At 41.6% G+C, this 63963-nt stretch overlaps 1 protein-coding gene across 1 annotated transcript; it reads right to left on the reverse strand.

The window, feature by feature from the left end:
- Positions 1-27776: 27776 nt before the first annotated feature.
- SPATA18 (spermatogenesis associated 18) lies at positions 27777-58972 on the reverse strand (the record flags this gene model as incomplete). Its single annotated transcript, XM_081223993.1, has 13 exons — positions 27777-29061; positions 29371-29416; positions 32214-32297; positions 34086-34209; positions 36643-36818; positions 37668-37826; positions 39264-39528; positions 41205-41459; positions 43048-43143; positions 48129-48241; positions 49677-49792; positions 49912-50017; positions 58886-58972. 13 exons carry the CDS (start codon positions 58970-58972, stop codon positions 29054-29056), a joined length of 1635 nt encoding a protein of 544 aa, XP_081080119.1. The 3' UTR covers positions 27777-29053.
- Positions 58973-63963: the final 4991 nt, after the last annotated feature.

Genomic DNA, 63963 nt, shown 5'->3' on the forward strand with positions numbered 1-63963 from the left:
TGCTTGATTCATCTTTAGTTCTTCTAGGTCCTTGTTAACTGTTTCTTGCATTTTGTCTATTTTATTTCCAAGATTTTGGATCTTGGAAATAGAATCTTGGATCATCTTTACTATCATTATTCTGAATTCTTTTTCAGGTAGACTGCCTATTACCTCTTCATTTGTTAGGTCTGGTGGGTTTTTATCTTGCTCCTTCTCCTGCTGTGTGTTTTTCTGCCTTCTCATTTTGCTTATGTTACTGTGTTTGGGGTCTCCTTTTTGCAGGCTACAGGTTCGTAGTTCCCGTTGTTTTTTTTTTTTTTTTTTTTTTTTTGCGGTAGGCGGGCCTCTCACTGTTGTGGCCTCTCCCCTTGCAGAGCACAGGCTCCGGATGCGCAGGCTCAGCAGCCATGGCTCACGGGCCTAGCCGCTCTGCGGCATGTGGGATCTTCCCAGACCGGGGCACGAACCCGTGTCCCCTGCATCGGCAGGCGGACTCTCAACCACTGCGCCACCAGGGAAGCCCGTTCCCGTTGTTTTTGGTGTCTGTCCCCAGTGGCTAAGGTTGGTTTAGTGGGTTGTGTAGGCTTCCTGGTGGAGGGGACTAGTGCCTGTGTTCTGGTGGATGAGGCTGGATCTTGTCTTTCTGGTGGGCAGGTCCACGTCTGGTGGTGTGTTTTGGGGTGTCTGTGGACTTTTTATGATTTTAGGCAGCCTCTCTGCTAATGGGTGGGGTTGTGTTCCTGTCTTGCTAGTTGTTTGGCATAGGGTGACCAGCACTGTAGCTTGCTGGTCGTTGAGTGAAGCTGGGTGCTGGTGTTGAGATGGAGATCTCTGGAAGATTTTCGCCATTTGATATTATGTGGAGCTGGGAGGTCTCTTGTGGACCAGTGTCCCGAAGTTGGCTCTCCCACCTCAGAGGCACAGCAGTGACTCCTGGCTCCTCAATTTGGGATGATTTGTTGTCTATTCATGTATTCCACAGATGTAGGGTACATCAAGTTGATTGTGGAGCTTTAATCCGCTGCTTCTGAGGCTGCTGGGAGAGATTTCCCTTTCTCTTCTTTGTTCTCACAGCTCCCGGGTCTCAGCTTTGGATTTGGCCCTGCCTCTGCATGTAGGTCACCAGAGGGCGTCTATTCTTCGCTCAGACAGGACAGGGTTAAAGGAGCAGCCTCTTCGGGGACTCTGGCTCACTCAGGCCAGGGGGCAGGGAGAGGCACGGAGTGCGGGGCGAGCCTGCAGCGGCAGAGGCCGGCATGACATTGCACCAGCCTGAGACTCACCGTGCGTTCTCCCAGGGAAGCCGTCCCTGGATCCTGGGACCCCGGCAGTGACGGGCTGCACAGGCTCCCCGGAAGGGGGGCGTGGACAGTGACCTGCGCTCGCACACAGGCCTCGCAGCGGCAGCAGCCCCAGTGTCCCACGCCCGTCTCTGGGCTCTGCGCTTTCAGCCGTGGCTCGCGCCCGTCTGTGGAGCTCCTTTAAGCAGCGCTCTTAATCCCCTCTCCTCGCGCACCAGGAAACCAAGAGGGAAGAAAAAGTCTCTTGCCTCCTCGGCAGCTCCAGAGTTTTCCCGGACTCCCTCCCGGCTAGCTGTGGCGCATTAGTCCCCTTCAGGCTGAGTTCTCGCCGCCAGCCCCAGTCCTCTCCCTGCGCTCTGACCAAAGCCCGAGCCTCAGCTTCCAGCACCGCCCACCCCGGCGGGCGAGCAGACAAGCCTCTCTGGCTGCTGAGTGCCGGTCGGCACCGATCCTCTGTGCGGGAATCTCTCCACTTTGCCCTACGCAGGTACGTGGGGAGTTTCTTGCCTTTTGGGAGGTCTGAGGTCTTCTGCCAGCATTCAGTAGGTGTTCTGTAGGAGTTGTTCCATGTGTAGCTGTATTTCTGGTGTATCTGGGGGGAGGAAGGTGATCTCCGCGTCTTACTCTTCCATCTTCCCCGGAAGTCTCCTACACTGAGTTTTATAAAGGGACAATTCTGAGTTTATTTTCTTAAATGGGTTTATACTTCCTATATAGTCCCCCTTTTTCTTGTAAGAAAACAAATGTCATTGGCTTTTCCTCATGTAGGAAATTGTATAAGTTTATTTTGTACATAGGTTTTTTCTGAAATCTAGTTTCTATAACTTGGTTCCAGAGCCAGCTTCATGGGTGTGTGATCTGTCCAGTAACACAGGACCCCTCACTCTGAAGGGCCCAATGCTTTAGTTAATGCTCTGTTGTCACCATCTTAGTACTCTAAATAATTAGAACAAGGGACCTCACATTTTCATCTTGAGCTGGGCCCCCAAAATTATGTAGCAGGCATGCTCGGTTCATGTAAACAATCATCAAAGTTCTAGTGAAAGAGTATCCTGGGCCTTATGAAGTAAAATAGAGGACATTTATTGAGCATTAGGTGCTGTTCTAAGAACTTTATGGGTATTAATTAATTTGAGCCTTAAGAAAACCACTACAAGGTACATGTGATCATTGACCTCATTTTACAGATACAGAAACTGAAACACAGAGGTTCATGAAATTAATCACTTGCTGAGTAAATTGAGGGGCCAGAATTAGATCCCAGACAGCCTGACTCCAGATCCTGCTATGTTAAAAGTAGTGAGAGCAGTTAAAGATCATTTCAAAATCACGTGGCTTCCATAACAGAGTGCCAATCTTGTTTTGTGCCTCTATTTCCCATTTCCCTAGTTTCAGACTTTATCTGGGTAACCAGTATATTGTAGATGTTTGATTTAGCAGAATTTATAGGATGCCCTCATTTCTTTGATCCATGAAGTATCCCACCTGCAAGTATATCCACAGACCAAAGGATCACATTCTAATTCTTTTGGGGGCATCCATGTTACCATCAAAACACCTGGGGTGTTTAAGGCTAACTTCCTAATTCACATATTTGCTAATCCAGAAGATATTCTTACTTTTTACTTCTTATTTAAGATGGACTCAGTTCTTTGGCTGAACTAAAAATGCATATTGCTCCATAAAACTTGCTTCAGCAGACTTCTAATTAGTTTGCCTTCTGTCAGCAATGGGGAAACCAGCTTCTGGACACTAATATTTTTCAGGCAGGGAAGGTAATAAAATCTGGCAGTCAGCAACTATGAATAAAAACAAAGAAAGCAGAAAGGAAGTCCCATTTTGTGAGACATGGCAACTCAAGGCCAAAACATCCATGTGGTAAGGGATTTACTTAAAAGTATTTTCAAACAAAGAAAAGAAGATGTAACATAAATACCTCACTGGAGGGAACATGATTGAAGGTGATAAAAAATATTGCCAACATACGCCCAGTGAAGACAACGAGAAAAGTTTAGACTGGTGGCTATGAGCTCTATAGCCTTAAGACCCGGCTTTAAATCCTGGCTTTATCAATTAATAGAAAGTGAAATCTTAGGCAAGGTTTTCTTTTTTTTGGCTGTGTTGGGTCTTCTTTGCTGCACGGTCTTTCTCTAGTTGCCGTGAGCAGGGGCTACTCTTCATTGCAGTGCGTGGGCTTCTCATTGCGGTGGCTTCTCTTGTTGTGGCGTGCGGGCTCTAGGGCACTCAGTCTTCAGTAGTTGTGACACGCGGGCTTCAGTAGTTGTGACTCGAGGGGTCTAGAATTCACGCTCAGTAGCTGTGGCGCATGGGCTTAGTTACTCCATGGCATGTGGGATCTTCCTGGACCAGGGCTCGAACCCATGTCCCCTGCATTGGCAGGCAGATTCTTAACGACTGCACCACCAGGGAACTTCCGGCAAGGTTTTCTTTTATGTAAAATGAACACCTACTATGTGCCAAGTGTTGTGCAAGTGTCAGAAAAAAAAACAACCCAACATGGTGCCTGCTTTTAAGACATTTCCATCTAGAGTGATACTATAGTAGAATACTACTATTGCACATATATACGATAAGTATAGAAGATGGTGTGTTCTAGCATCACTCAGTATTCCACCTCTCTGAGGAACTGGTTATAACCTTACCGAGGGTTAATAGAACGACTTGCACTGGGATGTCCATTTCTGGCTTCTGAGGCCTCACTTCCAATGACACAAAGAGCTCATTCTGCTTCAGCATTCCTCAGGAGTGCTTACCAGAGCAGTGGTAGACCTGACACTGGGCTTCAGCAGCTAATGGTGTTTAGAGTTCTTGCCTTGAAGCATCTGAAGTACTGGATTCATGAAGATGATGCTAAATATTTTCTTAGGGCTAAGACCATAAATTCAATTACAAAACTGGAACATTTTCAACCCTATTTCTTCATAATGTGAGTGTTTGGGGTTTTTTAAAAGTACTTTTCCAGTAAATTGCACGCTGCTTGTCCACAGAAGTAAACAGCAGCTCGAGGGCAGATGATGAGCACCCGTGGCCTTCGGTGCATAAGTTGTAAGAACACTTCCCCCTCAAATGTCACCGAATAAGCACCATATGTGTGCCACATTTATTCCCAGGGCAGCTGTTACTCTTATTCCCCCCATCAAAGTCATGGTTGGGTGACTCAGGGCTTCATAAATAGTGGTAAATGGAGTCAAATTTTCTTTTTCCTATGTGGTTGAGCAACAAAAATCACTGTTCTTGATAACACAAAAATGAGTGTTATGACATATGTTCACAGGGCCTCGAATAGGTTAATAGGCCCCTTTCAGAACATCTCCCATATTTTAAGGTCCATGTTTTTTCCAGCACAGACTTGGGTACCAGGTTTGAGTGATTTTTGTATTCCCTTGGTCTCTCTGCATTAAAATCTTAGGCTCTGGTCAAATTCAGCTTTCCAATCCAAACCTCCAGCGAGATAAAAGAAAATGTGCTAGAGATGTAGCTAACCAAATCTGGAAAAGGGGTCTTAGCCGTGTGGTTGAGGGGTGACCTCACTGGGATGGGTAAGAAGAAAATCTTCTTTATCATCGGTTTGGTGGATGTCTGGACAACAAAACGGCTGCAGTTATTCCCCTCCCTGCATCCAGGCCCTTTGCAATGCGATGCTGTAGCCCCTGCCATCATCAAGATGCAGCCTGTTTCCCCAGTCCTTGGATCTGACCTGGCCTTGTAACTTGCTTGGCCAGTAGAATGTGGAAGAAGTGACAGTGTACAAGGACTTGCACTCTCTCCCTCTCCTTGACCTTGCCTCCACCATGTGAACAAACCTGGGCAAACCTGCTAGAGAATGAAAGACCACTTGGTCCATGGTCAGCTGACTTGATTTACCAACTGTAATCCCAGCTGGTACCTATGGTACACATGGTACAGGGTCCAAGAGCCCCATGTGACAAAGTCCAGCCAAGACGAGCTTATTGATCTGCAGCTGAGTGGGTACAGGCATGAGCAAGCCCGGCTGACATCAACCAACCCTGGCCCAAATCATCAGAACCACACAGGTGCCCCACTGACTTGTGAGCAATAATATGTAGTTATTGTCTTAAACTATGGAGGTTTGTTGTGGCTTGGTATACAGCAGTAACTATCTGATACAAGCATAATCACTATAATCATCTACATCATCAATAACCATCATTCATTTTCACGTTTTTTTTCCATATACCTTCTCATCCCATCCCCAGTTTCCCTGATTATTAACATCTGACATTAGTGTGGCACATTTGTTACAATGATGAGCTAATATTAATACATTATTATTAACTAAAGTCCATAGTTACATTAGGGTTCACTGTATTGCACCTTCTACAAGTTTTGACAAATGTATGATGACATGTATTTCCCATTATGGTATCACACAGGGTAGTTTCACTATCCTGAAAATCCCCCGTGCTCCTATTCATTCCTCCTTTCCTTCCCCACTGAGTCGCTGGCAACCACTGACCTTCTTACTGTCTCCATAATTTTATCTTTTCCAGAATGTCATGTAGCTGGAATCATACAGTATGTAGCCTTTTCACATTGGCTCATCTGAACAATTTCTATTTGTCTTGCACTGTGTTACTTTTCCTAAATGATCTCATTTAACCCCGTAGGGTGCTATTATTATGCTTAGTTTACAGAGGAGAGACCTGAACTCAAAGATGAGTTAATTGGCCCAAGGACACACAGCTAATAAGTGCTGGGGCTCCAGAAACTCCGGCCTTTCTGATTTTAGAGCCTAAACTCTTAATTATTACAGGAAAAGTTGCAAAGTGGTGATCCAGAGGCCGCATTCAGCCTACGGTTTTGTTTCATTTGGCTCACCTGCTATTTTAAATACCAGAAAATTTCAGCTTTTCTTTTAAATATTGTAGGGTGTGGCAATTTTAGGCCTGAGTTCTCACACTGCAGTTGTCTTAGCTTGGACTGGGTGGTTTAAACAACATTTATTCCTCACAGTTCTGGAGGCCAGAAGTCCGAGATCAATCAAGGGGCCAGCAGACTGAGAAGTGAGAGCTCTCTTCCTTGTAAGGAGGATTGTCTGCCTAAAGGATGACAATTTCACTCAACCAAACACCTTGATGGATTCTGAGCCTGAGAAAATGGGCCTGGAGGTACATTGGGAATAGGGGCTGGAGGGAACAGAGCTATAGGAGCATGGAGTCCCTATGGGCACCTCGGGCCATATGCTGGTGAAGGAGAAAGAAAGGAAATTGAGAGAGAAGAAGAGCTAGCAAAGTGGCATGAAGCCTAGGCATTATATGGTGTGGCAGAGCTAGTGAGAGATGCTGGTGGTGATAGGTGTCTTAAAACATCTAAGACCAAGTGCTGGCAAGGATGTGGAGAAATTGAAACCCTTGCACACTTTAGTGGGAACTCAGAATGGTGCAGTTACTATAAAAAGCAATATGGAAGTTCTCAAAAATTAAAAAATAGAACTACCATATGACCCAGCAATCCCACTTCTGGATATATATCCAAAAGAATTGAAATCAGGATCTCAAAGAGATATCTATACCCCCATGTTCACTGCAGCATGATTGACAATAGCCAAGATACAGAGAGACAGCCCAAATGGCCAGATGCATGGATAAAGAAAATGTTTATATATATATATAAATAAATATATATATATAATGGAATATTATTCAGCCTTAAAAAACAAAGGAAATCCCACCATTTGTGACAACATGGATGAAACTAGAGGACATTATGCTAAGTGAAATAAGCCAATCATAGGACAAATGTGCATGATACCACCTATATGAGGCATCTAAAAATAGTTAAACTTGTAAATCAACTATACTCCAATAGAAACTAAAAAATAAAAAGTAGTCAACCTCACAGAAACCAAGAATAGAATGGTAGTTGTCAGGGGCTAGGAGAGAGGGAAATGGAGAATTGTTCCTCAAAATGTATAAAGTATCTGTTATGCAAGATGAATAAGTTCTAGATATCTGCTGTACAGTACAGTATCTATAGCTAACGACATGGTATTGTGCACTTTCAAAATATGTTAATAGGATAGATCTCATGAAGTATTCCTACCAGAAAAAATAAAATGCAAAAGAACAAAGGAAATTTTTGGAGGTGAAACATATATTTAGTACCTTGTTTGTGGTGATGATATCACAGGTGTATGCATATGTCCAAATTCATCAAGATATATACATTAAATGTATGCAATTTTCTGTGTATCAATTATACCCCAATAAAGTTAAAAAAAGAATAAAACTATTTAATATGCAATTTCACACTGATTACTGTGCAGTGTGGTGTTATGGAACTCCCTCATACTAATTCAGAGACCTTTAGTGAAAGTTCTACTACAGTCCACAGCTGTGTATTCATAATTGTTTGGGGGAGAGACATCAAGAGGAAGATTCTAAGTTCGGAGTAACATGGGGCAGAGAAAATAGAAATAACACTAAGATTCAGAATGTAAAACAAGACTTCAGAGGACACAGGAAATCAGGAGTGACAATGAATTTCAGAATGTTGGGTGGACATTGAACTTTAGCTGAGGTCTTTATTTGTGGGCTCAGGCTATTTCTGTCTAGATCATAAGGGCTCAGGAGACTTCAGATGATATCTGAGTTACACAACCATTGTGTTTAATCAAGAATTTCCCACTGAAATCTCCCAGCTGGTTCCATTTGCCCTGCCCCAGGAAAATGCAAACCACAGGTATTTGACTCTAGTTGGGGAACAGAGTGTCCAGACAGAATGAAAGCATGGGCCTTGATAGTGTATTTTCCCAACAGCCTCTGCAATTAAAGAAGTTTGTAATCCAAGATTTGAATAAGTAGTTGTATGAGAGAAGATGGAATCTGTTTGAGGTTTCTAGATGAAGTATAAATAACAGAAATCCTTAAATTGCACTGAGCTTTTTACTTTTAACAGTATGTCTTCAGAGTACAGGACATTTTGCCATCTTGACCGGGTGGAAATTTTTATCCCAAGCTCTTGATACTAAAGACTATTTCTGCTCATGGAACATTCTCCAGGACAGATCATATCTTGGGTCACAAATCAAGGCTCAGTAAATTTAAGAAAATTGAAATCGTATCAAATATCTTTTCCTACCACAACGCTATGAGACTACATATCAATTACAGGAAAAAATCTGTAAAAAATACAAACACATGGAGGCTAAACAATACACTACTAAATAACCAAGAGATCACTGAAGAAATCAAAGAGGAAATAAAAAAATACCTATAAACAAATGACAGTGAAAACATGATGACCCAAAACCTATGGGATGCAGCAAAAGCAGTACTAAGAGGGAAGTTTATAGCAATAAAATCCTACATCAAGGGCTTCCCTGGTGGCACAGTGGTTGAGAGTCTGCCTGCCGATGCAGGGGACACAGGTTCATGCCCCGGTCTGGGAAGATACCACATGCAACGGAGCAGCTAGGCACGTGAGCCATGGCTGCTGAGCCTGCATGTCCGGAGCCTGTGCTCCACAACGGGAGAGGACACAACAGTGAGAGGCCTGCATACGGGAAAAAAAAAAAAAAAATCCTACCTCAAGAAACAAGAAACATCTCAAATAAAAACGTTAACCTTACACTAAAAAAATTAGAGAAAGAAGAACAAAAAACCCCAAAGTTAGCAGAAGGAAAGAAATCATAAAGATCAGATCAGAAATAAGTGAAAAACAGTGAAGGAAACAAGAGCAAAGATCAATAAAACTAAAAACTAGTTCTTTGAAAAGGTAAACAAAACTGATAAACTATTAGCCAGACTCTTCAAGAAAAAAAGGGAGAAGGCTCAAATAAATAGAATTAGAAATGAAAAAGGAGAAGTAACAACTGACACTGCAGAAATACAAAGGATCATGAGAGGTTACTACAAGCAACTATATGCCAATAAAATGGACAACCTGGAAGAAATGGACAAATTCTTAGAAAAGCACAACCTGCCAAGACTGAATCAGGAAGAAATATAAACAGACCAGTCAAAAGCACTGAAATTGAGACTGTGATTAAAAATCTTCCAACAAACAAAAGTCCAGGACCAGATGGCTTCACAGGCAAATTCTATCAAACATTTAGAGAAGAGCTAACACCTATCTTTCTCTAACTCTTCCAAAATATAGCACAGGGAGGAACACTCCCAAACTCATTCTATGAGGCCACCATCACCCTGATACCAAAACCAGACAAAGATGTCACAAAGAAGAACTCTACAGGCCAATATCACTGATAAACATAAATGCAAAAATCCTCAGCAAAATACTAGCAAACAGAATCCAACAGCACATTAAAAGGATCATACACCATGATCAAGTGGGGTTTATCCCAGAAATGCAAGGATTCTTCAATATATGTAAATCAATCAATGTGATACACCATATTAACAAATTGAAGGATTAAAACCATATGATCATCTCAATAGATGCAGAAAATGCTTTTGACAAAATTTAACACCCATTTATGATAAATTCAGAAAGTAGGCATAGAGGGAACTTACCTCAACATAATAAAGGCCATATATGACAAACCCATAGTCAACATCGGTCTCAATGGTGAAAAACTGAAACCATTTTCACTAAGATCAGGAACAAGACAAGGTTGCCCACTCTCACCACTATTATTCAACATAGTTTTGGAGGTTTTAGCCACAGCAATGAGAGAAGAAAAAGAAATGAAAGGAATCCAAATCGGAAAAGAAGAAGTGAAGCTGTCACTGTTTGCAGATAACATGATACTATACTTAGAGAATCCTAAAGATGCTACCAGAAAACTACTAGAGCTAATCAATCAATTTGGTAATGTAGCAGGATACAAAATTAATGCACAGAAATCTCTTGCATTCCTATATACTAATGATGAAAAACCTGAAAGAGAAATTAAGGAAACACTCCCATTTACCACTGCAACAAAAAGAATAAAATACCTAGGAATAAACTTACCTAAGGAGACAAAAGACCTGTATGCAGGACACCATAAGACACTGATGAAAGAAATTAAAGATAATACAAACAGATGGAGAGATATACCATGTTCTTGGATTGGAAGAATCAACATTGTGAAAATGACTATACTGCCCAAAGCAATCTACAGATTCAATGTAATCCCTGTCAAACTACCAATGGCATTTTTCACAGAACTAGGACAAAAAATTTCACAATTTGTATGGAAACACAAAAGACCCTTAATAGCCAAAGCATCTTGAGAAAGAAAAATGGATCTGGAGGAATCAGGCTCCCTGACTTCAGGCTATACTACAAAGGTACAGTAATCAAGACGGTATGGTACTGGCACAGAAACAGACATATAGATCAGTGGAAAAGGATAGAAAGCCCAGAGATAAACCCTCGCACCTGTGGTCACCTTATTTTTGATAAAGGAGGCAAGAGTATACAATGGAGAAAATACAGCCTCTTCAATAAGTGGTGCTGGGAAAACTGGACAGCTACATGTAAAAGAATGAAATTAGAACACTCCCTAACACCATACACAAAAATAAGCTCCAAGTGGATTAAAGACCTAAATGTAAGGCCAGACACTATAAAACTCTTAGAGGGAAACATAGGCAGAACACTCTATGACTTAAATCACAGCAAGATCCCTTTTGACGCACCTCCCAGAGAAATAGAAATAAAAACAAAAATAAACAAATGGGACCTAATGAAACTTAAAAGCTTTTGCACAGCAAAGGAAACCATAAACAAGACCAAAAGACAACCCTCAGAATGGGAGAAAATATTTGCAAATGAAGCAACTGACACAGGATTAATCTCCAAAATTTACAAGCAGCTCATGCAGCTCAATATCAAAAAACAAACAACCCAAACCAAAAATGGGCAGATGACTTAAATAGACATTTCTCCAGAGAAGATATACAGATGGCCAACAAACACATGAAAGGATGCTCAACATCACAAATCATTAGAGAAATGCAAATCAAAACTACAATTAGATATCACCTCACACCAGTCAGAATAGCCATCATCAAAAGATCTACAAACAATAAATGCTGGAGAGGGTGTGGAGAAAAGGGAACCCTCTTGCACTGTTGGTGGGAATGTAAATTGTTACAGCCACTATGGAGAACAGTATGGAGGTTCCTTAAAAAACTAAAAATAGAACTACCATATGACCCAGCAATCCCACTACTGGGCATATACCCTGAGAAAACCATAATTCAAAAAGAGTCAGGTACCACAATGTTCATTGCAGCTCTATTTACAATAGCCCGGAGATGGAAACAACCTAAGTGTCCATCATCGGATGAATGGATAAAGAAGATGTGCCACATATATACAATGGAATATTACATATCCATAAAAAGAAACGAAATTGAGTTATTTGTACTGAGGTTGATGCACCTAGAGTGTGTCATACAGAGTGAAGTAAGTCAGAAAGAGATAAACAAATACCATATGCTAACACATATATATGGAATCTAAAAAAAAAAAAAAAAAAAAGGTTCTGAAGAACCTAGGGGCAGGACAGGAATAAAGATGCAGATGTAGAGAAGGGACTTGAGGACACGGGGAGGGGGAAGGGTAAGCTGGGATGAAGTGAGAGAGTGGCATTGACATATATACACTACCAAATGTAAAATAGATAGCTAGTGGGAAGCAGCTGCATAGCACAGGGAGATCAGCTCGGTGCTTTGTGACCACCTAGAGGGGTGGGATAGGGAGGGTGGGAGGGAGACGCAAGAGGGAGGGGATATGGGGATATATGTATATGTATAGCTGATTCACTTTGTTATAAAGCAGAAACTAACACACCACTGTAAAGCAATTATATTCCAATAAAGATGTTTAAAAAATAAATAAATTAAAAAATAAAGACTATTTCTCTATACGTTTTAATCAGAATGATATGAATATTGATAAATTTCCATATACTGTGTTTCAGAAAACATAATTATCAGTTAAGCATTATATTCAGCTGTGAGTAAACTGATACCTGAAAAAAACTAGTGTATTGATCACACAAGAATGTATTCTCTTTTTAAAAGAAGTCTGCAGTGAGGCCCTCCAGGGATCATACGGTGATTCAGAGTTTATCACTTCCATATAAATACAGGAGCTTTCTTTGCATATAGGACTAGGAAGAGGCCATTTGTGACTTCACCAGAACTGCTGAACACTTTAATAATCTAAGGGTCCAAATGTTCTGCTTCCTTCCATAACTGCTGTCTCATGCGAGTCTCACCAGGGGTAGGTCTGGAGACATTATTACCTCCCTTGCACAAATCATGAAAGATAAAGGATGTAGGTCATAAACCAGGAAGTGGCAGTTCTCTTTCCACTGAGTGAATGAGTATGAAAAGCTCCAGATTTGCCACCAAAGACTGGACAAACAGCTTCTCTGGACAATGGACACATCATGGGCACTGCTCTCAGGACACACTGAGGTTTCTCACTTCAACCAAACAGTAAGTTTCTGGGCAGGGAATGCCCCCATCCAGACCAAGCAAAGGCCTGGGAGAAAGAACCCAGCTGCCCTGGGTCTCAGTGTTCTATTCCCCCTAAGCATCCACAACTCTGTTAAAGCTCCAGACCCCACTTCTTATTTCATTGTGTGGCAAGGACAATTTATTTGCAGCTTTCTCAACTCTCACAAGGCCTCACTGTAGCTCTGTTGATCTGATTTAATTAAAATAAATTCCTGAAAAAACTCATACAAAGGACTTGACCTATAACAATATTCATTGTTCTCTTTTGCTAATTTACTGGAAAAACGTACTTAAACCCGTTGAACCCAACAGATTGCAGATCCAACTGTATGATCATCCAAAATTTTATTTCTCACTTCCTAAACTAGTTATACAGTCAGGTTCAGGTTCACAGGAAACCCCCAGATCTCATGCAACTTTTTCAGAGTCCAAAGATGTGAGCTGTGTTCCCTTTAAGATGGACTGGAAATCTAGCATGGAAATGATGTTCCTAATTCAGATTCTCTCACTCTGTGAGCTCCAGCTGCTCAAATTTTATGAGGGCCTTCAGGGCCTTCAGATCTCATTTCACATCAAGCAAAGTCTGGTCTTGATTAAAGTAGCAGTGAGGAAAGCATACGGCAGTCAGAGATGCAGAGACTGAGTAATCAGCCCCTGCAGGTTCACACTGAAGAAAGTAAGAGCCCATAAACTGTCTGCATTGAAGTTGGGCTCTGAATGAAACATGAGCTTGCACAGTCCCTGTGTTTATATATTTGAGTTAATTGAGTTTTTAATTATTAAAAGTGAGTCGAGCCAGGCAAGGGATTTAGTGAGCTCAGTATTACAATAACACGTAGAGGCAAACTTTGTCCAACTCTGACAGGATGAGTGTTGGGACTCTTTGTTGTCACGTATTTTAATAGGAAAGGAAAGGGTTGGAGCTGAGACCATGCACAAGTTACTAAGCTTTTGCATCTGCAGAGTGGAAGGAATAATGCCTTTAGCTTTCGAATTCCGTTAGGACTAGACAAAACACTGCTTCCGGGAAACACTGCAAGAACTAGCCATGCAAAGAGGAAATGGAGCTTCTCTTCCTGTCATCAAAGCTACAGGCCAGACCAAACCAGAAATTACACTGGTTACTTCTACAGACATGGCATGGGGAGACCATTTGCAGAGAGGTCTCATTACAGAAGGAATCGATTCACAGGTCTTGTCCTAAATGTTCGGAGTTCTTTATGCTCAGGAGAAAAGCTTTAGAGGTAAAGTTCCCCAGCTTCATAAATTGTTTGCTTTTTTATTTTAATGGTGTAGAATATTTCAAAACAGTACGATAGTATTGCAGCAGGGTGCTTCTGTTTTTTAAGATGTCTGCATCCTTTCCTGCCAAAACAATGTGCTATTCAGTCCTTTCTCTTATGCACAATCCTTAACTATTCTCAAAAATATTAATTCTTTCTAAAGAAACAGCGGCAATGTTTTTTCACCAAAGCCCAAAGCAGAACCATGTTTGACCTGGCCGCCTGTATACTCTACAGTGGGTTTTCCTTGGCAAACAGTATCCCGCCTTCACTGACAGCTTCTCACAAGTAATATCCCAGGATTCCTAGAAGTGACCCTGCCTGGGAACTGAAAACCAGAAAACTGAGAGCCTGGGAATCAGAGAAAGGGGCCACAGCACTGGGGAAGAAAGGGACGGAGCTGGAGTGGGGTATGCAGAGACGGAATGCTGAGCGTCGTCAGCAAGAGACAGCTTCACTTCTCCAGCTGCTTCTTCAATGTTCTATGGAGATTTGGGTTCTCAACACATTTATCTAGTACCTGTTCTGCATTGTTTCAAATTTAGTTCTTAAAATATCCCATTTTATCCATCAAGAAAGTGAGTCTCTGGGAAGTTCAATGAATTGCCCGAGTTCACAAAGGAAACCACAGGCAGCATAGGGATTCCCACCACCAAAGAACGGATGCCAAGCCCTGGGCACTAGTTCCATAGACCAAACAGCCTGAAAATGCTGCCCAGAGGGTCAAGAATTGGTTCCCATTGAGTGATGGAGCTATGTAAGGCTCAGCAGTTCTAGAGGATGGAGTGAGGGGAGGTAACAAGAGGGAGTGGACAGTTTGGCTGGCAACTCAGAGGGAGCCGCAAATGCTGAGACCTCCAGACCTACCCAGTGATCTGCCACTCCTTTTATCCATGATTTTTATCCTACCAGTTTCTCTCCCTACCCCTCCCTCTCTGTGCTGACTTCAAATACATCTCTTTCATCCACCCAATCACTCTCTCCCTCTTCCTGGCACCCAAAGGGAACTCCCACCTACTGGTAGGAAAGCCTTGTTGCAGCCAAGGATTCTTCTTAGGGTGAAGAAGGAGAGAGAGAAGAGGGAAGAAAGGAAAGGAGAGAAGATAAGGAACCCAAACTGACGCCACATTTCTTCAAGATGGTACCTCAGCAGGGGCCACCATCAGGGAGTCACTTCTTGTCTTCCTTCTCTCTTGTTCCTGACACATCTCCCTGCAAGGCCTGGCATTCCTCAACAGAAACCAGGCCCTGCACAGCTCTAGCTAGTGACCACCCTCCAGCCCCAACCTAATTGCAGGAGGAGCCACCTGTGGATGAGGCCATTCCTCTAACACACCCTGTGGGGCAATGGTGGAAGCTCTCATCCATCCGATGTCTCCAGGCTGGAGACTCGGATCCTTGGGGTGAAGTCTCCCACCTCCCTGAGATGTGGGGTTGGCCTGAGACCTGTCAGAAACCTCCCAAGCTCTGGACAGGGCTGCCTGAGTACAAAATGGTCCCTAAGCAAACCTCTACTTGCAGCTGTGTGAGGCCCAGTGTCACTTCTCCCATCCTCCCAGGAGGAAGAGACCCACCAAAACAGGCCTCAGAAAGCTAGAACACCCCCAGACACTTCATTTGACTTTGAGAGGGCAAACTCCTGGGAAGATTTGTTTCTCTCACAGGAATCATTGTAACCCACTTCTGACATTTCTGGACTGACGGTTATCTAAAAACTGGCATCAACAAAATTCTCATGCTACTCTCAGTAAGAGCAAATATTTTACTTCATGAGACATGAGTGAATATTTTTGCAAAGACTCATGGCCTGGGGTAGACTTTCTCTGGACACTTCCTCTCTGAGGCAGGGTCCCAGCAGGCAGACTTTACATATTCAGAGTAACATTGCCCCCCAGCCAAGTCTCCAGCCTTTATCAGCACACCTTTGCATGCAGTACAGAGTGTGTGTCCATGTGTTTGTGAGCAGTTGACAGAATCTCTCACTCGGCTGGTTCTGGAATGCCTGTCTGTTGGTCATATACCAGCAGAGGAAGCAGCCCAGTGAAAAAGTATTGTCCTCACGTCACCTCCCAACCTCCCTCGGTCACTCTGGCCCTGCGTTTTGCACAGAGCATCAGCAGTCCACTGCGCTCAAAGCTGAGCCAGAGGAAAAGTGATGGAGTGGATAACCCAGCTCTCTTCTCTCAGTAAAACCTGGAGAAGTATTCTATTTATGCAAACAGTGCCACACTAGTCCCCATTCAGTGTCCACATTGGTTGGTGTGGCTCCCTCATGGCTCAGAGACACCGTGGGCAAAGCTGCCTCTGTGGCTAGAATTCCCTCCTCAGACAAATGCTGTGGAGTTGAGGCTGGTACTGAAGTGAGTTCCCTGCCAGGGGTCCTGTGGAGAGGGCTTCTGCTGGCAGCCAGGACCATCACATGGGCAGTAAAGAGCAGGAACAAAGGGAATTGTCCAGACCTCGAGAACTTCTTTTCTGGTCAGAGTTTCTAGTAACAAAACCAGTCCCCTCCCATGTGGGAAATTCTGAAGAGAGGCGAGCACAGTAGCTGTGGGAAACGTGCAAGCTGACCATCTTCTCGAAAAGCCTCAGCGGACAGACGGGCTTCATGTTTTGCCCCATATGTGTTATTTTGTCTTCAAAGACCTTAAATTTCAAGAAATTATGACTCATCCCCTCCCCCCATTTACAATTCAATTTTTTTCACAGTCTAAAAGCTTAAGGAAGTCCAACAAAATTCTGATTTTTTTTTCCCTAAAGCTATTTAGAATACTTTTTGAAAATAACAGACACTAAGTTATTTTACTTGGGGGGGTGACCTTGCTCTGCTGATACCCTAGTTCATGGTCAGTCTGACTAGCAGCAGCCCAGGATTGGTCCTGGTCCTCTACTTCCAAGTATAAAAATGAAAACAGGGCTTCCCTGGTGGCGCAGTGGTTGAGAATCCACCTGCCGATGCAGGGGACACTGGTTCGTGCCCCAGTCCGGGAAGATCCCACATGCCGCAGAGCGGCTGGGTCCGTGAGCCATGGCCGCTGAGGCTGCGCGTCCGGAGCCTGTGCTCCGCAACGGGAGAGGCCAGAGCAGTGAGAGGCCCGCGTACCACAAAAAAAAAAAAAAAAAAAAAAAAAAATCAAAACAGAGCATTGTTGTTGGCCCTCAGGGTTAGAAGCAAACATAGATCTGCAGGTTCATAAGAAGAAGGAAAGAATAAGCTTTTTTTTGTTTTCAATGACTCTATTGTCATAATTAAGAATATTTAGAAATTAACAAGTTCATTTAAATTTATTTATGGCTCTTGGGAAAGGGGTGTTCCAAGAGAGGAGGCTTAGTGGGACATTGATATTATCTCCAAAGGGAATGACTTTCCAAAGTTTCTTTATGAAGTTCTTATTGCTCTTCAAAGCAGAGATCACTCAAGTGCTAGTGTACTCTGCACCATCCTGTAATTGACGGAGGGCTAACTCTTCTTAAGGCAACTCTCCAGTACACAGAGACTAAAGCCAAACAAGATAGTATTTCAGAAAGCCCCATCAAAGAACAGACAATGGGATTACATCCAGTAATTAACAACGCCCCCTTATCTTTGACTTTTCCAAGGAAATGTCTCTCTTCCTGACACAAGATGTTCTCTTTCAGTGTGAATGTCAGAGATTATATTTTGCTCAAATAACAGTTTCTATGTTGTTAAATGTCTTTAAATTTTTATTCACTGTACCCTTGATTAGAAATGCCTTTTAGGTCCACCAGTACAGATATCCACACATCAGACTGGCACTCCCATCCCAATGTCCATATTGGTCTGAAATACGCCTAGGATTAAAAGGAAGTGTATTGATCAGACCTGTGTAACAAAGTTCATGTGATCAGAAACTGAAATTGGGCAAATCCTCGTTATTTCTTAGATCTAGCATTTTTTATTTTTGTGGCTACAGAGAAAAGTTGCTGATAAATGCAGTTTCATGTGATCCAAGAAACCTGTTACTTTTGGTCTTGTTTTGTTTCCAAACTGATTTATTGAAAAGATACAGATCACAATGAGATTCTCTCATCAAAGCCCAGAGATACTAACCATATTGAATTAATTTGCAGACAATTCAAACATTGCATTCAGAATCCAAAAGAATGTATTATCAACATCACCCCTGTCTTTATTTAAAGTGCAAGTACTTTGTTCGTCATGGATTTTTTTCATTAACTTTGACTTTTTTTAATATTGCATTAAAATATTATTTTATTACTGAGTTTTTGGTACCCAATGCAACTGCTTGCCTCACCCTAGTCCAGATCCTGTGCATACTTCTCTTCCTAAAGGATCTCAGAAGAAAGGGAGAAGCCCCGTTTGAAGAATATGGTTTATTTCCCCTCAGCAGGGGAACAGCAAAAATGGTTCTGATAATCTCTTCTATATGAGGCCTTCCAAGAACTTTGAAGATGCTACTAAACCAATGCTAAAGCCACCTTCTCTTATGCAAGTTTGCTGGGTAAGGTTCACTGTTGGGCAATGCACAATTCTAGGGGACACTGCTCTCATCATAGTCTAATTGGTGCTGCTCAGGACTGCTTTCAGCCCACAAGCTATTGATTTTAGGTCCACCATTAAATAAGGAGCTTGCATCAGAATTTAAATCAACTCTATCCCTAAGCATGCTGTTTAGTGCAGCTTTTTTTTTTTTTTTCCATAGCAAAACTTTCTCAACAAAGAAAGCAGTTCATTGATTGTAAATCAGGTCCCAGCTCCTTGTTGATTGGCACTTTGAATAGCAGTGATCCAAGTGAGAGGTGCTCCCTGGGGTTGGGAAAAGCAAAATCTGCACAACTGAACCTGGACATCCTGTTTTCACCTCTCCTTGACTTGATAGACACAGCTCCAGAAGCAAAACTAGTAACAAAGAGATGTCCTTGGAAACAGACCCCCTTCAACCTCTTCTTTAATCCTAACCCCTTTTCCTTATACCTTTAACACTCAAAACTTTTCCTTTCCACTTCCTGGATTGCCTCTGGGGCAAAGTCACTGTTACACTATTCTGGTTTAAGAGAGATATGAACTTTAACCACAGTGACTTCTGTCCTCCTGGGACCATGCACAATGTCTATTTATTAAAATTAAATACTAAGTAGATGGATGCTCTATTGTTAAAACTAAACACAAATAAGCTCTTGACTTCCTGATGGCTTGTAACATCAATTAATAGCATCCTTGTTATTGATAATAAACACACACCAAGGAAGAGTTTCCTTTCCCAGCCATCAGCGACAATATCCTGAAACTGTTATATCTCTGAGGATAGTGGAAAAATTGGGGATTGCTCCCCTTACCCAGAAGTCTGACCCAGGTGATACAGAGCCTAAAGACCTGGATTAAAGCCTCAGTGAGGGAGGGGGATGTATAAAATGCTTTGTAAAATTTTGTTTGGAGACTAGAATTTTCACTTAAACTTAGGTGTGTGGTCATTGACAGAAGGAATATTTAACTGATAAATTCACTGACCTTAAAGACGTAAATTTTAAGATCAATGTTCTCAGAAAAATTATGTTAAAAAATAAAATAGAAAAAAAAATACCAAGGCAGGTCTAGAGAAGCCAAAATGCAAATCTACATTTTTTAATTGAAGTATAGTTAATTTACAGTGTTGTGTTAGTTTCAAGTATAGAGCAAGGTGATTCAGTTATGCATATATATTCTTTTTCGGATTCTTTCCCACTATAAATTATTACAAGATATTGAGTATAGTTCCCTGTGCTAACAGTAGGTCCTGTTTTATTTTATATGTAGTAGTATGTATATGTTAATCCCAAACTCCTAATTTATCTCCTCTCACCCCCCATCCTGGAAATCTACATTTTTGACAGGAAACATTTCTGCTTCTTCAGAGATTTATTTTTTTAAGTAAATAGTTTTAATTAATGTTATAGAATTTTCTTCCTTTCATTTGTGACCTTTTTCAAATGCTCGCATATTATTCTCGTGAGTCCCTATAATTTCTTAAGAGAGTTTCTCAGCAATATTATTCCATCTTCCAGGTGAAAACTGAAATATTTGCTTGGAATAACCCTAAGTGTCTCTGAAACTGACCTCCCTGCTCAGGACGCACCTGGGGAGTTTGGACCATGGGAAAAGCTAACAACCTGAAAAATTTTGGAAACCTTTAAGGATGATTAAACCCTCAGTTTCTCCTATTCCATGTTTAAAAGCAAAGAACTATATTCAAAATATTTATTAACAAACTGAATCATGGCTCATTAAGAACTCCAAGTTAACAAGATGGTGGTGGTAGGTTGCATAAGGAAATTTAAAAACTAACACACAGGGCTCCCCTGGTGGTGCAGTGGTTGAGAGTCCACCTGCCGATTCAGGGGACGTGGGTTCATGCCCCGGTCCGGGAAGATCCCACATGCCGGGGAGCAGCTGGGCCTGTGAGCCGTGGCCGCTGAGCCTGCATGTCCGGAGCCTGTGCTCCACAACGGGAGAGGCCACAGCAGTGAGAGGACCGCGTACCACCAAAAAAAAAAAAAAAAATTAACACACAGAAAGCTTTGTTTTAGCAGAGGAATTTCTTCCCAGGCCTTGGGGATCAAATACATAAATACTTTATTAGGTATAATGATAGTTATTTAACACTTCACATTTTCTATCACACTTTTTTTATTTTATGCATGGCCATCCTCCATCAATTTAATTTATTCTCTAAAGTTATGGAGAGCAGTAAAACTGGTAATTGTTACAGATCTTACCTAAGGAATTGCTATTTCCCAGTTTGAGGCTTCGTACTGAGGGACAGTCGCCTATTTCTTAAGCAACATTGCCATCTGGTGGCTGTTCATACATTTACCAGGCCTACGTGAACTAGAGACCTCAAGATTGGAATTGGTTTATGTCCCACAATTTCCTTTAATTGTGGATCAAATTGGTTAAGGACAAAGGGATTATCCTCCCCCCCACAAATTTTACAACTTTTATTTCCAATAATCAGTGTTGTTTTGTTTTACAAGGCCACTTCTGGCTGTTCAATGAAGAAAGGCTGAACCAAACAAGGAAAACATTAAGAAAAAATTTAAAAATCATTATTTCCACGAAAACACCATGTATTTCAAATACTGGCATATTCAATTTGAAGTTACATTTAGCCCCTCTGTATCAATACTTCTTTCTTGGAGCTTTTGAGAACCTAATTTTCAACACTAAGACACTAGTGATGAGAGATTATATTGCGCTCTGAAAACAGAAAAAGTGCTTTAGATTTTACGAATAGAAACTGAAACAGGTTCATTTCCAGTCTTCTCTTTGGGACATTTGGTGAGTAAACAGAAAAAGCCAAATGTCTCTCCTCTATTTAATATTCGGGAAAATTCCAGTTGAGGTGGGCCACCTGTGAGATCTAATATTTGGATGTCAGTTTCACTCTATTTTAGATTTTCTCTAGAGATTCATATGAATAATCATAAAGCGGTTCCAAAGTCTGAATCATCCAGGTGACAAGCTCCATTTGGCAGACAACCACGAGTAGGCAAACTGTGGCCAATGGGGACTCATTATTCTAACTGTTTTTCTAACTCTCAGTAATACACAGTGAACACAGGTAGAAGGGAATGACTTATGAAATACACATTCTGACAGCTCAACAAAGAAGCTATCCAAATACAAAACACAAGAGTGGACATTTTTTAACCTCTAGGGAAGAAAAATAAAATATCTATTCTTTTTTGTCCTCTTTCTTTTATTGAAAATCTAATTATATAGCAATATATTTTTTTCTTTTCTTGTGGTATGCGGGCCTCTCACTGTTGTGGCCTCTCCTGTTGCGAAGCACAGTCTCCGGACGTGCAAGCTAAGCGGCCATGGCTCACGGGCCCAGCCGCTCCGCGGCATGTGGGATCTTCCCGGACCGGGGCACGAACCCGTGTCCCCTGCATCGGCAGGCGGACTCAACTACTGCGCCACCAGGGAAGCCCTTATATAGCAATATTTTTATATGTATGTACACAGATCAAGAATACATATACTAAATTTTCAGTAACTTACCTATTACTGGAGTATGGCAAATAATATTCTCAGAGGCTTTTAAATTAATATATTATTTTCCATTTAGAAATTTAAGGACAGCATAATACATGCAATAAATTATTTCTGCAATATTCTGCTTGTGAGTCATTAAAGCCAGATCGAGGGCAGTGCTTTTCAAACTTGTCTGCCGATGTTAAAAATACAGATGCCCCTGGAGATTCTGATTCAGTATGCTTGGAGTAGAGTCCAAGAATCTATCTTTGATAAGTATGCCAAGTGAGTTTCATCATCAAACAAATTTGGGAAATATTAATCAACATTTTTATTGCAGTGACTTAAGATGTAAGTATAATCACAACTCAGACTTATTGGAAGCTACACATAAGTTAAGAATTGTCATTTTTAATAACCCAAATATTCAAAAATTTAGAAAATAGTTATTTAAAAATTTAATAAAATGCATGCATTATATGAATCAGGATACAAATTCATCTTTATGGGGAATGCTATTCAGTGTGTTCTAATTTTGAATAATATCCATTTGTCTCTTTCACTGATTCATAATTACATTAAAGGTTAGGTACCTGTTTTTAAGAAGTGTAAATAGATTTATATTAGAAAGACTAACTAGGAAAACAAAACCCCGCTAAAGCAGAAGAGGACAAGAAAGAGAAAATAGAAGTAAAGATGCAAAGGCATAACATGTGAGGGACTGAAGGAGAAATATGAATGCTGGAAAAACAACAGTGACATAAATACTGGGTTCAGGGGAATTTTATTTTATGATACACTTGATAGAAGGGTGAAGAAAATAAGACAAAAGGGAAAGATAAGCAGAAGTATAAAGAATAGGGATAAATAAGAGATTTCCATTTTGAGCCTTTTATTCCATAATGAATTTATTGAGTGAAAAGTCTGTTTATCAGAGTCAGAATTCTTCCTTCACTTGTAAAAGTTGATAAAACCTAACTCCCAGTGGTGAGCAGCATCTGTAATTCTAGAAAACCAATAGGTCTTAGGAAGAATTTCCTGAAACAGGTCTTCTAGAGCAGTACTTCTTCAAGAACTCCATGAAAAAAAAGGTTTCCATGGCAAAATAAATTTGGAGAGTCTGCACATGACATTCTCTTTGAAATTCCCCACAAACAGTAGATTAAAGGCTCTGAAGTCCTATAGAGATTTGTTCGAATCACTTTTAACTCATTATTTTCCAAACTTAGTTAGCCACAGGACACTTTTTCAGTTCACATCTTATCAACATTCTGTAGAATCAGGGAGAAGAGGGTGGGGCTCAACATCAGAAAACCTGGGTTGAACTTTTGCTCCAATATTTACGTGCTTCGTAACCTGGGTCAGGTTACTTAATAACTTAACCTTAGCTTCTCCATCTGTAAAATGGGTTTAATAATGCTTAGCACAACATCTGGCACATAAAAAATGTTGGATTAAGTACTAGTTATATGTATTCTGCAAAGGCTATTCTGAGAAACATCTTAAGCTTTCTGTCAAATTATCAATATGAAGCGTATGTATTAAATTATGCCATCACTCTTCTTAACATCAGAAGAAATTTATTTTTCCAATGAAAGAAAACCTGAAATTTTTTCTTTTATTTTTCCTCCCTCCACCCCCAACCCTTTTTATTTTCAGTTAGGCAATTTCAAATCAAACCAAGAAAGGTCAGAAATCAGTCACATCACATCCAGGCCAGTGATATGCAGCAGAGAGTTGTCATAAACAGCAGGATAGAACGGATACAAACTGGTCTTACATAAAGATAACTATTATCTTAGTCTGTTCGGGCTGCCATAACAAAAATAGCATAGAATGGGAGCTTACTCAACATTTATTTCTCACAGTTCTGGAGGCTGGGTTGTCGAAAATCAGGGTGTCAGCAGCTTCAATGTCTGGTGAGAACCCACTTTTGAGTTCATAGACGGTCATCTTCTTGCTATGTCCTTACATGGCAGAAGGGCTGAGGGAGCTCAAGGGGGTCTCTTTTATAAAGGCACTAATCACATTCATGAAGGCTCCACCCTCATGGCCTAATCACCTACCAAAGCCCCCATCTCCAAACACCATCACAGTGGGGTTTAGGTTTCAACATATGGATTTTGGGGGGACACAAATATCCAGTCTAAAGCAACCATTTCTAAGATGAAGCTGCCTTCTGGAAACACAGAATTCTCACTGCCTAGTAAAACTCTACTGGTGCCAAACACAAGAGTGTAATAGGTGTCACTTGGTTTTTATGCCCTTGGCCATCCCATTCAAAGGGTAAAATTCCATTATATATCCTGCCAACCCTAATCACATGCTAAAGGCCCTAATAGTCCTTCGTCTCCCCCTCCATCCATATGACTTCCTGAAAAGACTCCAAAACCTCCTAACACCATGACTGGAACATCATTTAACATGCATCAAGGGACTTCCCTGGTGGCGCAGTGGTTAAGAATCTGCTTGCCAATGCTGGGGACATGGGTTCAGTCCCTAGTCTGGGAAGATCCCACGTGCCATGGAGCAACTAAGCACAACTACTGAAGCCCACATGCTTAGAGCCCATGCTCCACAACCAGAGAAGCCACTGCAATGAGACGCCCACACACCGCAAAGAAGAGTAGCCCCCGCTCACTGCAACTAGAGAAAGCCCACGCACAGCAACGGAGACCCAACGCAGCCAAAAATAAATAATTTTTTTTAAAAAAGCATAGACAGTTGCTTCCTAAATGAATCAATGATAAATGAACGAATAACTGTTTCCGTTCTCACTTCAACTTTGTGACCCACAGAGCCAAGCCAGTACTAAAGTCTGTTATTCTGAAGACACAGCTCTGAAATTTGTTCCCTGGTCTAAGAAGATAGAAGCAAGTAGGAGGGGTTTAAAATGCCACATCCCCAGCATCCCAACACCAGAAATCAATTGTGAAAGGGTCCAATTCACCAAATGGCGCTCAAGAGCTTCTGACAATTATCTGATTACTACCTTTTCCAAAATATATTTCACACCACATTTCAAGACATTATTTTGGTTGTATCCTAAAATTATGGCTTAAACTACATTGAAATAAAGCTATAACATGCCCATTTATCATATTTGTTGTTGCTCACCCAATAGCAAATAGAGTCAACTGCCTGGTTTTCTTGTTTGTTTTTGGGGTTTTTTTACATCTTTATGGGAATATAATTCCTTTACAATGGTGTGTTAATTTCTGCTTTATAACAAAGTGAATCCGATATACGTATACACATAACCCCATATCCCCTCCCTCTTGCATCTCCCTCCCACCCTCCCTATCCCACCCCTCTAGATGGACACAAAGCACTGAGCTGATCTCCCTGTGCTATATGGCTGCTTCCCACTAGCTATCTATTTTACATTTGGTAGTGTATATATGTCCATGCCACTCTCTCACTTTGTCCCAGCTTACCCTTCCCCCTCCCTGCGTCCTCAAGTCCATTCTCTACATCTGCGTCTTTATTCCTGTCCTGCCCTAAGTTCTTCAGAATCTTTTCATTTTATTTTTTTAGATTCCATATATATGTGTTAGCATATGGTATTTGTTTTTCTCTTTCTGAATTACTTCACTCTGTATGACAGTCTCTAGGTATATCCACCTCACTACGAATAACTCAATTTCATTTCTTTTTTTTTTTTTTTTTTTTTTTTTTGCGGTACGCGGGCCTCTCACTGTTGTGGCCTCTCCCGTTGCGGAGCACAGGCTCCGGACGCGCAGGCTCAGCAGCCACGGCTCACGGGCCCAGCCGCTCCGCGGCATGTGAGATCCTCCCAGACCGGGGCACGAACCCGCGTCCCCTGCATCGGCAGGCGGACTCTCAACCACTGCACCACCAGGGAAGCCCTCAATTTCATTTCTTTTTATGGCTGAGTAATATTCCATTGTATATATGTGGCACATCTTCTTTATCCATTCACCTGTCGATGGACACTTAGCTTGCTTCCATGTCCCGGCTACTGTAAATAGTGCTGCAGTAAACATTGTGGTACATGACTCTTTTTGAATTATGGTTTTCTCAGGGTATATGCCCAGTAGTGGGATTGCTGAGTTATATGGTAGTTCTATTTTTAGTTTTTTAAGGAACCTCCATACCGTTTTCTATAGTGGCTGTATCCATTTACATTCCCACCAACAGTGCAAGAGGGTTCCCTTTTCTCCACGTCCTCTCCAGCATTTATTGTTTGTAGATTTTTTTTGATGATGACCATTCTGACTGGTGTGAGGTGATACCTAATTGTAGTTTTGATTTGCATTTCTCTAATGATTAGTGATGTTGAGCATCCTTTCATGTGTTTGTTGGCTGCCTGGTTTTGATACACTAATTGCCAGTAATACTATGGAAAGTATGATGTTCATGCTGGCACCCAGGGGGCAATTTTTTTTTTTTTTCTTTTTGCAGTACGTAGGCCTCTCACTGTTGTGGCCTCTCCCGTTGTGGAGCACAGGCTCCAGACACACAGGCTCAGTGGCCATGGCTCACAGGCCCAGCTGCTCCATGGCATGTGGGATCTTCCTGGACCAGGGCACGAACCCGTGTCCCCTGCATCAGCAGGCGACTCTCAACCACTGCGCCACCAGGGAAGCCCATGGGGGGCAATTTTTTAAGCGTGAAATTATCGCATCACATTGCATTTGAAAGAAAATTAGTTCCTGCTTCATTTTCGATGCCCCTATTCACTCAATGTATTAAGGCCAACAACCTTCTCCGTTTTGTTATTTAAATGGCATATGCTGAATGTCATTTACCCGTATGGTTCCTGGGCTCACTTTTCAATGACCTAATGCAGTTTGGAATACTAGCTTCTTAAAATCTCCATAACACATTACCCTTAACTATAGGTATGACATTATTCAAAGTCATACTACTAAGAAGTCTTCCGTTCAATCCAAACTTTATAGAACACTATTGGCAGCAATCTGCCTTGTGAAGGATTTGCAAGTGCCTAAAACTGAATTATAATGCTCTGCAACTTGCCATTTCTTAGGAATATGGCAGGTGGAGGACACAGCTGCGGTAATTGGAAGTATTAGATGGATCTCTGGGCCCCTCTCCCCGCACTCATTTTACGGTTGATGATGATCTTAGGATTATAGTTTCAGTAGATACTTGTAAAAAGACTGAGTAATTCACCTGTGGATGACATAACTGAGTTACATTCTTTCGTGAAGTTCACCATATTTCTCCCATTGTCTTGCATAACTTTCTTATATATAGGTATTTGCCCCCCAAATTAATCCTTCAATTGATATGTGGTACTCTCTCTTTTAAATCTGCTCTACTGGCTGTATTTTTTTTTCTTTCTTCCATCATATATGCTCTCTATGACAGGAAAAACACAAAGGAATGCAACTGGACATGACATTAAGCTCCAGAAGAGCCTGAACCTTGTCCATCACTACATCCCTAGCAGTACATAGTGTATCTAGCACACAGGAGGTGCTCATTGAACTTGTGAATGTATGAATGAATGAATGAATGAACAAACCAATAAACAAAAGAACCAATGTTATAGGCCATGGAGGAACAAAAGAAAACAGGAGAGAATATTATTCTGAAATAAAAAGGCTTAGAAGAAGACCACATGGTGTATTGGATGAACAGGTTCCTAACCTCTTTTACACTGTAGACACCTGGATTTCTCGTGGGGAGAAACTGAAATAACGTACATAAAAACAGTATAGAACTACTCAGAGAGTGTCTTGAATATGAAGACAATTAATTGTGAATAAAATAAGCTGAAGCTGATAATTAAGCTGCAGCATGGAATCACAGCATCATGGAATCAACCCCAGAGCAGAGGCACCATTGATATTTATTGAGGGAATTTGTGGCCCTGGTTCAGACCTCAGAAAATGGAGATGGGTGAAGGGAATCTGCAATCTCCAGTTCAGCACTTCTCTCTAAAAGGCACACAGCAAAAGCTGTCATTTGCAAAGCTTGTGTTTAAAACCAGCATTAAAGTGAAAAGAATTTTTTTAAAAAACCAGAACATTATTCATCTTGAGAAAGCAACATTCCATTATAATCTTGAATGTGAACTTTTTCAACTGTACTTCACAGTGGAGAAATCAAGGGATAGACGTTCAATTTAAAATCCATAAATGGTACCCTTAGCTTTTAGCCTTGAGTTTAAGTGTTTTTAGTCAGATGGAGTTCTTATGCGGTCTGAGTTTGTAAACAACCAGGTGGAATAGGTAAAGGGTGTGTTCCAGGAAGCTTTTATATTTCACACGTACATTAAAACTGCCCGAAATATTCCAGGGAGATAAACACAAGGTAACTAACATTTATCTCCAAACTGGCTTCTATCCAAATCACAGCTCTGCACTTACGAAGCAAGAGAATTCTCTCAAGTAAGTAGCTTCAATGAACAGTGCTCAACTCAGCCACACTGGGCACTTCACAGTAAGAAAAGAGAAGCAAGCCAATGAACTATATTCTCCTAAATCATCATCACCTACCTTTAGCCTGAAGTCACTGCTATGCTGTAAGTTCCCCAACCTGAGACTAGGGTTGTCTTCCAAACCCCCAAAGAAAATTAAAACACCCCAGATTGTTTTCCAGTTAAAGCTAAAACCAGCAATTATAATATTTATGATCAGTTTATAAACTAAAATGACTCCTCTTGTCTTTTGGACTCAGCACGGTAAAGATTTTCCACTTTAGTTCTTGTAGTTGCTATAAAAGAGCCTCGTATTTCAGGATGAGAATCCTGAACCTGTGTAATGGACTTTGCTTCAAATGAATATGATCCTAAATACCTAGGCAACTGTTTTTTATCAAATTAATGGAATCTCTATCTATAAAATAAAATAAAATGCAATATATCTGAAGTTACAAATGCACTAAGCCAAAACATTTAACTCTCTGTATGAAGTGATACACAGAATTGCCTTTTCACATTATTTTAAGTGAGGTCTGAGGCAGACAGCAGGGCAGGTGGAGGCACTGGGTAAGTTGGCCATTTCAGACGTCCTGGGCAGAGGAACATGGCTGGTGGTTTTAAAACCCTAGGGAGAAAAGTAAACCGTTCATTATTATGGTCCATTTCTTAGACTTTCTTTTGGGAAGACCTAAAAGAATGGTGGGTGGTTAATCTAAGTTTACATCAATCAAATCTCTCCAGGAGAGCCTCTTCCTGTGTCACCCACGGCACCTGCTGTGGTACCATCCGCGAGAAGGCCCAGAAATAAAAGGTGTGAAGTGGAAGTGAGAAATGTTCTCCAAGGAGCAAAACATTCATTTTGCTGCATGATGCTGAGTTCTAAAAGCAACAGTAAAAAGCAGAAACTTTGTTCCATCTAGACCATCCGACTTACTTGGCAATCCACACCTTATTGGAGAAGGACTCCGGCTTCGAGATATCTGGAAAATATAAAAGTGTAGTGCAAATTACACAGTAGATGGAGCTCAAAGAAAGAATCCTTTTGATGTTTTTTTCCTAAAACCAGCTAAAGAGTTTATCTGAAGCAGTTTAGAACTATGATGGTTTCCCCCTGAGGTTGAGCACTGTGATTCCTTTTATACTTCCTGAAGCAAATGGACACTCAACTTAGCTTAAATTATATGATTAACTAAAAGCTGAGCTCAGTGGCCTAGTTTTTTGCTGGTTTTTGTTGCTGTGGTTGTTTTTAGTGGTTGCTAAACACTTTGAGGCTGGATGCTCACTGGCCATACTGAAGTCTATGCTTTCCAGAAAATACTTATTATTATTATTAATTAAAGCTAAAATGATCCAATACTCTCTGGCACATCCTTTATATGAATTATGTCATGTGTCCAAAATGCTGTCCTATTAAGGAGGGTCACTGGGAAGCCAGAAAAGAGCTATTTTTCAAGTCTCACCTTTGCTTTCACTGAGGAAAAGCTACCCCCATACCTACAAGCCTGCGATGGCTCAGAAATAACTGACCACAATTATCATTCTTGCTGTGAGCTTTCAAGCACATTAGATAAATAGACATTAACAAAGATGGAAGCTGTTCTGGATATGAGGTCTCAAACAAGTCAACCAGATTAACCAAAAATGTTTGTAACGGGCTTGTCGTAAAGGGATGATGCTGGAAAGGGACAGGATTTTGGCAGCAGTTTCACCTTGGAGAATCTACTTTAGTCTATCAGAAGTTTAAGTTTGCTCTCCCTGGGCACAAAGTAGGAAAAAGAGAGGTACTTATTACAGAGGGACATTGCCCATTGCTAAGCCTTCCAATGAGGGTCCAGAGTTAAAACTTGCCATGGCTGTAAGTGCAACAGGTGTCTAATATTGCTCTTTCTTCTGGCAGAATACTTCCTCTTAGAATGAGAATTGTGATTCTTCCAGTATAAAACTCATAATATGTCTTTTTAATTTATCAGACCATTAAATGTACTCTCCTTTTGCTTCTTCCTACTGTGAATACCTATTTGGCAATAAGGAGAGTTAAGTTATATTAAAATCAGCAAGAGCTAAAGAACGGTGTCTGACACATGGCTTTCCATTCTCAGGCCATTTCTTTCATGTGGATAGTCGTCCCCAGTTTCCCAGCCCACAAAAATTCTGCCAGATCACATAACTCCACCGTGAACTAAATCCAGAGGGAATCTCTACCTCCTCTGACAGCTGTAACATTCAGTTACTTTGTTGAAATCATACTGATCTTCCTATATTGAAACCCATTCAGGGAAGAAACCATGTTTTAGTCATTTCTGTATCGCCCACACACACATACACACTAGCATCCATCTGATAATAGAAAAAATGTTTGATAAGAACATTATCAGGGCTTCCCTGGTGGCACAGTGGTTAAGAATCTGCCTGCCAATGCAGGGGACATGGGTTAGAGCCCTGGTCCAGGAAGATCCCACATGCTGCAGAGCAACAAAGCCCGTGTGCTACAACTACGGAGCCTGCATTCTAGAGCCCGCGAGCTACAACTACTGGAAGCCCGCACACCTAGAGCCTGTGCTCCACAACAAGAGATGCCACCACAATGAGAAGCCTGTGCACTGCAACGAAGAGTAGCCCCTGCTTGTCACAACTAGAGAAGGCCCGCGTGCAGCAACAAAGACCCAGTGCAGCCAAAAATAAATAAATAAATAAATTTATTTTTTTAAAAAAAGAATGTTATCAAACATTACGTTTTGTTGAGAGCGGTTTAGAAGTTTAGGGCTAGAGTTGCATCGCTAGAGATAATTTCAGAGAAGTTGCCTTCTCTACCACTCTCCCTAAAACAAGTTTGAACAAATATTTAAAGAATTTTTATTTGAAGGAACAGCAAATTGTTAGCCTGTCTGGTATCTTAACCTGTCTTGGTCTAGATCTGTATTCAAAAGGCGTTGACTAAATATTATGTGTTGAATGAATGAACAGTGGTGAATCATAATAATGTTAGTTTTTAGGGATATTATCTCCACAGTTTTCAGAGATATTTTTGCTGTTATTTTTTTTTCTTTGATAGATGTGTTAGTATTCCTAAAAATGAATACACAGAGACTAATCTTAATTCTTCCTACTTTGAAGTTTGGAGGAAAATTAAGATCTGCAATGCCCTTTATACAGTATTAAAATCCAGATCATTTGAGCAATTTCTCCAAACTCATACAAGAAGTTCTAGAGATACCAGAGACAGATGTGTGCAGAGATCAGTTGACTAAGATGTCCTATTCTCTGCTCAGGAGACTCATAGCTAATAGCCCATTTTCATTTAAAGATAAAAATAGGGCTTCCCTGGTGGCGCAGTGGTTGAGAGTCCGCCTGCCGATGCAGGGGACACGGGTTCGTGCCCCGGTCCGGAAAGATCCCACATGCTGCGGAGCGGCTGGGCCCGTGAGCCATGGCCGCTGAGCCTGCGCGTCCGGAGCCTGTGCTCCGCAACGGGAGAGGCCACAGCAGTGAAAGGCCCGCGTACCGCAAAAAAATAAAATAAAATAAAATAAATAAAACATGAAATAACTAAAGTCTATTATTCTTTCAACTAATGAAGAAAAAAACTACCTCTACTTCCTTCTTTCTAGAATGATAAATTCCTTAGCCAAGGTAGTATAAAAATCAATCTGGGGTGATTGTAGTAGGCTCTCTTTCTACCTACAAACTTATCATCGCCTCTTTTATAGGTGACTGCAGACAAAAAAAACCATCAACCATAAGATGATTTTGTGTAAAAATGATTAGACAGATACATACCGTGCTTAAACTAATATGGCTACGAGGGTAGATGGGACTTAAACTCCTGCTTCGACACCGACTTAGAGATCGCACTGAATTCCTCTAGAAAAAGAGAAAGAGAAAAATAGTCAATAGTTTGTGAAAGCCCAGGTGGCTTAAAACAATACTCATATCCCATAGAACGAACAAGAGGTTTTTCTGATATGATTACACTTGCCCGTTACTGGTCGTCAGTGTAAGTACACTCATTTGCTATAGCTGCCCAATATTTGACAATAGCTCTAGGGTACTTCAAATAAAATCCCATTACAATGAACTTTGGGATGTTCAAATTCATGATGCTAGTAGAACTTTGTTTTGATGAGTAAACTGTTAGAAATTACATTCAGGTTTGCAAGTGTTGGAGAACATTAAGCTCCATCTGGTCAGGAATTTGTGTTTGTTTTGTTCATTGCTGAATCCCCAGCACCTAAACACAGAGCTTGGGTCATAAATAACTATTGAATAAAATGAATTAATGAATAAGTGAGTGAGTGAATCACTACTGTGGCCCAACTACTGTCCAACTAAGTTAATGAACAAAAAGAAAATTTTATTTCCTATAATGAGATTTTACTAGTCAAAGTCTTCTCATCAATTCCCGTCATTCAACCCTTTCCCAAGTTCTTGCTTTTAGGGTATTTTCTTTGTTTTAGGAGTTTAAGCTCGGGTAAATATTGGTGACATACTTGAGGGGAGAGAAGAAGGAAGTTAAAAGGCAATTGCTATTTGATGGAGAACATAGGAATAGTGGCTATTTCCTCTCCCTTCCTTCCAAATTGCACTGCAGACAGTTTACAACAAGAGTTTCTTAACAGAGGGTAATTGTTGCAAGGGCAAGAAGCACGTTTTATGAGCTCATTCATTGTAGAGCATGTGCGATTGCCAAGTCAACGCAACTGTTTCTATGGGCTCAACTCTTACAGCACAGAATTTTTTCATTGAGATACTTTATGCTACAGTGGGATATTTAAGCTTAAGTTCTTAAGTTCTTTTAAATACACTACTCCGCTTCTCCACTTCATGTGTGAAAAGCTGCCATGAAGCACTTCCCCTATCCTCCATGTACTGAGACCACCCAGATGATGGCTTTGCTCTGGACCTGGGAGCTCCTCTCCTGAATTCACTTAACTTCTAGGAAGGGCAGGGTAAAACTCCATAATGGGAACAATACAGAATACCCAAGCACCCGTAGCAACCAGTTCCAACATCCTCTCCCCACCTTAACACACACACTTACACACTTGCATACCTAAGACTCCATTCTGAAGGCTGTCCAATTATTTAACATGTTCAAAACATTCTACAGCCAATGTATATAGGAAGCAACCCTCCAAAACTGATTGGCTCTTCTCTCCCCACCTCCTCTGCCCTCTTTTTCTCCCTCCCTCCCCTCCCTACACATCATACCAAGGAGAGAAAAACAGGACACATTCATCATATCCCAAAATACAGAACTATCAGTAAAAATTGGGCCAATTGTTTTCTGATAGTTAATCGATCACTTTTAAATGCTTAGAATTGTAGAGGGCCTCTAAAAGTTGAGCCCAAGGGGCTTTGCCCTTATAATAGCATAATATTTCTAAGACAGAGGAGGCAAATAGGACCAGTTCTATCTTGTAAAAAAAGCAATAAACGAAGAAATGACTGCCAGGAAATGATGAAGACTCATGGAAGAATCAAAGAAAAGAATCTGTTCTTTCCCAGTCAGTCCCTTTCCTCTCCTTTGTACGAAATCTTATCAAATAACCCTTTATGAACTTCTTTTATAGAATCTCTGGGTTTATAAATGTTCTCTAACTTGTGAATCAAACACTTGGGATGAATTGTCACTATGCAAGGCCACCGTACAAAAGCCCCTCTCCTGGTGACAGCTTCTCCCTTCATAATGACACAGCCATTCTCCATGAGAGCAGGCCACACGTGATAGAAGACCAAGGGAGCTGTGAAATCGGAGTCATAGCTTCGACGGTACCTATTTTAAACACGCAAAAGAACAAGAAGGAGAAGGTAAGCAGTTATGTAACCTAACTGGGAGGGAAGAGGACATCAGTGTAAATTCTCATCTTTTATTCTGCTCACACTTAGATAAATATGGATCCTGATTCCATTATTAAAGAGATAGTTGTGGGCTCCTAGAATAGGAACCAGTGATAACAAGGACCCAACATGGGCTCACTAAAAACAAGTCATGTCATAGAGAACAGACTGGTGGTTGCCAAGGGGGAGGGGTTGTGGGAGGGATGGACTGGGAGGTTGGGGTTAGCGGATGCAAACTAGTATATTTAGATGGATAAACAACAAGGTCCCACTGTATAGCACAGAGAACTATATTCAATATCCTATGATAAACCATAATGAAAAAGAATGTTTTAAAAAGAATGTATATAGAGATATGCATATGTGTAACTGAATCAGTTTGCTGTAGAGCAGAAATTAACACAGCATTGTAGAAGTGCAATGTGCTATCATCACTGCACAATGAAGCCACCCCAACACAATACTGTAAATCAATTATACTTCAATTTCTTTTAACTGACCAAAAAAAAGTCATGTCAGACTAGTCTTGTTCCTTCTCAGGATTACAAGAATGGTAATTCAGGGAAATGCTAGAGACAGAGACCATCTAAGTCCCACAGGCAACCTATAAGATTTCTCCTGCTGGGGACTTCCCTGATGGCGCAGTGGTTAAGAATCCGCCTGTCAATGCAGAGGACACGGGTTCGAGCGCTGGTCCGGGGAGATCCCACATGCCGCGGAGCAACTAAGCCCGTGTGCCACAACTGCTGAGCCTGCGCTCTAGAGCCCACGAGCCACAATTACTGAGCCTGCGAGCCACAACTACTGAGGCTGCGTGCCGCAACTACTGAAGCCCGCATGCCTAGAGCCCGTGCTCCGCAACAAGAGAAGCCACCGCAATGTGAAGCCCGTGCACTGCAACGAAGAGTAGCCCTGCTCACCGCAACTAGAGAAAGCCCACCCGCGCGCAGCAGCGAAGACCCAACGCAGCCAAAAATAAGTAAATAAATAGATAGATTTATTTTTTAAAAAAATTAAAAACAGAATTACCATATGATCCAGCAATTCCACTTCTAGGTATTTATCCAAAGAAAACTAAACACTAATTTGAAAAGATATATACACCCCCATGTTCATTGCTGCTTTATTTACAATAGCCAAGATGGACATCTAAGTGTTCATTGATGGATGAATGGTTTAAAAAGTTGTGGTACCTATACAATGGGATACTATTTTGCTATTTAAAAAAAAGAGAAGGAAATCTTGTCAAGTGAGACAACATGGATGGACCTCGAGGGCATTATGAAATAAGTCGGACAAAGAAAGACAAATACCATACAATCTCACTTATATGTGGAATCTAAAGCAAACAAACAAACAAAAACCAAGCTCACAGATACAGAAAACAGATTAGTGGTTGCTGGACATGGGGGCAAAATGCGTTAGGGAGGTCAAAAGGTGCAAACTTCCAGCTACAAAATAAATGTCATGCAGACGTATACTTGTTAACAATATAGTTAATAATACTGTATTGCAAATTTGAAAGTTGTTTAGAGAATAGATCTTAAAAGTTCTCATTGGAAGGAAAAAAAGTTTTGTAACTATATATGGTGACTGATGGTGATAATCATTTCACAATATATACAAATGTAGAAGCATTATGTTGTAGACGTGAAACTAATACAATCTTATATGTCAATTATACCTCAATAAAAAAAACTTAAACAATAAAAAGCAATACATGTCTGTATTTCTATAGCACTTTTCTTTTTTTTTCTTTTTTTTGCAGTACGCAGGCCTCTCACTGTTGTGGCCTCTCCCGTTGCGGAGCACAGTCTCCGTACACACAGGCTCAGCGGCCATGGCTCACGGGCCCAGCCACTCTGCGGCATGTGGGATCTTCCCGGACCAGGGCACGAACCCGTGTCCCCTGCATCGGCAGGCGGACTCTCAACCACTGCGCCACAAGGGAAGCCCTCTTTTTTTTTAACCTCTTTATTGGAGTACAATTGCTTTATAATTGTGTGTTTCTGCTTTATAACAAAGTGAATCAGCTATACGTACACATATATCCCCATATCTCCTCCCTAGCACTTTTCTTTTAAAGAGTTCCAAACAGACTCCAGGGACTCATTAGTTCTCCCCAAGACCAATATGTTCAATGGAAATCATAACATCACCTCTGAAGCACATTTGACTGAGAAGGAAAATGACCTCAGAAGAGGGCCCTGCCCTGTAGTACAGAGAAGTATATGGCTGGGCCTGAAAATCAGGTAATGTCTGTTGATTTCCCCACCCAGAGTTCTTTTCCCTAAATTGTTCCCAGAGAATACACACAAGATCATTTATTTATAAAGAATCCCTTAGCTTCTGCTCCTATGTCTCTTACTTGCAATCATTAAAAATTTCTCCATCGACCCCAAATGCAATATCGAGGGGTGGGTCTAAAGTCTGCATTGCAAAGGCAATGCAACATATCTCTTGGATGAAGTTACTGAGGAGGCAAAAGTCAACTTCAGGAGGGAATGAAATCTTGGGATTGACATTCATGGCTCGGATCACATCCTGAAAAACAAAAAGATGGCATCACCTTGTTACCAACCTGCGAAATACACACTGACAATCCTAAGGACGTTATGACTGCTGGGAGGGGGAAAGAGCATGTGAGTGAAAACAAGGTAAACTAGAAGAGAAGTGCATGTGCTGAAAGGAGGAAGACTCATTAACAGAGAAGGAGGAAAGATGACAGAGGACAAATGACATACTAAAGGCCAAGAAAGTCTCCACAAACAAAAAACTAAAGCAAAAACCCTTAGTAGCTTTCATTTATTATTTCCTTATTTTTCTATTCTGGGCAAGTTATATAATCGCCAACACAGGACTCTGACTTGTTCATAAACTATAATAATAACAATTATAGTAGCTTGCTCTTATTGAGAGTTTACTCTGTGCCAACCCTTGTGCTAAGCAAATTACCTGCTTCCTTTCATTTAATCCTCTCACAAACTCTATGGGGTCATGACCATTGTTGCTCCCATTTTAAGATTAGAAAACTAAAGCACAGAGAGGTTAAGTAAATGTGCAAGGTCACACAGCTAGTAAGTGGCAGAACCAGGATGCAAATCCATAACTATCTTTCCCAAAATCATTGCTCCTAAGCACTATGGTATTCTATCTTCCAATCATAAGAGCCTGTCTGAAGAATAGAACTAGAAAGCTCAATATATTTTCCTCATAATATGTCTAAGAAAGAAAGAGCCAATAATGACTGGTTCTGCAAAATATATTGGATGCTCATTCCTGCTCTTCCATTACATAGATGCGACACTAAGCTGGATGGATTTCTGAGTTATTAGTATTCATTATAAACAGCAGCAGCAGCACACCAGTCCCAATAAAAGACCCAACACTTACATTAACACTGCTTTGGGAATCATACAGATCAAGATGACAAATGATATAATCCAAGACAGCATCCTCAAAGTCATTTGACCCTGCATAAGACGGTGCCAGCAATTTCCTCACACAGATCTTGAAGTGTCTGAATGCCACTTTAGCTACATGGAACGCCTCCTGCACATAAAAGTACAGCAAATTTATCTGGTGGGAGGAGGGAGGTAAAGAGGTCCAAAGCAAGGAATGAAGAAAGAATGCCCAACAAAAATCCAACATCATATTGGACTTCTGGTAACTAAATTTTGGAAAGTACATAAATACATATAAGACTACCCATATTCACTAATTTCAAGTTGACCACTGTTCTGGTAATCCTGATTGCAAGAAGCAGGACAATGCAGGCATTCAAGGAAATAAAATCACCTGTGGTTACATAAATACTTGAGATATGCTAGTTGATGCTTTGATCCCACAGCAATATCATATTACTGGTCAAGAAATAAGAGAAAATTATCAATCTAGTGGTCACGTCATACATAGACACATATCAAGCGTCTGACATGTTTCCTGGCATATATTAATTCAACAAATATTTATTAAATGCCTGTAATATAGCAGGCATGGGGAAAACTCAGTTATGCATGAAAGATATAGCCTCTACAATTACAGAACTTTAACCAACTCAGTACATGATTCTTAGTTATATAAATTATATATAAATTAAATAATTCTTAATGATATAAATTCTTTTTTCTGTAAAAAGCCAGATAGTAAATATTTTAGGCTTTGCGGGTCACATAATTGTCTCTGTCATTTTTTTTTTTTTTACAGCCCTTTAAAATGTAAAACCATTCTGATATGTTAGCTCTTGGGTGGTATTTCTCTTAGAATTACAGATCAGGGCCAGATATGGCCCAGGGGTCATAGTTTGCTGACTCCTGATATAAATGGATAGGATAAAGTCTGGTAGATTCTGATAATTCCGCTCTCACACCAATATTTTGTTTTGTTTGTTAATATTTAGCTGTTCTCATTACAGACTCTTAGTATCTCCGTATGGTACCCACAGAATAAATGCTTTTATTTGCTTTGGATTTTAAGATTATATATGAGCACTTTTTAATCTTGCCATACTCAAGTAGTTAGCAGTTCTAGTAACTACTCTTAGTTAAATAAACAGAAGAGTGAACACAATCACAGCCTTTTGATTTTTCTAAGAAGGGAAGGTAACCAATCAAATGATAGCCCTTAGCAATAATATATCCATTGTGCGTACATATACCTATATTACAATAGAAGATCCAGCGCGAATCAACTTGGTATATACCCATCTGAGATAGTCCTACATTTATGGATGCTTCAACAAATGTCTGGTCAAAATAGATATTAACATATATGAATAGTTATTGAGTGTGAAAAATAATTAATCGCAAGTATCTGTAATGGAAGGAAGGCAGGGAAGGAGGGAGGAGACAGATGGAAACCCACCCTCCTTCAGTGACCTCAGGCCCTACCAGTCTTTTTTAAGCCGTCCTGTTCGGTTTACCCAAGCACTGCCTGGCCGCAGCGCCCTTGGACCGCGAAAGTGCAGCGGCGCGCGCGAGACTCACGTACCACTGCCGCGATGTAGATGATCCGCTGCACCGCCTCGGCTTTGTCGATGCAGCGCCGCAGCAGGCACTGCGCATCTAGGCGGGCCTCGGAATAGGTGTCGGTGAACCGGGACAGCAGGGCGGCCTTGCGCGCCGCGCTGGACAGTTTGGCGCGACCCGGAGACGGGCTCCTGACCTTCGCGACCGCGGTGGAGGGGCTGGTGGACCGTCTGCGGCTGCGGCCCTGGCTGCGAGGATCAGGGCTCGGAGACCGGCTCCTGGCGGACCTGTTGGTGAGCAAAAATCAGGCAGGGAAGCGCTCTGATTCCATTCACTCTCTTGTTCCTAGACTCGGCTGCTTCTCTCCCCATAAACCAGAAGCCATGGGAGCAGGGAGAGCAGCTCCCTGTGAGAGGCACTGTGTCTCCATAAGGCCTCAAATAGGACCACAAACAAAAAACAATACTCCATATTTGCCTGGTGCATTCGAATTTATAACACACTTTCACTCACTCAGCACATCAATTTATCCTTCAAGCAGCCAGGTAAGGTTAGCATTGATTGTTGGCCCTTTTACAGATGAGGAAGTTGAGGCTCAGAAATGCTAAGAGGGCTATCCTAGAGTAACACAGCTAGCAAGAGCCAGAGTTAAATAAAAAGTCAGATTTTCAGTATTTCTTACCCCAACCTTGGGCCACTAACACATCACTGAGCTTTCTGGTATAAAATGAGATGAACGCTGATTGAACAATGAGAAAGAAATTCTGTGCTCTCTTTCCATAGCAATGGAACCATTTGCAGTCATTTTCTCCTCTGCAGGTCCTCCACTTTCACCTACATAATTTGTGCCCCATTTCGGGGTGGTGAGGAGGTTATCAAGTGAGCTAATACATGTGGAAGTACTTGGTGAATCGAAAAGCATTGCATCAGTGAAACGTATATTGCTACCAAGTACAAAGTAAATGATCAGACGAGCTAGTCCAGAGGGAATGGGCCACCAAAAAGAGAAGTTTTATAGAAGGAACTGTGGGGCAAAAGGTAGTACAAAGCAGACTCTCTGAAGGTGGAAAGGGAAAAAAAGCCCTCATTTATAGTGTTTGCCAGTTTCCATGGTGCAACAAATACTTTCACCATAGCCAATTTCAAACTATCAATGTGACGTCACTGAACCCAGAGTTAGGTAGAAGTGCACAGAATCAGTTCGCAGAGCTAGTACAAGCCGGCACTCGCACAACACTGATGGAGTGATTCCCCAAAATGAAAGCCTAAGGTGACATTTAGGGGAATGGAGAACAGGGTTAGGGGTGGCTTTGATAGCCTGAATCTGGGCACACTGTGGGGCTGGGGGGGAAGAGGGGAAGTGTTAGAAAGAACAAGGAAAATGCAGAAACTCCAAAGAGAGGAACACTCTACTTTGTGCTCACTTACTGTCTGAATGACCTGTCTTAACGTTCTGTCCATCAGTAGAAGGGAATTTCACATTCCCTTACCTACTCATTCCATCAATCAAAGTGAGACGTAAAAAGGCAATACCCTGTGAAATGACAGTTGGTCATCCTGGCGAGAGAACTCCTAGAACTCAGAGAACAGGACCCTCCCCCTATCATGGAACAGGCTTTCAACATGGGTACCGCCTTTTGCATTATAGGCACTCAAATCTGGTATCAAGACAAAGAACCTTCCTTTTGCACGTCTTAGTTTCATTCCTTAAGCTTCAATGTCAGCCCGAAATTAATTAGTGCCCAGGTATTGTCAATCCACGAGGTATTTTCTCTATGGAAGGGTGAAGTTAGAGAAAACAATCCCTCTACAATTCAGAGTTTTCCATATTATTGGGGTTTGCGCTCAGGATGTCATTTTATTTTTCTTTTTTATTTTTCTTGTTTCCTTTTCCAAGCCAGGTTTTTATCACTAATTCAACAAAAGGAGCTTAAATGAAAAGATCTGTGAGAATTTGTCAGACCTTCCTTGGAGTACAGATTTTTCAGCTGACAGAACAGCTATCTTGTCCTTCAGCGTTCGGAGCTGTTTCTCATAATTGCATATCGCTTCTGCCTTCCGCTGGTCTACGCTCCACCTGTCCGCGCCCGTCTGCTCCGAGCCCTGGGGCTCCGAGCCCCGCAGTTCCTCTCTCCCACGCTCGGAGCCCTGCTTCTCTGAGCTCCTATGCTCTGAGTGTCTGTGGCGAGATTCCTCCTGGGCTTGAACAGATGTAAGCCTGAACAGAAAAAAAGGTTTGAAAGAAAAGAGAGAAAGGGAGGGATGGAGGAAAGGTAATAAACAGCAATTGGCCTACTTAAGGAGGCTGCTTTATTTAGTGTGCCGTTATTGCCCTGGGAAACTCGGCTGGAAATACATAGGATCAAACGCAAATTAACGAAGAGCAGAATTGCCAGGGTCAGGGTGCCACTTCATGTCTGCAGCTTACATGGAAAAAGGCTCCTGAAGAAAAGATAGGCATGCAACTCCTTTAGCCAAAGCAGAGTGGGCAGAGTCATGAAGTCTTTGCAGAGGCAAAGCAGAGACATACTATTCTACGTTGGATGGCTTCACTGCACAAAACTCTGGAAGCCTGTGACCTCCAAAACCTAGTCCAGAAGTTGGTCAAAGATATAATCTATTCTCACTAGCTCTTCTATTCTCTGAACAGATGGAATGTGGGGGGAAACTGCAGTGGAAATTGAATAACATCCACAACACTAAGCAGAAGTGTGGACCTATGAAAATAATGTACTACTATGGAAAGGAGTAAAGCTTTAGAAATAAAACTGGCATCCTCATTAATACAAAGAGGTATGGCCATCATACAAAGGAGCAAAAGCCATAAGAAGAGAACATGCTGTGATGAAAATAACAATGGTGTAAGAAGAAAAGGGAAGGGGTAAGATTAAGAAGGATATAGAAAAGCTAAAAATGCAATAGCAGAATTAAAAGCTGCCATAGAAACAGTAAAGAACAGAATTGTTGCTATAGGGAATTGCTGAGTAATATGATCAAAGAATTTGAGAAGCTATATCAACTAGGAAATGAGATTAGTGCTCCAAGCTAAAATTTATGGATGTTCCTGAAGAAATCAGAACAATTGGAACATGTATGAAGGCAACAGAAAGGTATGTATGTATGTATGTGTACATATATATATATATATATATATATATATATATATATATAGTTTTTTTTTTTTAACTGCAACTCCCACTTGCTCTTTTTGGGGGAAAAAAAATCAAAGTTAAGATTGAAAAAAGTATACCCTTAAAGGATCAGTGTTTATTTACCCCTTCTAGAAATTTATCTTTAGAGGATAATCTGAAATTTAAACTAAGATTTTCCAGAAAAAATTACTTCCAATGTTGAAAATTGGCATCAAAGTAAATATTCCATGTTAGGGAAATACCCAAATGAGGAAATATTATGTACCTATTTAAGACTAAGCTCTGCTTTATTTTTTCTCAATAATAGAGAAAAATAATGTTAAATGAAAAAATGGGGTCCACAATTGTATACTCACATTTTGTTGTCTTAACTTTATTTTTAATGTACTAATTGGAAGAAAGAGCAAATGGTGACAGTAACTGGCTCTGGAATTATGAGGGCTAAGGTTCCTTTCTACTATGTTGTACTTTGAAGATTTTCTATAGTGCATAAGTATTGTTTTGTAGTAAGAAAAATATATAAAACATTAATAAAAACATTGCTGCCTTTCCTCTTTATGGACAGATTCTTTCATATTGTAATGGAGCACCAAAAAAGCTAAATTCAAAGGTTAATCAGCAGCCTGCAATAATCCTGTCATTTTTTTTTCTTACTGCTTTCTTAGCTGATTTATTTCCTCCTCTGCAGTCAGAAGGGATATGGCCGATCTGTTCTTGGTTTCTTCAAGAGTCTTTTCAGTTTCAGCCATAGTGTAAGAGAAATCAGTAACTAAAGACAGATTTTCCAAAATTGGCAGACTTTCTAAATCAAGGCATAGGTTCTCTTGGGAATTTTCGCCGTATGATATAAATTCAATATAAACATCAAATTATAAGACATCTGCATTCAATTAGATGATATTACAAACATTATGGTACACTAGTATGCAAACACATGCTAGCATCTTTCCTCGATGTCAAACACAAAGAAATTACAGAGCTACTACCTCTAAAAGACTATGTAATAATTACTGGTATTAGAATGTAAAAGACAAACTTGTTCAGTTTCTCCTTCTTACCCACCTAATTCATCTGCTCTAATTACACAGAATCCCCAGGTTGCTTCCCTATAAAATCTCCATTTTTCTGTAATATACTAATACCTATTCATATTACTTTGCACTGTAGAGTTGCATTTGACTTAATTTTCCCAGATTTACTAAATATAGAAAAATTATTTGCCCGCCTATAGAAAAGTCCTCCACAATTACACTAGACTACCAAGTACTTCGTATCTTCCTGCCTCTGACTTCCACCACTAATTGAGCACAGTTTTCCTGAGTTTTCAACCTAGCTTAGTCCTTGTTAGTGTCAAGGACTCTCCTCATTGTAGACAAATCATAATAAATCATACTATATCTTTAGGAAATGAGAATGTGATGGATGCCATTGGATGAAGACCAATGGTTCTCAATGAGGTTGTCCTAGTACAGTGAGAGATTGTGGATTGGCAAAGGTTTTTGGACTTCTCTGACCCTGCATCCCTGGAACACCAAGTATCTTTCATCACAGTAGTTCTGAAGCTAAGAGATTGCAACTGCTATCCAAACTCACACCAGTCTTCCTCCCTACACTTGGATGGGAAGCATGGAAGGTCAAACACTGGCCTCCCCTATACAGTGAGGCAGACTGAGAAATAATGGGACAGCAGGATCCCTATCAAGTCGGCACAGATCCGATGAGACAATGCAGGAGGTGGTGTGAGTTTCCCCAAATTCCATCTCATCCCCTTCTCCTCTAACAAACGCCCACTCATCCAATGAGTGCCTCTCCAAAGGCCACACCTGACTCTCAAGAAAAATTTGTCTTCCCTTCTCCTGAGCTCCTCCAACACTTGTTCACATCTGTAATCTCATTACAAACACACTGAACTACTTGAAGGCAAAGATTTTATTTTATTCATCTCTTTATCCCCAGCTCCTAAAACAGTACCTGTCACATAGATTTTTTTAAAAAACTGAAAAACTGAATGAATGAATGAAATGTCTGAAGTCTAAAATAAAACCAGCGGAGCAATAACTTCACAATAGGGATGCTGGTGATTGTAAGGAAATTGCTGTGATTTAATTTCAATGTGAATATGTTATAGATTTTTTTAAAGTATATATGGGAAAATGAACATTTTTATCAAGAGAAAACTGTGGAAAATTAAAAGAAGAAAATAGACCAAGAAAGGAACAAGAATGTGAACAGTAATCGGGTTTTTTTCTCTCAAGACATGGCATACATGTGTGATCACATATATATACAAGCAAATACATATACCAACTTGGCCCCCTTGGACGATATATAGAGAGAAGAAAGGAGATACCTTCATGTGACAAGCATTGTTTTAAGCAGGCTAACATATTTATTTTTTGTTATGGATTTATTCATTCATTGAGCAAGTTACTGAGAATTTACTACGTGCCAGGTACGATGCTAGATGCTGGAGATACAAGTGTCAGAATAGTGATACAGGACAGTAACCCTTTGGAGCTTCCAGTCTAGTGGATCATAAATATTCAAACAAATTTTTCAAAGTTCCAACTTGCAATAAGTGCTATTCTTGGATGATTGTGAAAGAGAATTAGAGGAGAGGGAGAGGAAAGAAAAGACCATTCAATGTATAGTGGTCACAGACTCTGAGAAAGTCACATTTAAGCTGAGACCTAAAGGACAAGAAAAAGCCAGCCATGCAAAGAGCCAGCAGAAGACTTCCATTTCTCTGAAAAAGCACAGGCAAAGGCCTCGAGGTGAGGAAGTAGACAGAAGACTAGGTGAGGGGAACCTGGCATGAGATGAGGGTGGAGCAAGAGGTAAGGTCAGATCACGCAGGGCTGGGAGAGCCCTGGGAAGGAATTTAGAATTTTTTTCTAAGTACAAAAAGAAGCAACTAACAGCTTTTAAGCCGGGGGTGACTTGCTACAATAAAAGTATATCTATATGTGCTGTGTGGAACATGAATTGTAGTACAGCAAAAATGGACCCAGGGAAGCCAGTTGGAAGGCAACTGGCTGAGGCAAAAGGTAAGAGTGACTTGAACGAGGGCAGTGGTAGTAGAATAGTAAGGAACGTGTGTGGGAGATGTTTAGGAGGTAGATTCCACTGTATGTTCTAATAGATTGGATATAGGAAATGAGGACAGGTGAGATTTCTAACCAGAGTCCCAAAATAAAATCCAGCAGTCTTCCCTTGTCTAGGGCTCGTCAAACCTGAGCAGACCTGTCCCCATTCAGCACTCTGTTGGAATTTGCACCTTTGGAACTGAGTCACAGCTAAACTGGTCTCCACAGTGTTAGACATGGGAACCTCCTGGGGTGGGCCTCTCATTCCACATTAGGTATCACCCTGGATTTAGAGACAGGTAAGCAGAGTAGTGGAGGAGAGAGCTGGCTACCATAGAGTATGGGGACAGCCTCCATCATTTCTGATGCCTTAAAAAATGAAACATGAACCACACGTGGGTTAAAAAAACAAACCAAAACAAAAATAGGGAAAAGCAAAAGGGAAAAGCACCTTCCTGTATGCAACTTTCAAATGGCGGAGGGCAGTGTGTATACAGATAGGGAGAGTATACATACAAATGATAAAGCAGGGACTTACCTGATGGCACAGTTTCCCCATTGCAGGAGAAACAGGCTCGAGCCCTGGTCTGGGAAGATCGCACATGCCGCGGAGCAACTAAGCCCATGTGCCACAACTACTGAGCCCGTGTGCCACAACTACTAAAGCCTGCATGCCTAGACCCCGTGCTCCTCAACAAGAGAAGCCACCACAATGAAAAGCACACACACCGCAACGAAGAGTAGCCCCCGCTTGCTGCAACTAGAGAAAACCTGCATGCAGCAACAAAGACCCAACGCAGCCAAAAATAAATAAATTAAATTAATTAATTAATTTTAAAATGATAAAGCAAACAGGACAAGGGGCATATGAAAGGGTATATGGGTGTTCTTAGTACTATTCTTGCAAATTTTCTGTATTTGAAATTATTTCCAAATAAAAAGCTTTTTTAAAAAAAGCGTGCAGTCATAGTTTTTGGTCCATGATGCCCCTGATGGGTAACTACACAGCCATAGTGACAAGAGAGGCAGGTAGGAATTCCTGGCTCCTACGGATTCTGACTGAAGACAAGAATCAGCAAAGTCGTGAAGCTTTGCCTCACAACCAGAGGCAAATGGAGGCATCAGCAGGGGCCAGCGAATGCCTGAGGAAACTTAACCAGATGAGCCACAACTCAGCGCCCATCAGCACGAGACTCCAGTGCCCAGGTAGAACCAAGGCAGCAAGAACCCAGAGGGCAGTACAAGACCAAAAGCCCCTCTCCTCCATCACCAGGAGAGCCCGGAAACCGCCCTTCACCCCTAGACGCCTGTCTAAGGAAGGAGGAGGGCAATGAGACCCCTTGAAAGGACAAACACAGCCCCGAACAGAACTTGGCATTAACTGAATATTTACACAAAAGGAACTACGAAAAGAAGTGGCAGATTTAAGGTTCCTTCTTACCCCTCTCCAAATCAGTTGACGTTAGTTGAAATAAGTCATACGAGTTCAGAGGAATTATGCATTTTGCACATTTCATTTGTAAATTTTGACTGCTGCAGCTGTAAAACTACACACTGACAGTGGTTCCAGTTGGAAAAATGAACGGGAGTGTGTAGAGGTAACCCTGTGTGTGTGTGTGTGTCCGTGTGTGTGTGTGTGTGTGTGTGTGTGAGAAAGGAAAAATGTCTGGAGTAAAATATGCCAAAATGTTAACAGGCATGAACTAACAGTTGATTTTCATCTTTATACTTTTATTTGTTATATGCATTCTGACAAAGGAAATGTGTATTATTTTTATAATCGGACAAAATTAAATCAATCAATAGAGATGTTTTCCTTAGAAGGAAATCTAATCAGAGAACAAGGCAGAATGCCATACCCTATTCCATCACAAGCCTTAACTAGTGACAAAAGAATCCCTTGCTATCCTCTACATGTCAGCCATGGAGCAATGCTGCAGTAGGAGAAACACCTTACTGATGGATTTTTATTAGATATGTTAAAAGCAGTTGCATCACATTTGTCTATCTCCCTCAAGTACAACCCAAAGTTTGCAATTTTCTTTGCAGTGATTCCTTGAACTTGCTACCCTGGCTTTGCACACAGCGTACATCTGAGATCTGTTACTGCCAGACATTGCTTAACTTTTTAAAAATACATTTTTATATCTAAAAGTTATTCCAAAATCTTGAATGGTTCTCAGTTAGGCGTGTATAACCCCTAACTGACAGATAGATGCAGGCTGCTTCATCTTACTTTTTCTCTCTTTCTCTTTACCTGATCTTTCACTCTCTTTAACCCTTCCTCTTCTGCCTCTTTTCTTATTTTCCTCCCCAAAGTTAGATTTTCATGCAACAATCTTTCTCTTTCATACATATGGACTGATAGTGGGCCTATGGAAAAGGAGCCCCAGGAATGAAGCCAAGGGGACCAGGGTCTTAGGGATCATAATGTAATATAGGAATCCTGTCCCCAAATTCAAAGACACTGCCTCCCAACTCATACACACAGACACAGACACAGACACACACACACATACATACACACATCATATGACTTATTTGCAAATGTCTACATTTTACATGAGCCAGTATTCTCCTTTCAAACTTAAAAATTAAGTTAAGAATAAGCAATTCTTTTTGGAAGAAAATAACTTGCATTCCTCTTACTTGTCTTGAACCTGGTTGAGTTGATTACGAGTTGCATTCAAATCACCATCTAATTGTTGTATGTCACGATCCCAAGCGTCAAACTCTTTATGTCTGTCTTTATCAAACGTGACCTGGAATGGTACACAAGTCAAAACAGGGTCTGAATACATGAAACCACATGGGCAGATTGCAAAAACATTACACTGGAAAAAAGAAGTCAAGTACAAAAGGGCACGTAATGTATAGTTCCATCTTCATAAATTTCCCATGCAGGCAAAATTAATGGAGAGTGATAAAAATCAGAAGAGTGGTTGCCCTGAGGGTGGAAGGAGGGGAATGGGAAGTGGCACAAGGGAATGCTCTGAAGTGATGGAAATGCTTTATATCTCAATAGTGGTGTGACTTGCAAGAATATATCCATTTGTCAAAATTCACCAAGCTATGGTTTTCACTACAGGTAAATGATACCTCAGATTTTTTAAAAAGACAGTGAAATATCATCCTACATCTTTATACCCAAAGATGGAAACTTCCACAGGGGGTAAAACATGCACAGGGGGTAAAAATCTAAGAGGCATATGAAAATTCCCACATAAAAAAATTTGTTTAATAACAACTGATGTCTCCAGAGCCCTTACTATATGTAAGTTGTTTCACAGGTTTATCACGTTTAACTCTCACAATGACCCTGTCAACAAAAGCATTGTTTCCATATAACAGATGAGGAAACTGAGACCTAACAGGTTGGACAACCTACCCAGGACCATAGAAGATAGACTAGGATTCTGCCCAGTGATCTCTAAGCAGGAATCCTTTGGCCACTACCTCATAAGGCCCTCTTGCTTAGAACTGCTTGCTCTAAATGGTTCAGTTTTTGAAAGGAATTTATGTAAATCCATATAAACATTTAAAATCAAGGTTAGAAATGTTTTTTGCCTATCCAGACATAGTGATACCAGCGCCTTAAGCAAAGTATGCGTTCTCTTTCCAGTCTGGTCCTCAACTGTTAAAACACTGCCACTGTTGCATGGAAACCACCAATATCAACCACAAATGATGACACTCATGATCAATCTACCAGAATTGAGTTTTCTTCTTATCGTGGAAGTTTCCAATTAGTTTTATTTTACTCTTTCAGAATACTGAGCTTTCCCCCATCTAATGATCTCTTTCTCTTCTGACCCCGCCTGGTGGTACCCTGTCTGGGTGGCTAACTTGTTTAAAAGTTACTATTTAGTGCCTAGTGTGGGCCCAGCAATGTCCCAGATGCAGATCATCACCAGGACCTTTTCACAGCTGAGGAAGCAGGGGCTTATTGAGTTGCCTGAAGCCATACCACCAGTAAGTAGGCAAGGCTGAGATTTTAACGCCGATCTGTCTTAGGAGAAAGCTCAATCCATTATGCCATGTATTACTGTATATAGAAACTCACCTTTTCGACCCATGTCTCAATTCACTAACTAGAGTTGAGCCCCTCACTAGGTAAAAACCATATCTTTCATACGTTTGAGTCCCCAGAGCCTGATCAGGTGCTGAACACCTAGGAGGGTCCTTTAGCATCCCTACCTGTAGAGAGGGGACCTTGCTGTCGACAGGTTTTCCTAGGGAAGCGGCAGTAAAGAAGGCCTCCAGCCAAGGCAAAAGGCGCGATTTGATTGTTTCCACACCATCATAATGTCCTCCTAGAAGAATCCACAAATCAGGTCAGTGAGAGAAATCCAACCACAGCAACCCAGTCAGAGAGCACAGAGAAGGGACAAAGAAAAGAAAGCAAAGACCCGGATGCATGGGCCATTCTCACCTTCTTGGGCTGCTGTAGTGAAGATCCCAAAGAGTTGTCCCTGCACTTTGGCGACTTGTTCAATGAGTTCGAGGCAGTGATTTAGATTTTGATCACATGAGTTCGTCTGCAAAGCCAGAACAGTAGACATCAGTGCAACTTCCTTCTTCTGGGACCCACTGCAGGTGGACAAGCACTTCACTTTACACAAGGGCCAGCTGGCTCTGGTATGCTCCCAGGGCAGAGACTGCTGTGTGCTCACAAAACACACTTCCCTCTCCTCCTGGGCACCCACTAGACTGCTTTCCCCAGCTTCCCTAGCGGTCGGTGCAGCTGTGCAAACCAGTTCCTGTTAGGGATGGGAAGTAATGTGATTGTCCTTAATGACTGTGTTCTTCCTCTCTCCCCCCGTCTACTAGCCAAATGCAGAGGACCCCAGGGGCATAAGGGATGGTGGAGCCACAGGATTTCGAAGGTTGCTGCTAACTGAACACTTGAATTGAACAGTCACGTCACTGAGAAAGTTTTCTGGTCGGCATTAAGCCACTGAAACTTGGGGGTTGTTCTTATAGCAATAACCCTGACTCCCTACTCAATGGAATCCTGCAAAAGCTTCTTTTAAAAAATGTCATGAAGAACCTAGGAGTAAGACAGGAATAAAGACACAGACCTACTGGAGAATGGACTTGAGGATATGGGGAGGGGGAAGGGTAAGCTGGGACAAAGCGAGAGAGAGGCATGGATATATATACACTACCAAACGTAAGGTAGATAGCTAGTGGGAAGCAGCCGCATAGCACAGGGAGATCAGATCGGTGCTTTGTGACCACCTAGAGGGGTGGGATAGGGAGGGGGGGAGGGGGGGAGACGCAAGAGGGAAGGGATGGGGGAACAGATGTATATGTATGACTGATTCACTTTGTTATAAAGCAGAAACTAAGAAAAAAAAAAGTGTCATGAAGAACCTAGGAGTAAGACAGGAATAAAGACACAGAGAATGGACTTGAGGATATGGGAAGGGGGAAGGGTAAGCTGTGACAAAGCGAGAGAGAGGCATGGACATATATACACTACCAAACGTAAGGTAGACAGCTAGTGGGAAGCAGCCGCATAGCACAGGGAGATCAGCTCCGTGCTTTGTGACCGCCTAGAGGGGTGGGATAGGGAGGGTGGGAGGGAGGGAGACGCAAGAGGGAAGAGATATGGGGATATATGTATATGTATAACTGATTCACTTTGTTATAAAGCAGAAACTAACACACCATTGTAAAGCAATTATACTCCTATAAAGATGTAAAAAAAAAAAAAGTAAATAGTCCTTTTGTAACACACTATAAATCACTGCCTCCTAATTTACCCACTTTACTGGTTCTTACCCTCTACCTAAGTTCAATACGTGCATAAAGGGCACTACTTGCTAACAATAAGAAGGTATTGCTGGTTTGAGGATACAGTGGACAATAAGACCAAAAAGATGGCCCAGGCCATATGGTGAGCCAGACAAGTGGGAGAGAAAGGAGAGTAGATAGTTACCCTGCGGTGGAATAAAGTCTTAATATAGGGATGAGCACAAGGTCTATTCAAGAGCCCATTGTCTTAGAAAGTCAGGGAAGGCTTCCAAGACAAGGTGAAATCTAGGTGAGAACAAATTAGGCAGACTTGGGGAAAGTCTGTCCCCAGAAAGAAGAAGCTAAGAGGTAGACCTCTCAGCTCTTTTTCTGCTTTTCTCATCTCCTTGGTGACCTTTCACCAATTCCTCGTTAGCCAAACCTCTAACTGATCCTAACTCCAAAGGAATGAACACAACTACAAGCAACAAATTGTGTGGGTGCAAATATGCATAGACTTTTGTGTGACCTCAAGCCATAATAAGGCACTAGCAGGGGGTACCTTCTGGGTACTATGAATCCCGAGGCAGGAAGTGGGAGCTAGAAACTGGAATGAAGAGGAAAGATTCAGATGACCTCTAGGTAAAAGTTTACAAGTAAAATGCAGATCTGTGTCAACAAGGGAAATGGTTCAGACAGGCAGTAAGCTCTTGTGGACAGAGGATATGCCTGGCCTGTTCACTGTTGCATTCCCAGCCCTGCATTCTATTGTCTCCCTGTATTCAAACTCAATATGTATTGGGTTGATGAATGAAAATGAGACCATTCACTCACTTTGGCTTTATTACATCCCCCCTAAGTGCCAAGCACTGTTAATGCTTTACATACGTAAACTCAGTTAACCCCACTCTAGTACTCTAGGAGATTAGGAGGGCCTTTGTCATCATCCCCATTTTCAGATGAGAAAACTGAGACCCAGAGAGGTTAAACAACATGGCCAAGGTTACTTCAGTAAAATGCCAGAACTGAGACCTGGTTTCAGAGCCCATGCTCTTAACTACTAAACTATAGTGACTTTTGGATCATGATTCGTGCCGAGAGGAAGAGGAGAAGGACTGGATGATGTGACAAAGTGTGAATGAGGAGGGCACTCAGGGAGGCCTCTCTGAGGACGAGACACTGGAGCTAAGTTCCGGATGCAGAGCACCAGGGAAAGAGCAGGCCGGGCTGTGGGAACAGCAAGGGCAAAGGCCCAAGGGCAGGAAGGAGCCTGGCAAACTTGAACCAGAAGTAGGTACATGTGGCAGAGGACAGGTGGTCAGAGACGTTGGCAGGACAGATCCTGGAGGGCCCAGGAGGCCTGGTAAGCAGTCAAGATGGAATGGACTCGTTGTAACTGAGAGGAAGCTGCTGGTTTACCGTCCATGTCTGGTTAACGGTACCTGGGGACTAGCTCTGTTGTAACACTGATTTCTGTTATGGCCATTTCTTCTTCTGTCTCATCTTCCTATCCCCTTCTCCTTACAAGACTAAGTTTTTTTGTTTGGGTTTGGTTTGGGTTGGGGTTCCTTTGTTTGTTTATTTTTTGGCCATGCTGCACGGTTTGGGGGATCTTAGTTCCCCGACCAGGGATCGAACTTGGGCCCCCTGTAGTGGAAGTGCGGAATCCTAACCACAGGACTGCCAGGGAATTCCCTGGTTTGGTTTTGACTATGAGTTTTTTTTAAAGACTTTGTCTTTCTCATGTTTGTATCAATCATCACTAGTATCCATAGCAAATCGAAGGGCTCAAAATATTTGATGAATGAGTGAGCAAGTGAGTGACTTAGCATAATACTGACATGATCAGAACATATGGAACCCACAGCCTGAACAGCTCTCTCCATTCCTTCCTCATTGAACCAGCAGCTCCTTGTCCTTGCTGTTTTATTCCTGCACTTACCACAGTGAACTTCAATTCCCCACTTACAGCCATTTGCCCTCTGGCTAGATCATGCCATGTGCTAAGTGGACAGAGAAGGGGCTTGGGAGTCAAGCAGACCTGAGTACCTCAGCTCTGCTACCTGCCACAGTCCTGTGTGATCCTGCACAAGTTATTTAACCTCTCTGATCCCATTTCCTATCCAGGAAAATGGGATAAAGCCTTGCAGAGTGTTAAGAGAATTAAATCAAAAAAATGCACGTTCCGCACCTTAAAGGCAAAAGATGTTCAACTGTTGGTACCTGCGAGTCACTACACAGAACTGACTGGAGCCATGAACTGAGTAATAGGGCAGACCATGGTTCAGATCTAGTTCTCCACTTACTAGCTTTTTCTCTTAGAAAGGAAATTTTAAACATGAACTTCCATTTACTCGTATTTAGAAGGTGGTTGATCTCACCAGCTAACTTAGGTGCAGAGTAGAGGAGGTTTGTAATAATTAGCATTATTGTAGTTTTATTATTATATGTTCCTGTGCTATGCCCAATGCCTGATACAAAGTAGGGGCTCAATGTTTTCAAATGAGTTTGTACACATGACTTAAATAACAGAAGAGAATATACCACGTCAGACAGTTCCTGATCCCAAGACATGTCAAAACATGCTGCTGTAACACAAAGCATTGCATAAGACACTCAACTTGCAATAGAGTCACAGTATTCTACCAAACAATTACTCCCACAAGATAAATAGAGCAAGGCTATGAACTAATTATATTGTCTCCTAATTCCAAAGCTCATTCATTCGTAAATCACTGAGTTCCTTTAATTTGTAAGCTTTGGGCTGGCAGCTCAGGAGACAAAACTACATTAAAAAATAAAAAGTTGCCTGCTGTCAATGAGCTCACCAGCTGGGGAAGCAGGATGGAGAATGGGAAACACACAGAGGACAAATAATTCCCTTAGCATTTATTAAATGCTCTAGGAAGACAATGAGCTGTAGAGGGAGCAAGATACACTCTGGTGAGGGGTGAGGGTAAGAGGTTAGGACACTTCAAAACGAAAAACATCAGGTACCAAGGCAAGAAGCAGTAAGGCATACTATACAGGAGAAGGGAATGCAGGGTCCAGCGACCAGCTAATGAAGGACTTTATTTGCCACGTGAAGGGCTTTGGGCTTTATCCCATCACTGAAAAGTTTAATGGAGCAAGTGGAAGATTTGCTTTGATTTTACAAGAATTACTCTGGCAGGAACAGACTAGATAATTTGGATTAGAGAGCGAGTCCTGTGAGACGGTAGTAGCTGTCTGGCTGAGAGATGCTGAGAGCTGTGGCAATGACAAGGGTCCCCTAAGAGTCCTTCCCAGCCCCCAAATTACATCTGTATCAGGCAAGGTCCCACTGATTCTAGCATTACCTGAGGAGGAAGTCAGGATGTTTGGAAACAGGTAAGAGGTATGAGAGGGAAGATACTGTTTTCAGACAGTTTAAAGGGTTTGAAGGAGCTTCAGATAGAGATGTCCAGTGAGAGTATGTAAGCTTTACTGAGCACCTACTCTTTGCCAGCCAGGCACTGTGCTAAGAGCTTTAAATACATGTTTAAACATTTCATTCAATCCTCAAAACAACCCTACAAATTGGACACCATCCATCATCTCGAATTCACTAATGAGGAAAACAAAGCTCTTAAGTAATTTGGAAGACATGGTGGTTCAGCTGGAACCTAAACCCATCCTTGCAGCTTCTGGAACTGGAGCCGAGCTCTCTAACATGAGGCTTTACCAAAAGCCGTTGGAAAGTCATCTGGATCTCAGAAAAGGGGTGAGCGTCAGAGGTGTGGATTTGGAAGCCTCCAGCAGAGGAAGAATGGAAACCATGTGTACAGATGAGGTCCCCGGCGAGAGGGGAGAGTGGGGAGGGGGCTGAGGGCGGGGCAGAGGGCAATTTGACTGTTTCAGAAGTGGGCTGAGGAAGAGGGGCCAGTGAATGAAAAACAAAGCAAGAGCAGTAAGAAATAAGAGGACAGCCAGAAAGAAGGATGAAGAACAAGGAAGCCAAAGAAGATGGTTTATTCTCTGCTTCACTCATTCATTTATATTCTCAACGAATCTTTATGGAGGAGGCCAAGGAGACCCAAGATAGTCTCGTGCCCCCAAGGAATTTATAGTCTCAGATAAACATGTAAATGAATGCAAAATCGAGTACTGCCTGCTATAATAAAGGTAGGTCCAGAATTCAGAGGTGAGGCTCAAAGGGGGAAGTGGTAAGAAGCCAGGAAGATTCAGGAAAGCCTTCACCCAAGGAGCCTTGTGGGCTCCCATTCTTTAAAATTCTAATTGCTCTAGTGTGGGATCAGGGCATTAGAAAGCTTAAAAAGTTTTCTAGATGAGTTGTAGGTGTAACCAAGACCACAACCTAATGGGGAGTGATATTGATTTAGTGAGTCTCATCCGGCTCCCCCTAAAAAAGTAATGAAAAAGAAAACAGAGTATATCACAATTACTAAAGAGAAGAATTATTTATGAACCTTTACTTCAGTTATATAAGGGTGTATGTGTGCTATGTCGTGATGTAAAATGCATTCATTTCTATGGGTAAGTTTTAAAAGCACTGACCCAGGGCATAGGGCTTTGCCTGCGTTCAGAAACACTGGTATGGGGAAATGAGGAGCCCCCCCAAAACGATCTCCTGTACAGCTGTATAAAAATTGGATTGGAACGCTTCCCTGGTGGCTCAGTGGTTGAGAGTCCGCCTGCCGATGCAGGGGACATGGGTTCGTGCCCCGGTCCAGGAAGATCCCACATGCCACGGAGCGGCTGGGCCCGTGAGCCATGGCCGCTGAGCCTGCGCATCCGGAGCCTGTGCTCTGCAACGGGAGAGGCCACAACACTGAGAGGCCCGCGTACCGCAAAAAAAAAAATTCAGTTCCTCAGTTTGCACTTGCCAGATTTCAAGTGCCCAATGGCCACCATATTGGATAGTGCAGATATAGGTATAGATATAGATATAGATATAGATATAGATATAGATATAGATATAGACACAGAACATGTCTGTCATCATGGAATGTTCTATTGGACATCTTTGCTCTAAGACTGCCAGTATTGCTGGAGTGGTTGAGCAAGGGAGAAGGTAAGAGATGACATCACAGAATTTAAAGGACCACAGTTGTATAGGAGCTTGATGGCCATTGTAGGAACTCTTTTTCTGAGACAGGAAGTTTGGAGAGTTTTGCCAGAGGAGTAACTTGATCTGACTTGACATTTAGAAGAATCCCTTTGGGTTATTTTTTAAATGATCCAAATAAAAGATGACCAAAGGTGGACAAGGGTGGCAGCAGCAGGGGTGGTGGAAAGTGATCGAGTTCTGCACGAATTTACAACAGGTACCCACAGATTCTGCTGGTGAGAAGAAAGTGGAGTGTGTCATGATCAAGACTGTTAAGTTAGGAAAGAAGTTGGTGTTTGGGGCATGGGAGAGGCTAGGGTCAGTCTTAGACTGATTTGACTTTGAGATGACAATAGCACAACTGAAAATTCCAATGTACAATTGGAGAAGAGAGAGCTCAGATGAGAATAGGACCTGAGTATAGATATGAGATGAGCAGCATAGGAGTAAGAGATGAAGCAGGAATGGAGGTAGAAGAGAAGATTTCTAAAGTCTGGCCCTTGAAGAACAGTTACAAGAGGGGAGTGGGTGAGGCAAGGAGACAAATTATTAGAGCCTTAGAAGAATAGGGGTGTCGAGAGTCAAATGTGACAGAGACGCCAAAGAGTTGAGGAGAAATGATGTTGCCCAGGGAATGGCCACAAAATTTGGAAAGCCATTGATCTCTTAGAGTGCAGTCTCTACTATTCGTGTGTGTGTGTGTGTGTGTGTGTGTGTGTGTGTGTGTTTTAGGGGGCGGGGTGGGACAGGTGAAGAATCTAGATTAAAATGGCTTCAGTGAGAACAGAGGAATGGGATGCACCAGTGTCAGTGAGAAGGGAAAGTGCAATAAACTTTGGCATTTCTCAGTACTTACAGGTATTTTCAAAGCAATCATTTAACTTGGTCCAGCCACTACTAGTATCATTTGTGTTAAATGTTGTCTAGTAACAAACTGAATACACTTTTTAATATTCTGAGTTAATTTAGACCACAAGCAAGAAAAACATTTTTTCTTGTAAGAGGGAGTTTTAAGAAGGGTGAATACATGTATAGGACTTGTTATTCTCAACCTTCTGAGACTAGGTAACAAGTGGCCACTTTTTTTTTTTTTTTTTTTTTTTCTTTTTGCGGTATGCGGGCCTCTCACTGTTGTGGCCTCTCCCGTTGCGGAGCACAGGCTCCGGACGCGCAGGCCCAGAGGCCATGGCTCACGGGCCCAGCCGCTCCGCGGCATATGGGATCCTCCCAGACCGGGGCACGAACCCGTATCCCCTGCATCGGCAGGCGGACTCTCAACCACTGCGCCACCAGGGAGGCCCCAACAAGTGGCCACTTTTAAAGGTAGGTGGTAAGGGGAATCCAAGGCTTTGTGCTAGAGGTGAATTTTAGTTTTCCTGCAATCTCGGTGGAGAAGGAATAATCATTGCTGGTTCTTTAAATGTGCGCGAATGGGGTAAACACTAGAAAGGAAGGCTAAGGAGAAAGCTGTAGCTATGCTTTGAGCTCCCCTCCTCCCAGGAGCCCTGGTTAGAGGGTGGATAGGAAAGCCCAGGGACTCGTGACAGCAACCAGTTGCATTTTTCCTGGTAGAATTTCAGAAACAAGCTGATCTAGACTCAAAAATCTGAGATCTAAAAAGGAACTTTACTTATCATCTAATTCCAGTCTCCCATTTAGCAGGGGAGGTACTGAGAACCAGAGGTTAAATAAGTTGCCCCAAATGATTCAGCTAGTTCTATGCAGAGCCAGACCTAGAAGCTAGGGGGACTGATTCCGTGTCCCCAGCTCTTTCTGCCTCCCTGTTCTACTTGCTGTGTGAAAATAGGACTCCCCTTTTTAAGACAGACCAACCGAAGCAAAATTCAGCACTGGAGTTCTACTCTCTGGGTGGTGGAGGTTAACTGGAGCTGGAGTGGGGGTGGGGATTAAGGAGATTTGAAGAACCCTTCTGGGTTTGATGAGAGAATATGGGCTTACACATGCCTTGGCAACAGGCCTTCTGAAATCTGCCCTGGTGTTGAAACTGTGCCTTACTTGCCATGCTGACCAGCACACAAGTGAAACCCGCAACGTTAACAACTGCCCGTTTCACTGATTTCTGGGTACTAACTCCTGCGTGTATTTTTATAAAAATCCATTCTGATACAACCACAAGTTATCCCCAGGGTGGGAGACTTGAGGAAAGGCAAGAGGAGGGATGTAGTAAAATAATAATAATAATAATAATTCGAGTCGGGGTATGAGGGTAGACTGCTGGCGGAGGGGATAGGAGAGAGAGTGGCAGGCTTGACCAGACCCCGGCGGCTCGCAGGGCTTTCGCGTTGCTAAGGGCCGCCAGCGTCCTTGTCTACCGCTGGGTAAAATGCGTGCTCTCTTCCCAGATTCCGAGTCCCGCGCTCCGCGCGAAGAAAGGGGAACCCGCACCTTCCTTCCTTCCCGGCGATGCAGGTCCGACGCTGGGCCCCAGTTAGGCATCAGAACTGCGAGACTTGGCAAAGCGGCCACCCGGAGACCAGTCCTAAGAAGCCCCCCGCCGAGGGTCGTGCGAGCAACTAGAGGGAGGGGCGAGCCCCGGGGGTCTCCCACCCTGACTCACGTTGTACTCCCTCAGCCAGGACTCTAGCTGGTCCTGCATCGATCTTAAAGATCCGTTGGAGACCAGTTTCCTCAGGTTAGCCGCCATTGCTCGCTTTTCCGCTCGGCCCCGCTCTGGGAGATGGACTCGTGGAGCGCGGGGCGATCGGACGCGGCGGGGTTCGGGAAGCCGGGAGGGAGGTGCCCTGGGCCACAGCCGCCCCGCGCGGTCTCCAGGCTCCCCTGCGGCTGCCCGGAGCCCCGGCCAGAAACACCCGGGTGATTGTGAAACAAACCTTGACGTGAGCGCGCGGTTGCTAGGTACGCGCGCCGCCCAGCCCCCGCCGCGCCCTCCGCCCGCCTGCAGCCCAGGCGCCCTCCTCCCGACCCCGGGGGTCCCGGGCACCCCGCGCGATGCCGCCGTTCCTCCCGCTGCTGGTGGTGCTGCTGGTGGTCGAAAGCGAGGGTGCCCAAAGTCAGTGAGACTCCGGGTTGGGCCGGGGGCTGGAAGACGCTAAGACTACGGACGGCGGCTGCCCTACCCGCTGATGGGCTGAGACGCACCCGCAGTGTAGGATGGGGGGCAGCTGGAGGCCTCTTGTCTAGAAAAGCAAAGGTCGTTTCTCCCTAGACGTCTTTGGTTAGGCTCTGAAGAAAACACCTGTTTGGGTCCTTCCTTTATTCTTTCATTTCTCAAGGCTTTAATTCTTCATTTGTTAACACCTAGGGTTTGGTGGGTGCCCAGGTAAATAGATGTTAGCTCCAGGATGTTCACAAATTAATCAGGTTTAAACAAGATTTGGTCTATTTTTAGAATCACTAACACTCTAAAGCTTCATTTAATTATGAATTCTCTAATTGAGACTTTGTTCAAGTTCAGAGCCGGTTTGGCGCTATTTCAAAAGGGTGTATTAAGCCACAGTGATCGTCTGAAGTACTTAAGAAATGAAACCATTTCGACCATCATTAAGCACTTTAGAACCCTTATTTTCTATGCCATCAAATGATGTGCAGATTGCAAATCATCCTTATCCATTAAAACAGTGCGGATGGAGCAGGGCCTCAACTAGCTAGTTTAATTCAGTTCCTTTTCTTCAGGTATATGAGAATATATGAACATTGCACATGTCCACCTATGGTAAAATTCAGAATTTTTGCCCCCTCCCCTTTTTTTCTCTTAATTACAATGGTTTTAATGTCCTCTAATAAAAATGAAAGGCTCATTTCTGGAGCCTATGTTCATACTATCTTCTATAGACCACAAAATAAGAACTATAAAAGTTCTCATCACAAGAAAAAAAAAACTTGTAACTATGTGTGGTGATGGATGTTAATTAGATTTATTGTGGTGGTCATTTCACAGAATATACAAATATATCGTTGTACATAATGTATTATTTTGATTATATCTCTACAAAAAGAGAAAAACTAAGGAATATAAAAAGAACACACATTATTTTATCATGGTGCAATAACAATTACTAAACTAAAAAAAAAACACTATTCATTAGAGACTTTCTTCCTTTAAAAAATTATAAAGAAGGAGGAAGGGAATGGAGAAGAATCTCATAGATTTCTTAATTTAGGGCCAATAGCTGCACATTTTAATAGGCAATTGGAATCTTTGAACAGTCGGATTTACTTATTAATAAAAATCAAGTTGGAATATTTGCTTATATCAGATTGTGTTAAATCCTCTTCCTTGCTATGGACACTTTAATTAACTACTAAGCCTTGTTTATATCATCTTACAAGAGTTCTTACTTCACAGGAATATTAGAGACTAAATAAGATCATTCATGTGAAGTATACTTAGCACAGTGCTTGGCATATATTATAGCAAGTGCTTCCTAAATGCTATGATCACTATTATGACGAACGTAGATCACAGTATTATATTAAACAGAGAAAACTAGGTTGGAAACGATGTAAATCAATGATAGGGTAATGACTGAGCAAATCATTCAATGAAATTTTCACACTACAAATCTTGTTATTGAAGAATATCTAGTATCTAGGAATTCTTACTACATAATGTTAAGTGAAAAAAGCCAGACACTAGGGCTTCCCTGGTGGCGCAGTGGTTGAGAGTCCGCCTGCCGATGCAGGGGACACGGGTTCGTGCCCCTGTCTGGGAAGATCCCACATGCCGTGGAGCGGTTAGGCCTGTGAGCCATGGCTGCTGAGCCTGTGCGTCCAGAGCCTGTGCTCCGCAACGGGAGAGGCCACAACAGTGAGAGGCCCGCGTACCGCAAAAAAAGAAGAAAAAAAAAAGCCAGACACTAAATTATATATATTGTGTTGCATTATACAACATGAAACCAAGGCATGATTATGGATGATTTTAATTTGTTCCTTTATACTTTTCTGATTTTCCAAATTTCTACCATGAACACAAACTGCTTTTATGAAAACTTAGAAACAAAGTTAACCAAAAACTTTACCACTTTCAGAAAAATGTTAGTCAAAATATCAATATTTAAGCCAACTCAAAACAGAACATGCTTTGACCAAATGTTCATATTACTAATTTAACAGACTTATAGATTCTTAGGATAAAATAGGTCTTTGAAATCACTTTACAATTTGCTACCTGATGTTATTTATCTCTACAATACTGGAGCCCCACAGCTAGATTCAAGACCCTTCAGGCCTCCAGTCATTTCATACACTTCTTGGTTTCTGTAGAATTCTGGAGCTTGGTTGCCCATAGCAGGAACTTGATGCTTACTAACAACAAGCATAGTTCTTAAGGACTCAAAACAAAGGAAATGCATACTTATTCATTATTTATCCCCCCAAAACTTCCAAAAGAGGATCTGAGATGGCTTACAGTAAAAGGCTTGAGGAAAATATCATTGCTAGATTTAGAAATTTTTTAATGGAAAAAATATGCCCCCAATTTAAGCTTATGTACTAAGATTGAGCCTTATTTTACATTTATTTCTGGGCTTTGTAGTAGTCAAGGCAAAAAGGAAAATGGGTGGTATGATTAGTACTATTTGATTTTAAAAGTATACATACTAATTTTTTGAATGAAAACACATTTTTCTGGTACCAGTTCTAAAATATGTATATTCTTTTCCAAAGAGTATAGAACAACATAGATAAGCTGTCCTTAATAAACCCCCCCTTTTTTTTAGAAAATATAGAAACAAACTTAATTTGATTGTTTTTTGCAGTCACCTTTGATCAATGCTAAGGGGGTAACACTAGAACACATGCCATCAAACAGAGGGCCAAGCGATTGACACCCCATTTCTTAGCTCTCTGGTGATGTTACTTGATACAAGCTTAGAATTTCCATACGTGTAGGAATAAGTGGATATACTCATAAGTGCCCTTAATGATGATCCCCTCCTCAGAGCTTTTTATGGGTGTAGGATGGTAATCAGTTTAAGAGAGAGCTAGAGTCTGGAATGCAAACAGTCATTTTATGTGTATATATGAAAGAAAATATCAGTTAAGTAAAGGTACTATTTGGAGAATCTTTTGATGCTCTAAATTTTGTTCCAATTCAATTATTTTAGGATATTATCAAGTAGGCAATTATTTGGGAAGAAAAAATAAAAATCAAATCTTTCTTTTTGGTACACTATCAGGTATCATGGAGAAGTTGAAAGAACAATGAACTTTGAACATGGATACTCTTGCTTTATCTCACACTCTTCCAGTTAGTGGCTTCTCACGACTTTACATAAGTCTTTAATCATTCTGAGCCTCGTGTTTTTTCCATTCTATATAATGAAAAATATGGAGTAGATGAGCTCTAAGATTGCTTACAGTTCTCACATTCTTTAATGCTGTTTTTCCTTTTTTTTTTTCTTTTAACATATTGGTTATGGTTCGGATTGAGCAAATCTTGCCCTTTGTTTCAGTTTTTGGTTCACAGTGCAGTTGAGGTCAAGCCTTGATTCTGAGAGCATTAGCCAATCAGCAAAAGTTGAGCCTCTTTCTTGCATACAATTTAATCTGCAGACTTTCTGGAATAACTAATATACCTAACCTCCAGGAAATAAACAAGGGGGTTCACTATAGTTGCACTTTTAATTAATTTAAATCCAGCTCAAACTGACAAAACCTTCCTAACTCTTCCAACCCCACAAAGCTCATTACTCTCTTCTTTATAATTTCTCTCTCTAACTTTAGACATGTTGATACTGTTAAAGTTATCATACTATATTAAACTTATTTGTCTGCATCCTATATAAGCTTGTGAGCTTCTTAAAGAAAAGGGCAAAGGTTTATTTAGCTTAATATCCTCAGCACAGCAAGTGACACTTTCTAAGCCCTCTATAAATGTTCGTTAAACTGAATTGCTAACAAAAAGATACAGAAGTAAAAGAAAGAAAAGAGGAAAGAAGGTAGGAAGGAGATGATTGGCTGCTTCATATCTGATGTCATAATGCCAATGAGGTAGAAGAAAAGCAAATTTAATAGCCAGTTGGTTGTTCTTAGAGCATCATAATTCTACCACCCAGCCAGGAGCCATTTGATCTAGAGAAGTGTAAGAGTCGAACATCTGGGTGGAATAGGCTTTCTGAAAGTCCTTAATTGTGTCTGGTTCATATTTTACCTATATCAGTTAGCTGGAGATATTTTTAATTTGGGATTTTAGGAAGCCAACAAAAGATTGACGGAACCCACCCTCAGTATAGTGAGAGCTGTGCTGTGTGTGTTTTTCACGCTTGTATGTAAGGAACCTGTATGCAAGAAGCTACAAGGATATACAGTAGGATCCTCATCATAATTTCCAGTGCTCCCTCACTAGGGACAGTTGCAAACCCTTAGCCAATGTGGCTAAAGGCATAATCTGTTCTGCTCTGGCCAGGATTCTTTTTCAGGCACCCCAGTCCTCTTCTGTGTGTGCCATGCTATTCTTATCCTACAGCTGTCTGTGTCAGAATCTCAGTCCTTTGGGTCAGGGCCTATATTACTATTTGAAGAAAACCTTTTAGCCTTTGCTGACCCAATTGCATGAAGTTTCCTTTAAATTCAATTTGTATTGGTAGTATTGCCAAAGCACTTTGTCTCTACTCCTAGGTAGAAAACACTCATTTGTCCATTCACTCAGCATTCTGTAACCTGAATGCTCTGTGT

The sequence above is a fragment of the Mesoplodon bidens genome (assembly GCF_964165515.1).
Source record: "Mesoplodon bidens genome assembly, chromosome: 1".
Taxonomy (NCBI): domain Eukaryota; kingdom Metazoa; phylum Chordata; class Mammalia; order Artiodactyla; family Ziphiidae; genus Mesoplodon; species Mesoplodon bidens.